The 70,654-nt window shown below is 38.7% G+C and overlaps 6 protein-coding genes across 7 annotated transcripts in view; 2 read left to right on the forward strand and 4 right to left on the reverse strand.

Annotated features, from left to right (window-relative positions):
* Positions 1-11,663: 11,663 nt before the first annotated feature.
* Positions 11,664-16,632, reverse strand: aire (autoimmune regulator). Its single transcript, XM_053330723.1, has 12 exons — positions 16,486-16,632; positions 16,018-16,192; positions 15,288-15,434; positions 14,835-15,050; positions 14,474-14,598; positions 14,221-14,342; positions 13,915-13,984; positions 13,445-13,555; positions 13,193-13,314; positions 12,562-12,640; positions 12,375-12,473; positions 11,664-11,744 (listed from the first exon to the last, which is right to left on the reverse strand). The coding sequence occupies exons 1-12, from the start codon at positions 16,630-16,632 to the stop codon at positions 11,664-11,666; spliced, it is 1,494 nt and encodes a 497-aa protein (XP_053186698.1).
* A 2,453-nt stretch (positions 16,633-19,085) lies between these two features.
* On the reverse strand, positions 19,086-24,519 carry rab6bb (RAB6B, member RAS oncogene family b). The gene is made up of 8 exons (XM_053329790.1): positions 24,450-24,519; positions 22,567-22,625; positions 21,835-21,888; positions 21,259-21,364; positions 20,997-21,108; positions 20,741-20,834; positions 19,558-19,624; positions 19,086-19,150 (listed from the first exon to the last, which is right to left on the reverse strand). Exons 1-8 carry the CDS (start codon positions 24,517-24,519, stop codon positions 19,086-19,088), a joined length of 627 nt encoding a protein of 208 aa, XP_053185765.1.
* Positions 24,520-25,451: 932 nt separating this feature from the next.
* Positions 25,452-31,280, reverse strand: espnlb (espin like b). Its single transcript, XM_053330724.1, has 7 exons — positions 31,266-31,280; positions 30,706-30,880; positions 29,802-29,920; positions 28,939-28,944; positions 27,860-28,036; positions 26,702-27,065; positions 25,452-26,608 (listed from the first exon to the last, which is right to left on the reverse strand). Exons 1-7 carry the CDS (start codon positions 31,278-31,280, stop codon positions 25,452-25,454), a joined length of 2,013 nt encoding a protein of 670 aa, XP_053186699.1.
* A 6,072-nt stretch (positions 31,281-37,352) lies between these two features.
* kif1ab (kinesin family member 1Ab) lies at positions 37,353-59,541 on the reverse strand. Of its 2 annotated transcripts, XM_053329361.1 has the most exons (48): positions 59,436-59,541; positions 56,340-56,413; positions 55,912-56,091; positions 55,690-55,758; positions 55,337-55,515; positions 55,111-55,222; positions 54,519-54,596; positions 54,316-54,381; positions 54,213-54,230; positions 54,036-54,114; positions 53,856-53,934; positions 53,430-53,572; positions 53,184-53,222; positions 51,896-52,095; positions 51,677-51,756; positions 50,839-50,914; positions 50,630-50,709; positions 50,428-50,534; positions 50,197-50,280; positions 49,795-49,975; positions 49,531-49,603; positions 49,350-49,440; positions 49,023-49,171; positions 48,033-48,211; positions 47,302-47,439; positions 47,059-47,177; positions 46,832-46,917; positions 46,454-46,589; positions 45,975-46,158; positions 45,570-45,660; positions 45,273-45,391; positions 45,119-45,174; positions 44,686-44,794; positions 44,465-44,531; positions 44,116-44,200; positions 43,903-44,008; positions 43,554-43,577; positions 43,293-43,407; positions 43,062-43,195; positions 42,873-42,934; positions 42,636-42,781; positions 42,234-42,422; positions 42,035-42,106; positions 40,696-40,805; positions 40,092-40,211; positions 39,699-39,891; positions 39,496-39,614; positions 37,353-38,803 (listed from the first exon to the last, which is right to left on the reverse strand). In XM_053329361.1, the coding sequence occupies exons 1-48, from the start codon at positions 59,539-59,541 to the stop codon at positions 38,737-38,739; spliced, it is 5,169 nt and encodes a 1,722-aa protein (XP_053185336.1). In that variant the 3' UTR covers positions 37,353-38,736. The 2 variants fall into 2 exon arrangements, with proteins under 2 accessions (XP_053185336.1, XP_053185337.1); XM_053329362.1 differs by lacking the exon at positions 53,184-53,222.
* Positions 59,542-64,633: 5,092 nt separating this feature from the next.
* agxtb (alanine--glyoxylate and serine--pyruvate aminotransferase b) lies at positions 64,634-68,596 on the forward strand. Its single transcript, XM_053329326.1, has 11 exons — positions 64,634-64,975; positions 65,442-65,634; positions 65,781-65,845; positions 66,023-66,123; positions 66,217-66,287; positions 66,375-66,459; positions 66,561-66,659; positions 66,887-66,956; positions 67,507-67,602; positions 67,810-67,938; positions 68,252-68,596. Exons 1-11 carry the CDS (start codon positions 64,703-64,705, stop codon positions 68,357-68,359), a joined length of 1,290 nt encoding a protein of 429 aa, XP_053185301.1. The 5' UTR covers positions 64,634-64,702; the 3' UTR covers positions 68,360-68,596.
* Positions 68,520-70,654, forward strand: part of thap4 (THAP domain containing 4) — a 3,951-nt gene continuing 1,816 nt past the window's right edge. The window contains exons 1-2 of the mRNA XM_053329329.1: positions 68,520-69,576; positions 70,004-70,113. Coding sequence (XP_053185304.1) covers positions 69,395-69,576; positions 70,004-70,113 — 292 coding nt within the window. The 5' untranslated portion in view covers positions 68,520-69,394. The remainder of the gene's footprint in view (positions 69,577-70,003; positions 70,114-70,654) is intronic.

Here is a 70,654-nt window from a genome sequence, read left to right on the forward strand (position 1 = left end):
TCTGTCGCTCTCCTCCTATCTTTCCCAGGTTTGTTTTGTTCCCTCCTGCAAGTTAAAATCCGTAGATTACTTTGGACTCATGGATTATCTAGGTCTGTGATGACTGGTGTAGGTTTGATATATAGTTAAAGAGGATGGATTGAACAGGATGTATGTTACAGTGTTGGACTGTGTGGGAAAAAGTGAGACAGAATAGAAGACAAGGTCACCTGATATGGCAGGATTGGTGAGGAATGTAACTGATAGTGCTGGAAGGAGTGGGATGGATTCCTCTCCTTGGCTCTCATTTCTATAGACAGCTTCCTTATATTCACACAATACACAATACACAATAGACAAGGTGAGCTGCACTGAAGCGGTGTCCTGTTCTCAGGAAAACGCTGACGAAAAACTTCCCAAGTATTCATATGTCACAACAGCTCAGATTGTGTTGTCGGGAAATCAAAGTGATGTCAGGGTTGGCTGCCACATGAAATTATGCTGAGGCATGCAGATCTGCTGAACTCTTTGACACCTTTTCAGAGTAAAAGAAACGATCGGTTTGTTATTTGTCTGATGAGCAAAGAGTCGAGAAATCACTGCATGTCGCGGCAAGTCGAGCTGCATTAAAGGGAATTTCCAGACGTTCAACAGACTTCAGATGTGAGTCACAAGAGTCAAATCTGTAAAGTTTGTGAAGATAGATGGGACAGGTGTTGCTGTGACATCTCATATAAGTAATTGAAAGGAGGTGAGAGAAATCAGTGCTATTCTGTGGGCAACATGAGGCCAAAAACGACTTGGTTGAAAATTGGTTGGTTCAAAATTAATCACAAATACACTTTCACTTCCTTCCTGAGAGTTAGAGGAAGAGGAAGATCATGCTTTGAAAACTCACAAACCAAGATATGAGAGATACCACTCCTATGTCTGAGAGTGGTGTCATCTAACTCTCATCTAACTCTGTCAAATGTCAAACTATTCTTTTAACTTGACTCAATGTGTTTATGGCTATAGCAGATTTAACACTGAGAAAGTCTTACATTTCTAGTAGATACAAAAGTACATAAAAATTCAGTCTGTCTTCTGCTTAAACTGACTGTAACTGTAATGTTCAGGTGTGCTTTCAAACGGACCCTATGCACCCAACCCTTTCTGCCAAACTGGAAAATCCACATTTTTCTCCTCAGTCATGATATCTGAGAAGTCTTCTTGTGTATTGTGTTATCTACATTGTGCTGTTACCAGCATTCAAAAATGAAAGAATAACTATAATAAGATATGCTATGTGTTTCATGTGTTAAAAGCATTTACAGCACAATGTTTTAATGGCTGTAACATTAACCAGTACAACATACTGGAGTTAGTAATTGTCACGAGTCATAACAGGGAGGTATAATATAAATATAATAGAAATGTCTGGCAGAAAAATGTCAGATACAAGGCAAAGTCTTCAGATAAAACACTTCCCTTCAGCTATTTTTGAGTAGGTACATTTCTCGGGCAGCAGTGATCAACCAATTTTGTGCTACTGGGTGTTAAATCGCTTACATGTTTCTCTTTTAACACATGCTGTTTACATGTTGACATCACCATGGCAACTTTACTGTTTCTTTTTGTCTCAGCGCTCTGAGTATGTGGCCTCTGCTCTCAGACGTATTACTCATACAGCGCTGAAGGCAAATAGTTGAGTGTCACCGTAATCATTTTCTTCCCATCCTGTATTTCTCCTCTTTTCTTCCAGTTCTCTTTGAGTTCAAAACTACATTTGCAGCTTCTCTTGAGTTCATAGTATTTCTGCTATTTGACAGAAATTTTGACAGGTCAAGTGTCAAGATGGAAAATGAGTCGTAAAGTTGCACAATAAAACATTCTTGTGGGTCATAATGCACCAGAACTTAGTCTGAGCTGATTGGTTACATTTATCCAGCCTCTGAGAATAGAAAAACTGAACTTGAATCAACGAAGAGATCATGTTTTTTCATTCGCCTCTTCAGGGCTAAACTGAACCAAAATGAGAACCGTTACTCTGAAAGATAGCTCTGAAGCCCTTTATAAATACCAGACCTAACTGCCCTTTTGAGGTGTGAAAGCTTTTTGCAGTCGTCTGCCCTGGAGATAACACGCCTGCTGCAGACGAATGACACAGCAACAAGCAACGACACCCTGTCCTAAAACAGCCTTCCACCCCAGCGGTCCGCTGCCATCCTGGGAGGTCACCAGAATGCCAGTCATTCATTCGGGCCCCAGCATGTGTTCCCCACAGCAAATAGTTGCGCTCCTCTGCTGCTGAGGCTGCACATAGCATGTGATCTGATGGCTGGCTTTGGCCGGTGGCATGGTGGAAAGACAGAGAGAGAGAGAGAGTTAGAGAGAGGGGGGCTCTGTGTCTGTATATGAGCTCAGCAGCTCTGAAAATGTACCAGGGGCTTTCCATGGTCCAGAAGCAATGAAGGGAATGTGGGCTGGGGTAGTGAGTGGGGGGTGTGGTGCATGTGTGAGGGTTCAGAGAAGGGTGAAAAGAGAGGATGAGCAGGTAGGTGATGGACATGAAAGGCTAGAGGGGGTCAGAATGTGATGGAAGGATGAAAAGAGTGGATGTGGATTTGACTTTAAATGAAGTTGAAAAAGTAATTATGAATTATTTAAAATATAATAATATAATATATTCTCTAATATATAGTGTTTTTGTATCAAGGGTGTTTACATCCAATCTGCGGGTTGAAACATGATCTGTTGTTGATCATGATCTGTATTGTGACTCTTTACATAGTCACTACTCAGCTATTCCCTCTCCCTCATTCAGTATATTGTGCAACAATTAATGCCATGCAGTGAGTATTTTTTGCCATTGTGCAATACTCCATTGTCATTGTGCAACACTACATACTATGCCATCAAACATTTTACACTCACCGGAGAAACTCCACATACAGACTTTAAAGTAGATTATTCCAAACTTCTTTTTAAACTATTTTACTGTATAATCACATTTAAACTATAACTATAAGTTTCTTGTTTTTGCTATTTGCTCTTTTTTATTATCTAATCTTAGTTTTCTTTTTTTTAGTGTTATGTCGCTTTTTGTAAAGTATTTTGGAATTCCTTATTCTAATAATGATGATAATAGTAGTAATAAAAGTTTTCTGTAGTTAGGTTTTATCACATCTGCCTCTAAAATATCTGCTGCCATCCTAATGTAATAGATAGAAATGGTAAATGCAATATCTTTTTTTTTCATGTTATTAAAGCTCAAAAAATATATGTCTTTTCAGTGAGAAACGTGTCCCCATTACTCACTGTAATTGCTATCAACACTTTTCACAGGGACTATTTCTTTGGTAGGAAGCACTTTTATACATAAAATAAATATATGCAAGACCAACTACCAGGGCCAAATAAAAAAATATTGATTATATGAATTAAGCCAATCAAACAGACTTTAACAATTAATTTGTTCACACTTTAAAACACTGACTAGATAGTGTGGTATCTGTCAAGTCACCACAACTTCTATGGCTGTGATAGGGGAGCAGATATGATCCTGAGTTGACACCTTCAACACTAACACACAGTGTAATCTATACCGTTTCAAATTGTTAACTCCCACTGCTTGTTTTTCTGCGTGTCTCGTTGTAGGCCTATTGTGAACATCAAACAATTTCTAAGTGTCAACTGGAAAAATCTATTATCTTCCAGCTTTGGTGTAACTTTCAGTAACTGATGGTGATTCAGCTGTGAGATATGTTAATGGTCACAGTTCTAGGCCTGGATGTGTCTGCTGACACACAAAGACAGTATTGTTTTGACTAAAAGAAGGTCATTGTCTTATTTTACACAGACTGTCTATTTTTAAAGCTGGGGGGAATAAGCCTAGGGGAAATTACTATTCTGAGATTAATTCAAAGGCCAATAATACGAAATGGAAAGAAAAAAAAATCGAAGAGAAATCAAAGAAAAGTCACATTGTGCATTGACCCAGATAGATAAAGCAGTCAGTGGATTTGCTGTCCCTGCACTGTGTAGTTAGTGTCCTTGGAAAAACAGCAGAATCAGCAACATGTTTTTGATATTGACTAAATTTCACGACATATTTCTCCACTATCTCCTTGTTTATGATTTCTGTTACTGATTCCAGATTGGTCATAATTGTCTGTCTTAATCTTCACCCAAATTACATCTGAGCACAAATGACCCCAGTTTTGTTCAGATGTGGAGAAAATGTCAAGATCCCTCCCACCCTGATCAAGATGAAAATAAACCTTAATGTTATGAATGTTTTGTACTAATCCCAATGATAACTTAGCTGGAATAAGGATCTACAGCTGTAACATCTGATTATTTTTAATTCTGAAAGACTCTTAGCCTACAAAGTTTTTTTATGATCAACTTCTGAGTGATCTGATCTTCAGTTTAAAATCCCCCACGTGTAAGTGGCTTCAGTTTATGTTTTCTTGAATTTACTCAAAACAAATCCTTTTGAATGAGAACATATTATGTCAATATTACACAATGTTCCAAATGCACCATGACACTGAGGTCAACTTTGTACCAACATGGCCTCATTTCAACTTACAATAGAGACATACATGCACATGTTTAAACAAACAAATTCTGACTTTAAAAATATGATGTTTTGACTTGATTTCTCCACTCCCATATTTACTGAATACGTTTTTGAATCAGAGCCATGCTGACAAATGATTATCCCCTCATAAGTTGATACTGTGAGGCCTATACTGTACACATCAAGCTACTTTAGCATTCATTTGGAGGGATGTTTCTGTCCTCCTGAGGAAATACAAGCCCAGTGTTCTTTCTCCTATTAGTTCTGTTTTGTTCTCCAACAACTATTAAGAAAAATAGCCGACTCTTCTGCTCCACTGTGTTTACCAGTTAGTCGCTAACTTTGTCTCTTTATCTGATGGTGATGTAGCATACAGCTGGTTTATCAGAGCTGCGAATGTTCACTATGCCAATGCTAATATGTTCATTTTTAGCATCTTACTTTAGCATTTTAGCATGCTAGCATTTGTTATTTGCCACAAAATAACAAAAGTACAGCTGAAACTGATGTGAACATCTTTAGTTTTGCAGACCTTTGTTGGATTAACTGTAATTTTGACCTGATGACGGCACTTGATGAAAAGAAAAGGCATAACCAAGCCTTTATTATTCACCCTGAGGGGAACTGTCTGTCTGTGCCAAATTTCATGACAATCCATCTAATAGCTGTAAGCCATAGAAGAAGGAGGAGAGAAAAATCAGGCGATTAAGATACATCATGAGGGAACCATGCATGGCATGTAAAAATGAGGTGTAAAATAAAGATCCTGAGATATTTCACAAGATAAATGCACCACATAAAAGTAGCAGATTAACCATTAGGATTTATACTCTCAGCGCTGTGGATATATACCCTACATCTCATGGCAATTCATTCAATTTTTGTTGAAATATTATAGTCTGAATTAAAGTGGTGGACCGACCAACTAGCCAACACTGACATCCCTAAAAATATTGATTTATGCAGCTTTAAAGACTTTGTTGGAGAAAACTTTACAACCTTAATCTTATAAAGCCCTGTAAAATTATATGATCGACTTAGATTTCATTATGAAAAAGGAGAGACCCTACCATGTATGAATTGCTGTCCGAAGTTTTTATCTGTAGTATACCTGCGCTCATCACCACTGCCCAGTTCATGATGTGCAGAGGAATGTTCAACATCTGCGAGCCCTCCTTACCCCTCATATAATTCTCACTCAGGACGGGACAGAGATCACAAGCAACTCTGTTAGCGCTGCTGTCCCAAAGCAGGAATGCAAACACCCAAGAGGCTCTTCCAAGAATCCCAAGTTGAGGACCTTTCTGGAATGTCCTAACGAGCCTTCTCCGCTGTGTTTACAGTTCCAGGCCGATGGCAACCCTGCAATCTGTCCTGCCAGCGTATCATTATCTGGCCTCCTCAGGGGACACAGAGAGCACAAGAGAGAGTTAGAGTTTTCTTCACCAGCGGTTTAGATGTTAGTCTTCATTGCTTACCATGTTAAACAGAAGGAGACAGAGACGAGAGGCAACCACAGACAGTGGCTTCAGGAGTTTTAATAAATTGCAGCAAACCATTTAAGATGTCTAGACAAATAGCAAGATGCTGGTGAGCCGTCTTGTCACATTAATCTCATTGTATTGTGGTTACTGAGTGTGTTGGGTCATGGCTGCTTGGTGAAAAAGAAAAGGCTTTCATTCATTGTAAAGCAGAGCAAAATGATTGATGGTTTTGACTTTAGTCCGGTGTCAGATTATAGATGGAGCATCACTCAAAGCAGGAAAGAAAACTAACCTTGACATTTTACTTGAAGTGGAACCTTCATGTCAGGAGAGAGAAGAGAATAAATGTTTCTTGGTAGAAAGAGCATGTGACACAGCTGTGTTGGGGGTGGTAGTGGTGTGTGTGTGCCTGTGTGTGCGTGTGTGTGTGTGTGGACCAGGTATTCCTGTGAGGACTCGCCTCACTTATGGAGACAAAAAGCAAGGTACCATAATGTAAATAATTTATTTTAAAGTGAAGATTTGGTTTAATGTTAAGGTTAGTTTAGGGTTATGTTTGTTAAATTAAGGGTTATGTTTGTTAAATTAAGGGTAAGGTATGTGGTGTTTATGGTTAAGAAGAGGATAAGTCTCTGGGAAATTAATGTAAATCAATGTAATATCCTCTGAAACAATGGAAACACACTGTGTCTGTATGTGTGTGCGTGCGTGCTTGTGTCCGTGTGTGTGTGTGTACGAGTGTTGGCAGTGTGTTGACCTCTAGCAAACATTATGTTCTGATGTACCTCAGTGAGATCAAAAACACAAATAAGAACTCAGACCTTATTGACTGCAGACCTCTCTTATGTAACACTGAAATGTTGGAACTGGACCATATCAATAAAACAACAAGTGAAAAAGAAGCAGAGGTTACAATCTTAAAAATGCTGTGGTGTCTCTTTTCAAATACAATTGAGCAAAACATATTGTGAACAAACAAACTTTCAATACATAACCAATGTGTAACATTCTGGTTTTATTCAGAAAATCATATAAATGTTGAGTATATTTCAGGAGGCCACAAGCTGTGTCTTCATTGTATTGGATGTTGTTTTTTTTCAATAATGTTGTTATTGCATGTCCCTTTGTTTGTTTGTTTGTTTGTCTGTGTGTTTGTTTGTTTGTTTGTTTAGATCATCCTTTTTCAGTGGTGAAAAAAGTAGTTGAATCTTGAACTTGTTAAATTGCTTACTGTTCTCTGTACATGTGGGCAATAAAAAGATGCCGGCCTTATAAAATATAGCTTGTCTGACTGCACAGAATGATTGGTGTTATAGAATATTTGCAGGGTTTTAGTTGTTATGATTTGATATGTATTATTTTATCAGATATGGTGGTGAGAAGAACACTCAACCCAACTGTTTTAACCCAGTAAAAAAATATTTTTTAACTTTCAAATCCTCAACCATGAAAACAAGAATCTCACTCACACTCATTTACTTGTATAATGACTTTTTTAAACTTCAAATAGACAAACAGCACCAGCACCACATGTTTAAATGAAATTAACAATCAGAGCAGACCAACTATCCCCACAAGTTCAGATCATCATTCAATCATAAAACAAAATCATCTCACTGGGGTCTTCAAATTGTAAACTTCACCACATTTACAAAAATCAAAAGATAAACTAATTTAAATCATCAGACTCAATAATTTAATATAGAAGTACGAGCTAGATCGTATACAATATCATATAAAAGTAAAACAGTGTTGAGGTAGCTGAATTTGACAATAGTATGAAAAGTGATTTATTAGTTCAGGCTAAAAAAAAAAAAGAGCGTAGCATAAAGCCTTCTGGTAACTGTAAGCAAAACCTGAAAAGAACCTAATCCTTTGAGTAAACAACTAAACTGTATTTACACTGAACACAACATGCAAAGTTTCTTTCAGTGCTTTAAACTGAAGTATGTGCTGCTTTTACTCATTGGTTCAGACAGTTTCTGCTCTGAGACCTCGTGCCAAGACAATGTGGGGGCAATTTCCTGCCCACAACAATAGTATAAAGAGAGACTGAGGAGTGACTAGAAGTCACAGAGGCTTCACCTCCTCAGATACCCCTCAGCTGTGGCCAAGCAGGAACACAGACTGGAAAGCTGCCCACGATTATAAAGTGCCAAAAAATGTGAAGAGCGGATGCCCAAAGCGTGGGAATTTCACCTATCATATTTTTCCAGTCATGGCAGGATGTGTGTGTGTGCGCCGTGTACGTGTGTGTGTGTGTGTGTGTGTGTGTGTGTTTGAGGAATTCTGACTTGTGATTTCACTCCGACACAGAAAACAGGGTTTGTACGTAAAGTATGTGTTTTACTGTTATGATTTTGTGTAACTCTTGCTCACTAACTTCCTAAACATTAAACCGTCATCTGTGACACACAAAGGTCAGCCAGAATAAGCACAAAAATATTTTCTTATCAGCCTCATGAAACTGTGAGAAATGTGCAGGGAAAGAGACACAAAACATGACTCACAGTCCTCTTAAATGTGTTTTATATGTGTTAAATGACCAGAATTACCACATAAAAATGTTGTGCATTCTAGTCTTTAAATCAACATTAGGCCCATAAAATATAGCATGGTTTATACAGTACACTTCTAATACTCTTGACATTTTCTGACATTTCTGCTTGGTTAGACATCATACAGGAATGCAGTGTGACAGGAAATCAGATATGTAAGATTAGGGAGAAGATATGATGCAACAGAGGTGTTGACCAAGAATCAACCTACCAATATGGCACTACATGGGAAACATCTATAATCACAATAGTTTTAAATATTTGTATGCCTTTTGAAGACTGCAAACCAGTGTACAGAATACCAAATAGAAGAAAGAAATAGGCATGTACAATGCTGTATGGTCTCTGTCAGTGGTGGAGCCTCCAGTAAAGTAGAAGTCATAGTACAGTAATATAGTACAGTTCCGTCATTCAGAGGTAGAGTTAGGGAACTACAGAAATCAAAAGAGTAAAAGGTATAAAAAGTGTCAATAGTGCTCATTGACAGTAGAAAGGCCCTCATCAGAGTGTCTCTTTGATATTGGATTAGTGTCACTGATGTACCAAAATGTAAGAAGCATTTTAATGTCAATGTGTGGTTAAGGAGACATTATATATTTTAATCTGTAACAATACATTAAAAGACATGATACAATATTTCCTTCTAAAATTAAGTAAATTGCCCCAAAACTGTAATTAAGTGCAGAAATTTCCAACACTGGTTTGTTTAAACACTACTTCCATTAAACATATTTTCCTCATACTCTTCATACAATTTATTTGTGTTGGAAATAGTTGTGACAGATGCCTTTTGTTGTGATGATATGTGGGTAATTCCCACTTCTCTGCGAACACAAACACTGTTTTGTGAAAGTAACGACATCCTCTTTTCATATTGTTATGATTACTTGACTGTGTAACTGAGTGTTGAACTGCATCACTCACAGATGGGTGCCACCTTGTGGAGAGAGGTCATCCACCCTTTTTTTTAAATACAAAAGAGGAAGTTCTTGGGATATTTTATTAGTTTTTCCATGTGGTTTCTGGTGTGGTATGCAGTTTCAAACAGGTGAAACCTGAGTGATGACAGAGTAGGACTCATGATAGAAATAAACACAATAAAAGAAGTAATGCAAGCAGCTTTTTTAAATGCAAATATTCACTCAGCTGGAATGAAGAAAATTATTAAGGATGCTACTTGAACACAAATTCTGAGTGGAGATATGCCAACACACACTTTGACAATACTTCATGATTTGTTTTATTGGTTGTTCTCCCTCATAGTTTTAAAAAAAGATTCAAAGAAAACATTTAGTCTCTCTGTCAGTGATGTTGCTTCCTCTGCAAGGATACAGAACCCTCAAGTATGCAGGATGTTTCATGAGCCATTTAGAAAGTGGATTCATAAATAAACACATGCACAGAGACACACTCTGGAGCGAACATGTTTCACATCCTCTGTTTGGGGCCTGTAGGAGCAGGGAGCCATGACAACCAAATACCGAGGGGAGAAAAATCTGTGTGCTGCCTGGCGGAGCTCCATCCCTCTGGCAGTCATGCTAAAACTCCTGAATCCCATGACAAAAACAACATTCCACATCTAAGTGATAGTCTTCAAGGAATTCCTGTTAAACAGAGGCATTTCTCAGTGTGCATACCTCATCGTATTGAAACCATCTGCTCTAATGTGTGAATGTGAATTCTCCTCCAGATCTGCACAGAGACAATGAGAAACTGTCTTTGTGTACACAAGTGTAAGTTTGCATCGTCTCTTTTATACCGCTCAATATGTGTGCATGCATGTGTGTGTTTATCTGCAATGATGAGACACTGATCTTGTCTAACATGTGTGTGTTTCTGGCACCCAATAGGTTATGAACTCGAATTGTTAACCAGATAGTCTTCCTATGCTTTCCCTGAAAGTGTAAACACATTCACACACACACACATACGCACCACCATGTCCTACACAATATGGCCCAAAAACACAAGTTTTCCCCTTTTAAAATGGGTGAAAAGTTTGAGGATAATTGACAAAGATGGACAGAAAAACCTGGAGTTGTTTCACCTTTGTGAACCTTTGCTCAGGAGGTAGAGTTTGTTGTCCACTAATTGGAAGATCGGCAGTTGGATTTCTGACTCCTTTAGTCCACAAGTCAAAGTGTCCCTGGGCAAGATACTGAATCCCATAATTGCTCCCAAATGTGGGCAGGTTGGCACCTTGAAAGTCAGCCTCTGCCATCAGCATATGTATGTGTGACTGGGTGAATGTGGCTTGTAGTGTGGCTTGTAGTGTAAAGGCACTTTGAATGCTTGGAAGAGTAGAAAGACACAATACAAATGCTGTCAATTATTCAAGGTTTACCAGCAACGTTACTTTGTGGTTAACCTTGCCAAAGTGGGCAATTGCCTCAAGACCCCTCTCTCATGGTTCACTGCATGTTAGTTGGTTTTGATTAATTGCAAATTATTTCCTCAAAATGTTAATTCATTATTATAGTTTCTACATTTTTCACATGGTATATTTTCTTAAATAAAAGTATGTTTGATAAAACATCTATAAACTAAAGCAAATTCAGTGGCCTATTAATCCAACATAGACTTGCTTCACTGAATTCGATGGGAACTGAGAGGCATACACGTTGCAGGCAGAGCAGGAGGGTCAGTCCATGACATGTCAATCCAGGCCTGCATTACAGTAAAATTGACACTCCAAAAACACATTTACTTTGATTTGGAAATTTGATTCTGCTAGAAATGTAGCCAAGAAACTGGATGAAAAAGTGGACATTTTATATTACTTATATGTGGACGAGTTCCCAAATTTCTTAAACGCCTCTGTCAATATTGACTGCTTCCTTGTTTGTAAATCAACTGACAATCATCTCAGTACCCTTTGTTTGAAAGCTGCTGTTTGAAAATGAGAAATAGTTGCACACAAAATATAAAAAACATTAAAATATTACAACAAAAAATAAGAAGTCTTAAGTAAACCATTGGATTGTTACTTGTATTCAGTAGGATCACTTTAATTAGCTCATCAGTGTCACCTTATAATATTACTTCAAAATGTGTGAATGCAGGCACGATATTCAGTCACTGGTAGCATCCTTGAGAGTCTGGAAGAGGCCGAGAGATGTTGTGAAAGGCCCACTGCAAGATGCCATCGATGGAGCCCTGATGAGAGACAAAGAACAATAAAAATCACACACATACACATGTAGACACACAGAGGACACAAAAAGGCCGAGCCCTTGGTGACATCATCTGGTAAGCATGCATATGATATCATGGACAACAATCTTTAGAAGTTTTTTATTGCAGTTATCAAGTGATCTGAGGTTATGTTTTCAGTTTTGGAGATAAATGTAATTTTTTTTGGCTTTTCTGTCATGGCATTAACATTTTCTCTGTGTAAATTCAGCAGGAGTCAGCTGAAAGGTACATCCCAGTTATAAATAGTATTTCCTGGATCTGATTATCTAGTTTATATTATGTATTTAAATTACAGTTTTACACCTCGTTTCACAAGCAGTTCAAACATGCTGAAACACACATACAAAATAAATACAAGTATACACTACAGTACAATGAAGTTAAACATCACTGGCAGAAAAAGAAAAACTAGACTGCTATACAAAACACAGTGACACATCCCCCCTATCACTTCTTGTTTTGTCATCCACACTGCATTTCACCACGACAGCTCATCTCGGTGTGCACGATAAGAAATGCAGTCATCTTGTGTCCGTCATGCTTCATTTAGATCACGTCTACATCTGTGGTATGTAACTGAGCCCCACTCACGTCTCCCAGGATGGAGTCCAGGTCATCTTTATGGAGGACGCTCTCAGTGACAGAGGAGCTTTGTTCATGACTGTGTGTGTTTTGAACCACCGGGGTGAGCTGAAAGAATACACAAACAAACACATTAAAACTCAATCATATCCACATAATCTGTTCAAATTTACTGTGTGTACATGTGCAGACCTACCTGTAAACTTCTGGATTCAGGCTCCTTCTCTGCAGAGTTTCCCCAGGGCCTGGAGCAGGACCAGCAGATGGATCTCCCTCTATAGCAAACGCAGGGACACTGTGAGAGAGTCTTTTCTGTGCTGTATAATGTTACTGTCAATCAATATCTGATCCCCAAACAAATTAGAGGAAGAAGTTGAGACCCTTACAAACGGGAACCTAAATTAATAACATTTTATATCATGTGACTCCTAAATAACATTGAAAAAAATGCAAATATCTGAAGTAATGATTTCTATTCTAATAAAATGAACTATTGCACAGAAGCACTCAGGAATACAGTTGAATAAATGGTGTGATCTTAACATAGATTGAGCTTTCATTCATCTTCCGTATCATTTTGTAAAAGTCATTGATCCTCATTTACAGTATACATTATACTGCACATTTTACTGCAGGGGTCCATTTAAAGTCCATTAGGCACCATTAGCTGGATAATGGTTGTTGTAAGTGCACACCCTTAATGCATGTTGTTGATCAATACTAACATCAGTAGGAATCCACAGGAAGTCTTTTGCCAGGAGGAAAGTATGTTCACACTGTGTTGTATATATGATGAGGCTAGGGTTTGAGATGAGTAGATGTCTTACTTGGAAAAGTTGCAGTGTATATGGTAGTGCTTCAAACACTGCAGGCAGTGTGTCAGGTCTTCTCCTCCGAGGTGACAAAGAGCACACACCTCCCTCACGCTGACCGGCTCTCCACCTGAGCACTGGTTACACGTTTTATACGTTCAAGCAAACAAGAAAATAGAAAAAAAAGAATGAAAAGAACAGAGGGAGAGGCTGTCATTCAACCAGAATTAATGGCAACATGGTTTAAATCATTAAAATTAAGTTTACCTGGTTTCTGCCATTGTTGAGAGATGAGGACGACAGTGAGGAGAAGAAGGAGATATCAATGATGGAGTTACTGGAACTCGTGTTTGTCTGCTGAAGCTGAGGAACGAGTGGCTGTCATATAAAATATTATAACTGGGGTCAATATTAGAGCTTGTAGAGTATCAATGTCATCTAAGACCCTGCTGAAATTTTACATATGGTGGGGATGATTACATTTTATTGCACAACCCTGAAGCTTTGAAGCACTGCAATCATCATTTTTACTGTGCATATGACAATAACTGGAAATGTGAGGGATTATTTTTCAGGAAGCAGATGGTCCATAGAGTTAATTACATCACCTTTTCCACTCATTAAGTCATGAGTCAATCACTATGATTAAAATTGTAGTTAAAAAATCTATATTTTTATTAAAAAAGAAAATAAGTAATTCTAATGTTCTTATTAATAATTATCCTTCAGATACTTACTTGTAAAGGTTGTAGGGCTTTCTCTTTTTTCACTATGTTGCAACGGCACCACTCACACTGCCAAGAGCCACTGCAGATAATGAATATGACATTAAAGCTTTTTCTCAGACCAAGAAAAAACACCAAACACCCCTGAACCCACAAACAGTAATATAAGTGAGATAGAACAATTGAAAAATATTGTGTGTAGTCAGAGGATTCACAGCCTTTGCATATAGATAGATAGATAGATAGATAGATAGATAGATAGATAGATAGATAGATAGATAGATAGATAGATAGATAGATAGATAGATAGATAGATACCTTGGTATACATATGAGTGGGGGGTCCAGGCAGGTCAGGTGAAATGCTCGAGGACAACCATCACAACATATCAACTCCCCTCCATCCTTACACAATGTACACTCGTCGTCATTATAGTGAACCTACACACACACACACACACACACACACACACACACACACACACAGTACGTTTGAGATACAAAATCAAATACACAGTCAGAGTCCGATCAAGTCTATGTGACCGAGATTGAGTGGCTGTTGGGACTTCTACCTCTGTGTTTGTCTCCCCCCTGTGGTGAAATGTGGTCATAGCAACTTTGGATGCTCCCTTCATATCTTCTGATGTACCACATGAGTAAAACTCCCCTCCAACTTTAATGGACTTTCTCGCATCACCTGAAGAATGAGACTTTTAAAGGAATTTGCATAAAGAGCAATCACTGTTATACTTATTATGTTTTTTCAGTGCTGAGAAAAAACGTCAATACAATGACCCATCTAAGGTCTAATTTAACAAATAAGTTTTCTCTCAGTCAGTGTTTCAGTCGAGTTTAATTCAAACATTCAGTTTCAGTTTTGCCAATATTCATGACCATAAACCCAGGAATCCAGATATTTAGCCAGTGGCTCACCGTCTGAGTCAAACATTTGCTTGATATGGATCTTCTCTCTGGACTCATGGCTGACTGGTGGCTCACTGGAGGAGGACAGGGTGACTCCTCTCTGGACTGAGGAAGACACCGTCACACCTGAGGCAGAATTTTGACTCGATTCGTAATTACTATTTCCAGATGGTGACTGCAGGGCTGGAGCTTCACTCTTCACTCTGTACAGCTTCACTTTACCCCCTGGTGCAAACAGAGAAATACAATTTAATGTTTCTTTTATTTCTACAGACAGTCAGCCTAATTGTTCATGAATGCACAACCATGTGATTGTAAAAGTAACTGTTGCATTGTCTCCAAAAGAAACTATTTTAGGAAGTTAAATGTCATTCTGAGGGAAATTTCATTTTTCATTTTATCTGTTTTTTAATCTATATTGTTGGAAAGCGGTGTCAGAGCAAGTGTATTATGAGAGAAAACCTGGTTCATCGCTTGTCTTGGCATGATACTGTGAAAGTTGATCATTGGAGTTAGTTCCTCTGTCCTCGTGGCTCCTCTTCTTGCTGTGAGGTGTTTTGTGATCTCTGGAGGATTTCTTCTCACTTCGGGAACCTGCAGCATCCCTTTCTGTCAGCAATAATACATAATAATACAAATTCAGCTTAAAATACAAATCATTATGAATGTCCTAAATAGTTGTAGATAGATTAGTCTGTCCTAGGGCAGATTTTCACTAAATGATTATTGCAGCCAAAAGAATTGTAAATACCGGTATATCACGACTTCCCTAAAAGTTTCTGTTTAGATCCTCATTTGGGCAAAACCATACAAATGAGATTTTAATGCCAATGAGCTGAAAACATGGTTGAAAGAAAGAAACTGGAACGAAAACTTGTAATTATTAGTTTCTTCACAGACTGCTTGAATCAATGTGAATTAAAAGTTCATAACTGTTCACATTTTAAATGACAGACATTGTATTTTCTGTTCTTGAGCTTGCTCCACAGTAAACTGATGTGTCAGCTGCAGATTCTCTATTTACACATTGCTATACCATGTAATGTCTTCTGTTGGTTGGTTCAAATATGGTTTACTTGACTTTAGATTTGAATGAACATTGGGTTATTTAAGAGAATGTGTGCTCAAAGTTTGGGAAAAGTCCTGCTATATACGGTTCAGTCAGAGACTTTACATACTAGACGTTACATACTAGCATGCAGGTTAGTGAGCAGTGTCTGCAGCTTGGGGTAGCTGTCCAGGTTGTAGTCTTTGGTCAAGTTGCTCCAGAAGGTCTGGACGATGGATCTGCTCTGCTCCAAGACCCAGGACAAGAGGGTGTACATGGCCTTGTGGATTCCTTCTCTGCTCTCCTTCTCCAGAGTGTCCTACAGATCCACACAAACAGAAAGAGATTTAGAACTTGTGTAAAAATCCAAATGCATATCATAATTTATGCATTTCAGGGTTATATGGAGACAAGCAAAATACATTCAGGTGGCACATCTCTTGATAGTAAATTATGAATTTATTTGAAGGCTATGAAGGATTCATGAAAAAAGGTGAGCATACTAAAAATAGTGTTTTTTTTGTGTATGCTTATAAAGAAAACTGAGAAACAAGTTACATACAGTAACTTAAACACTGATCTTAAATTGAGCTTTCAAAAGTGTTGACTCACCTTGAGCAGTTGGTCAGTGATGATGTTTTTGTCCGCCAAACCATAGACGAGAGGAAAAGGGTCATCTATAGCCATTGCAATATCAGTACGCAACTCCTTCAGCAGAGAGCGAAGGTTTGTGTCCCTAAAAGCCTCCACTCTGGACATGATCCACTTTGAGAGCAAATGAGATCCAAAGAGACAAGAACTTGAGATCATACAAGTGGTGTTTTGGATGGAAGAGGTGTGTCCTTTATGAAGACGGAAATATTGTACAGGCACATTGTTTTATACTGACTGGGTATGTGGAAAATCCTGAATCATTTGTGTCTGAAAAATCTTGTTTCACATGATCCAGTGATTCTAGTTTCAATTCATGCTCACCAACACATTCAGACATAATCATACTAAGAGTGGAGTTCAACTCAGATGCCACTTATTTTTACTGGATTTTAGCTACAGACAGTGAAGTTTTCATACTTGAGAAAACCCAAGCAAGGCCACCACACCATCTCTTGTCTCTGTGGAGTTCATCTGTCCAGGATTAACTGCCTCTGTCCGCCTGTTGACCCCCAGGGGGATCAAATGACGTGGTGTCTGTCCAGGGGAATACCTGTCTTCTTACATCAGGAGAGCTGAGTGTAGGCGACCTGACACACAATGTCACAGTGACAGTTTTCTTTATAAAAGGTTCTTTCCAACTCAACTTCCCCTTACTGATCAGGCTTTCAAACAGTGACTCAGCACAGAACACGATAATTACGACTTTACAATAGCAAGAGGGAAATTAACACAGTAAACAATTGATTAATTAAATAACTGCCTTGCTCTCAGTTGCTGTTACTGCATCACCTTTTTTTCATTAAGTAAAGGGTTCAATGTGGAACACTAGAGTTCTGAAACCAAATAATATTTTGCCTCAAAATGTTAGGCAAAATGTAGTTGCTGTCAATGTTAGATTTGTACAGAACCCATTTATGTTCCCTGTTTTTTGGCCTACTGAGCTGCAATGCCTCTGCATTCCCATTTTATGCCAATCTAGGTCGTTAGCTTTTTTTGATTTAGATATTTGTCTTGCACTTAAAAGGAATAGTTTTGGAAAATTTGCTGATCAGTTTTCTTGCCAAGAGTTAGACGAGAAGATGGATACCACTCTAATGTTAAGAAATATATTTAAGCAGCTTGGCTTATGAAGAATAAACCAAAATTTAAAAAGAAATGTATATATTAGCAGTTATGTTACTTTCTATTCTTATATATAAAAAAATAGAAAACATGTTGCATGTAATTTACAAAAAGAGAAAGAACAAGAGGAAAATCTTCAGAACAGCAATGAATATTGTTAAGTGAACCTGCTGCTTTTTCTCTCCTTAATTAATGAGTATATAGTTTTTTAGAAAATTACATAACTCTGTGACTCTGGTGTAATGCTAATTTAAAGCTAACCATAACCTACCCTTTTCTCTTTCAGTTTGTTGGTTTCTATATGCTACAGGGATGTGAAACTTTGTGTAAGGAGGATCAACATTCTTTATATTAAACCAGTATAACCAGACATAAAGTGCATTAAATAGAGTAGACCATTTTGCTACCACGTAAATGTTGATGGTTAGGAGAGTGAAGCCCTTTAATCTGTAATTTATTAATCATTAAACATTATTACATTATTCATACTGGTGAACAAGGACCACTTCTACAGAGGGACGTTCACAACATACATATTACATTATTATATACAGTGCAGTGCATTACAGTGGATCGTTATATGTGTATTACCGGGATGGAGGGATGGGGACATTGGAGGAAGAGAGGGATAGAGGGAGAAGGGGGAGAAGGAGAGGAGTGGTTGGAGGGAGGGGGAGTTGTGAGAGTAAGTTGTCTTTTTATTACTTCTTTTTTTTTAACCACAGTACAGTTTGTTCTATCAAAAAGTTAAACCCATAGAGAGAGAGAGAGAGTGCCACGTTTTCACAGCTACTGTTAGGTGAACCTACTGGAAGTTGAATCTTGTGGGAATATCAAATGAGATAACGTTTGTCATGAGATGCTATAGAGAGATGCTATAAAACATTCTAAGATAGTCAACCTCCTTCCAGAGTGGGAAGACCCTGGATGGCAGGCCAAAGGTCAAAGGTCAAAGGTCAAAGATCAGATCAGCGTGCATGCGTGCTGCAGACATTCAGATGTGTTCGGCCATTTTGAAAAATGGCTGATCACCCCACACTATTTCTCCTTCTATGTTTAGGCATCATTTTTGGTGCTTTCCCTTTTTTATATATAAAAAATACAAAACATAACAGCGAAAAGAACTCCATTGGTTGTCCCGTTTTTCTCCCTTTTTCATTTTTCCAAAACTGTTTTGTTCATTTACGTTTGAACGTTTGTTTGTTTTTTGTTTTTGTTTTTTTTGTTCTTCCCTTCTCTCCTCCAGTCAGTTACATATTGACAAAGTATACAATATTTTACAACTGAACAAGACTGAAAGATAACATTTGATTTGTCCAATCAGATACAAGGCCCGGATGCTATATCCAATTAGAGAAGTCAACTGGAAGCTAACCAGTAGTAAGCAACACAACAAGCCTATGGTGTGAAGGGAGCTGTCCAATCACAGCTCTGCATTAACATGAGCAACCGCCTTCGGGGACAGTCGGCTCTGCTGGTTTGTCGAGCTTGATGTCAATCACTGGAAGTTGTCCAGTTAAGGAAAAAGTCAAATATCCTGACCTGACATGACATCAAAGGTTTTATGACTCATACGAAACATAATGTCACATTTTTGCATGAATTAATTCACCTTCATCAATAAGTTATTAAACATCCATCCTCTATCACACATTCTTGGCATGTGTCACTGCCCAGACAACCACTATGTGGTGCTGCACCAGTATATCCACACAACCTTCCTGGCTCTGCGCATTTCTTCTCTATTAAGCAACAAAGATTAATTGGCTGATGCTTGTATAGACAGTCAGTAGGCTGGGCTGTCTGTCTGTACTTACGCCAACAACCACTAAGAGATTAAAAATAAGCTGCCTATTTCTCGTCTGTTTGGCTCTCGGCACAGTGAGTCACAGCGACTGTAAAGGATACTGCCTTCAGGATTTGCATCGTCCAAGCTTTCCATTCCAGGAAGGGCTGCTGCAACCCGACGAAACAGCTAGGAGATGAGAAGAGGGATGGAAGAGAGATAGAGTGGAGGATCAGAGGAGGAAAAAAGAGAGGGAGGGAAAGAGGACAGCATGAGTAAGAAGGTTAAAAAATATGCAAAAATATGTATTACATGTGTCCTGCATAGACCACAGAATATTCTGTGTTTTATGAACACAGTACTTTTTCTTTTTAATCCATGATGGGTGTAATTTTGTATCATTTCCTAGTATTGATCTTCTAGTTTTAAATGGATCTGTCATTATTTTGCATGAATATAGAGACACAGACTTTGAGTGTCGTGTTGTTGCATCACTAAATTTCTAAGCAGTGAGGGAGAAATTCAAATACTTTACTTAAGTAAAAGTAGCAGCACTGCCAAGTAAAAGTATGGAAGTGTTATCTACAAAATGCATTTAAAGTATCAGAAGTACTCAATGCAGGAAAATGTTTTACTCAATTATTTATTAGAGTATAAGATACTTGTAATGTATAAGTAGCATTTTACAGTGGTAATAGGTCGAGGTGCCCTTAATTCCAAGAGTAGTTTTATCTTTAACTATTCACTATATTTTATACACTGACCAAATGTTTTTACATGTAAAATCTTAATTTGTGAAATAAATAGTAATTTTAACTGTAACATTAATGTAGTGCAGTAAAAAGTACAATATTTCCCTCTAATTGTAATGGAGTAGAAGTAGTAGTATTATTAAGAACAAGTACATCCAATTTTTCTTAAGTGCAGCATTTGAGTAAATGCACTCAGGCACCCCGGTAGCCTGCGGTTAAGACACACACTACATAACCATAATTGCGATGTCAGAGGATTGATTGATGCCAAATGAAGGCAAAATGCCCAAAAAATCATCTTAAAAACGTACTTAGTCATTTACAGCACTGGACTTTATCAGCATTCAATGTTCAGTCCTTTGTGTGCTACTCTTGTTCTGCATTTGTACCGAACAGGGCTTGAATGTGATCTCTGTTACTTATTTTTACACACAGAAATTGTATTTATCCTTTTAGTCACTCGATCACCTTGGAGACAAACAAAAATGCCAGAGAATCTCAGAGCAACTGAAGCCCACAATGCTGTGAAATATGGCGAAACTGCAGGAATCACCTGTTTGACATTGCAGCCTGTCTTGGCACTGGTCTCGATGAACATGACGTTCAGTTCTTTGGCTCTCTGCTCTCCTTCCTCAATCGTGATTTGTCTACAGGAAAATTGAACCACACTTTAGCATCTTGACGTTTAAAGGGCTAATTTATTCATACTGACATTTTTCATTTACTGCAACAAGACCACATCAACTGTAACTGAACCTTAGAGTCAACCATAAACTATGTCTATGTATAGTATGTCTATACATCCTCACCTCTTCTCCTCCAGATCTGTTTTGTTGCCAACTAGCATGATTATGACATCACTTCCTCTCTCTGTCCTAACATCATCAATCCATTTGCAGGTCTGCTGGAAAGAGTTAACATCTGTGGAGGCAGACAACTGCTTTATATCCAGGATTTTGTTTTTTATTGCATTTTTACTGTATTTTAGGCAGAACACAACATGGATACATAGATACAGTATATTCATGCATGTACATGCAGGCAGGTAAAAAAAAGCAGGTTTCTGCTCACTTGTAATGTCGTAGACAACCACAGCTACTGTAGAGTCTCGTATGTAACTAGGGATGAGGCTCCTGAAACGCTCCTGTCCTGCAGTATCCCACAGCTGCAGCCTTACCTGTATTTACGCACAAAAACACACACCTTTAGCATCTGAACATCATACTACACATACACATAGACCATACAGATGTAAGGCTATGTAAGCACACAACCGAAAGGATAAGCCAGTATCAGCTTGTGTGCCGGCTGGCTGACAGAGCATAATATCCTGACAAAGAAATAGTATTAATACTAGCTAAAGTAGATGATCCAGGGAAAGGCCCTAAGACGTCAAGTCTTAGGGCTAGAAAAGCCAAAGCACCCAAGCTATTACTTGCAGAAATAACCTTTGGATAATCATGTTAGTCTGTGAAGAGAGCAGTAATTAAGCAAATCAAATCAAGGATTAGTCAAAACAGGGTGGAAATTGGAAGGTTCCTTGCTCAGGATTTTGACTAGTGAAAAAGACAAAAGTAGGCTAGACTATAATTCATCTTAACATGTGAATCTACATGTGAATTTTAAATGACAATCAAGGCTTCCTACTGTTCGGTCTTCCAGGTACATCGTCTTTGATAGGAAATCAATTCCGATGGTTGCCTGTAATAAAGAAAGAATAAAAGAGGGGAAAAATTATCAGTAGAGTCCAGACCTTAAAAACTAAATGTCTCTCTGCATCAGTAGTTACCAGAAGTGTTTAAGAGGTGAAAAATAAACCAAAAAGCTATTAAGAAAAAAACCAATAAGCACAAAAAATTTAATCAGACTGAAAAACTAATTTCATTTGTATTGCCCTAGGGGCTCGGTCATTCAGACTTGTTACCTAACTTCTGTGAAAGGAAAGAAAAAATAATCTATATATTCTGTTTTTAAGATAATATTGAAACACTAACATTTACTTTTGCACTGACAACATTCAATTTAGGACAACATTGTCTTTCATGGACCCTGACTGTAATTATTTTGATCTGATCTTTTGGCCTAAAAACACTCATTGTAACGTTATTCAGTTGTTGATCAGTCACTATTATACCATACAAGGCCTGTATGTATACATGTTGTAGATGTACAGTGTGATTGTTCTTATTATTCGATTTATTCAGACATCAGAGACAGTGTAGTTTTCATAAAATATGGCTGCAATCAAGAACAAGTGGTGACAGAGACTCAACTATTGCTTCTGAAGTACATTTATTGAATATATTTGTATTCAGGCATGACGTACTTCTAAGTATCTTCATTTTTCAAATTTGGTTCTGGATCTGGTCTGAGTCTCACCTGATATGTGTTGTCGAAACTGTCATACATGAATCTAGTGATGAGAGAAGTTTTCCCCACTGGAACAGAGCACACAGATGTCTATTGATTAGTGAAGCTTCAGTTCAGATTGACAATCTGAACACACAAATACACAATCACATTTTAAATTCAACATAATGATACAGCATATAAAGACAGACAAGAACGTGCTCTCCAACATTCATCCACTACCATCATAAGCATTGTTCGAATTTGATCAAAAAAATCAAATCAAAATCAAAAAGTGAAGGCAAAAAATTATCTGAAAGTCTGTGGTGTTATCTTCAAATATCTTGTTTCATCTCAAATGAACATCCAAAATCCAAAAGATGTTTAGTCGACACAAATTATACAAAGCCAAGCCTGTGAATTTAGAGAGTTTTGGTTGATTAAAACAAATTAATCAGTTATTAAATGTATTATCGATCAGCTAATCAATCCTCTTTTATTCAATAAGAGAAATGCTATCACTGCACAGTTGAGAAAACAGAGGTCTGGTCCAAAAAATGCATCATGATCCAAAGAAACAGACACAAAATACATAAAGATTTGAGATATTCAGTGGTTCTAACAAGCCAGATCGGTGACATCTCAGAGTGTCAAGGTGAGCCTTCAGTAGCGAGCCCCATTTTTTTAATTCACATCCCACCCAGCACCATCTTTAGCACCATTTTATATCAGATCCACAACACAGGTGAGGACTGGACTTTTCCAGCAAGGCCCCAGGCTCTTATGCAGACAGCAGCAGTTCTGAAGCCAGCAATGGGCAGTGGCTACACCAGGCCTCGATTCAGCACCATGGACAGCAACATTGCAGTACAGGCCACACAAACACACAGGGAGGCTTTCACTCAGCCAACACACAGTCTCCACTCTCTCTCTCTCTCTCTCTCTCTCTCTGTCACACACACGTACACACACAAACATAAGCATCACCATATAAGACACAAGCACTAGTTTGCCACATTAGACCCCAATTATGTGTATTCTGCTCTTTGCCGCTGTATTTTACGGGTTATGGGATCCTCTACTGCCACTCTGGATGTCTGATGTCTGAACACGTATTTAGGCAGCCTTACAGCGCTAAACCATTATCGATCAGCACCTCCTGAATTTGTGCCATCACATCAAACCACATACACAGTCATTCCCACCAAGAATAAATGGATTATTGAATATATAGTATAATGTTATGGCGCTGTCAAGCCGTTTTTATTTGATGATTTATGGGACCGAACCGGAGACTGCGAGGTTCAGAAACGCTACAGACAACGCCAGCCTAGGGTGTGTCCCGAACTGACACATGGGGGACTGTTTATTATCTTTTCTCGCAGGGAAAAAAGAAAACGAGTGGTTGGGAAAAAACACAGCAGACACTGTCATGCAATAAAATAAAGGATTGTTCGTGTCAGAAATGACCGATGAAGTGTTATAAAGGCGTTTTGTGGAGACAGGCTGAACGTATTTGTCGGTCACTGCAGCACATCAAAATATCCTAATTCATATCGCCTGGTATGATGCGAATTATGGCAATTTGCTATAATAATATATGTGTTGTAATTAGCGTTCATTTTTAATTGATCACAATGGTCGTTATGTGTAATCCAAGGGTGCAGTTTATGTGTATGCGGCTTTTTTTTTTTTTTCCTTTTCTGTTTTTTTTCTCCACCGGCTAATCAAATTTTCAGCTACATATTGTGCCAAGAGCTGCATGGGCGTCAAATAAACCAAGAATAGCCAGTACATCATCTGGATTCAGCTCAAACTTTCAAAATCAACAAAGATTACATACATGGCCTTCAACATATACGCATGTTTGGCATTGGAGGAGGATAACCAAACCTCCCTGAGCTCTGACTCACCGCTTTGCTCTCCCAAAAATACGAGTTTAAATTTCCTCAGGGGGTTCCCCAAATCTCCTCCAGCTGACATGGTCGCAGATAAAGAGCTCAACTTGGATTATTTCTATATGTTCTTATCGTACGGCGTCTCCTCCGTTGTGGGTGCGCAGGGGATCCTCTTCTCCTCACAGACTGATGTGAATGCAGCTCAGCGTCCTCCTGTCAATTTAGGGAGCTTCTGCGCCTGCGCGACCTCACCTATTTCAGTCCTTCACCTTTCTATTGGACCTGAAACCATGTTTTTTATGACATTGATATTAGTTAATAAAGACATGTATGAATGTTACATGAGGTAAACAATATGTCTATTAAGGTAAGTTAAGTAGCTACATCTACTGACATATGTACAATTTTGAGGTATTTGTAGTTTATGCTAAGTCTGCAACTTGAAAGCTGTAGTTACTTTATAGGTTAGATTATAGATAAATCATTATCTTCTAAATTTACAATGTTTTTTTATAAATTAAAGTTCCCACATATGAACTTGTTCAAAATTAAAGCTGAAATTATTTTTAGCTCAATCGTTTGGTCAGTCATCAAAACCAAGTTGCTCCTTAACAATCAGCAACATGACTACGCTACTGATAGATTTCATGAATAACAATCTGTTAATACTGTGTGTAATATAAACATATAATATACTTCTGATCCTTGAAGTACATTTTACTGCTCATGCTGGAGTTTAAACAAACCACAAGAATCCTCTAAGATCTTCATCTTTTCTGTGACCCTGCTGTCAGATTAGAAAAAGTACTTCCTTTTTGAAGCCTATGGTCTCTATGGTGCACCATGAGACCTGGGAGGGGTAGGGGAGGGTTTTGTAAACAACCATCAATTCATTTTGCAATGATAATACATTAAAAAAGCATTCTCAATAAAATTTTATTTAGCTCCTGTCAATTTGCCAAACTAAGCACCAACATGTCATCATTTTGTGCAAAAATGTCAAATTTAACATTGTGACTATTGTTCAAAATCAAACAGCTCCGCCTCCTTCTCTTTCCAGAAAGCAAAGCTGCGGTCAATATATTTACAAATGTCTTCATTGTTGAAACAGGAGACGTCTGTGTCACTGCTGCCCTCATCTGGAGTAGCAGTTTGAACTATAACCTTAGGTACAAGTCTGGAATCTGGCAACAGTGATGATGGCGATGATGATGATGGTGGACAGCGACACAGTCTCGAGTCCCCAAAGAAGCAAACTTTGATGTCCTCGAAGCCGTCACACCACTGTCGCCTCCCAGCCTGGATTTCCTGGAGAACAGCCTTGTGGAAGTCCCGCACCTCCTCCCAGGGGAAACTGCCCACATGGTCAAAGACTTCAAAGCAGAGGAGATGCCTCATCTTCCTCTCCTCAGGTGATAGCTCTTGTTCTAAGATGTGGAAATATCCCAACATGAATAAGTCAAGGGTCAAGCTATCATGGGGCAATGCAATGCCATCCACATCTGGCAGGAATTGCTCAGGGGAATAGGTTGTCTGAGTGGATGGATTTTGCGAGGCATTATTGGAGGACAAACAAGACATTTGTGCATCTTTGAGTTCTAATTTATTCCTCCAAGAGTTTAGCATCTTGTCCACAGCACCTCGCTGTTGGCAGAACTGAAACATGGAGGTGATCCTCTGCTGAGGCGGTGCTTCTGTCACTCTCTCTGACACTGCCTCCTGTCCCTGTCTCTGCCTCGCTGCTCTCACTGAAATAGCATATGCAGACTTCTTCCAGTGACTAAGGAACAGCACTACAATCCGCTCCTTCCTTAAGCTTGTAGTCTCCATCACCGGTACAAGTTTTTTAGGAGAATCAATGTCGCTAACCTCACAGCTGAGGTCTGTGTTGGCATTCTGATTGTTTATTCCTGAAGCTCCGACCGTTAATTGGTTCTTGAACCCCTGGCCTCCTTTCATAACTCCAGCAAAGGGATAAATACTTCCAATCTGACCTTCAAAGTTGGATCTGAGGTTTCTCACTGAGACCCCAGACTGTTGGATCTCCCTCTGCACCCTCTCTCTCCGTGTTTTGCTGTAGCTGTTGCTCTCCAAACGATGGCTAAAAGCTGACGCCATCCCTATGTGAGGTATCCGACATCCAGTAGAAGTCTCACCATGAACTGGCACTGTCTCTTGACCCTGGCCCAGGTCGATTCCTAAGCTGTCCCTTACCCCCTGCAACCCCTTCATCCCCTCCATCATGCCTTCCATTATGCTCCTCTCACCCTCTCCCTCGGTGGTTTGGCTCAGATTAGCCACCAGTACTGACATACTCTTGACAATCTCTGAGACACGACTGCACCACACTGGGAGGGTCAGGCGACCTTCTGTGTCCATCTGCTGGAGGACGTCTTTGTTAAGGGAAATATTTACAATGGGGTCGGGTAAAATCGCTCTCAGTTCCTCGGTCAGCCTGGTCAGCTCCAGCTCATAGGCCTGGTAGCGCTTCTGCAGTGACACATTTTCAATCTGTTGTTGCAGGTACACCAGGTCATCTTCTGTTAGGAGCTCACCAAAGGGCCCCAAGACTGCGTTGTGGGCTTGGGAGTACTTCCAGTCATCCACAGGTGTGTAGCCATTAGTCATGTCCTGTTAGAGAGAGCAGCAGATTGTAATGAACAATCCTGAGAGGAGAAATCATCTAGACCAGAACATCATGCTTTTACTATATTTGAGCTAATTTTACTGCATGTCTCGTAAAAGGAGGCAGGTTTCCTTTACAGTATCCTTGATGTCTGTTTTAGCCATGCTAGCTGTGTGGCTCAGGGTATGGCAATTTGACACTGTCGGTCATTCAATTGAAATCCCGTATGCACATTCATGGTTAGGATGAAACCTAACTTAATAATGGACAGTTGTCTCCCCTGCAAGACTTGTGATCCCATGAGTTATCCTCATGTATTATTGCCAGGTAAAATTTAATAATTTAGTTTATGACTAAATACTTTATAAAGTAATGACACTCCCATCAGCCTCAGGTAAGTAGCACCACTTTGAGCTGATTACTGCTAATTAGCAAATGTTAACTTCCCTAGCTAAGGTGAACATATTAGAAATTGTACCTACAAAGCATCAGCATTATAATCATGAGCATTTTAGGTGATATTAGCAGTTTTTCCTTAAAAGCCTCATTGTGCAGGAAGTACATAGCTACTAGCATAGCTGTATATTCTTAGTCTTGTTATGTTTTTGTTTGAGACTTTTCTAATTACTGGGCTAAAACATGTAAAATATGTATAAACTCTTCAATGTGATTTGGACTGTATCTTCTTCTCCTAATCCTGCCAAAGATGATTATGCACACACATTTGTGTTCATTCATACATATATTACACATTACAGGTTACTTGCATGTACAGTGCAAATGTATAGCAGAGGAGTACCTGTCTCCTCTGCTCCTCCTCATCCTGCAGCCTAATCTGCAGCTGCCGCACCATCACCTGTCGTTTCCATTCTGCTATGGGGCGTCCAGCTTCATCGTGAGTAGGCACCAGGGAGTCGATGTCGGCTAGGATCACATCGACGATTGGTACCTCCTCCAACATCTCCTCACTGTCAAGCTTCTGTCAGCGTTCAACAATGTAAGACAGCCTGTCAGAGTGTCACTGCTGAGCTCGGCACCATGGAGACACTCAAGAATAACATGATTATCATATCATGCAAACCCCATAAGGCTCAAAATTTCCTAATACTCTTTATGTGGTTTGAGGGATTACATAAACGATTATGAGCTATGTGTCATTACCCAAACACTATGACATGACAAAATGAGGCAGAATAATAAAAATGAAGCTCCATCCAACTACAACCTGAGCAGAGACCTTTTTAGCATTTTTTTCAAAACCAAACACACAAGAGCAAAATTGTCAGGTATGGATTAAAACAGTGTTGTTGTCTGGACTAACATAAGCTGCAAATGTAAATGTAAGTCTGTTAACTGGCTTACTACCTGGCCTAGCAATATCATATTAACAATAGTAGCTCTGCAGTGAGTACTGCTTTAGATTTAGTGATTACTAAGAAGTCTGAAACCTCCATTTTATGAATTTGGTAATAACCCAGGTCGTCTCCTGTCACTGCTGGCCAAATGGAGCAGGGAAATGAATGTTATTCCATCCATTAGGGCAGCATAGGTAATACATACTACATCTCAAATATTAATAGAAATCTGAAGAATTTTTACCAAAAATTGTATTCATCTGAATGTATTACTTCAGATGAAAAAATGAATACTTCCCTGGATGAAATTACCTTTCCTACAATGTCTGGGGACCAGAAAGAGAATTAGTGCAGAGATAGACAGAGATAGACATTCTGACAGAGATAGAAGTTGCGGAGACAATTAATCAATTGAAGGGAGGTAAAGCCTTGGCCTGGATGGATTTTGCTTAAAGTTATAAGACGTTTAGTAAAAGACCACTAAAAAATATGTACCAATATTCCTTTGATCAGGGTTATTTACCACATTCTCTTAATATGGCCAACACATTGCTTGAAAGGGCAAAGTATTTGATTAATGTGGCTCATACCACCCAGTCAGCTTAATTAGGGTTGATAACAAACTGTTATTCAAGGGACTGGCCAAAATATTAGAAAGACTGACCAAACCCCATAAATCTAGATCGAACCGGATTTATCCACAACTAAATCTCAGCATCCAATGTCAGAAGGCTCATCAATATTATTCATTTTGCTAAGTAGAAAGGATGTATACCTTGCTGTATCACTGAAACTGCCTTTCCTAGAAAGTGATAACGGTCGAAGCTTCAGGAATAAACAATCAGAATGCCAACACAGGCCTCAGCTGTGAGGTTAGCGACATTGATTCTCCTAAAAAACTTGTACTGGTGATGGAGACTACCAGCATTGGTTATTCCTCATCCTCAAATCCCCTTTTCTTGCAAGTTTATTCATCTATTGTAAGCATCCAAGCAAGGTTATTTCAGACCTTTCTTACATTTAATACTGTTGTACAATACTGGAAAATAAGCACGTGGGTCTGGCCTCAATCTTTTCATATTGAATGTATGTAGTCATCAGGAGCACAACACTTACAAGGTTCTAGCTTTCAAACTGCTGGAAACATCAAAACCTCTAGTTCTCAACCATTTCACAGAGCTAGCATGAAAAGCTTTGTCGTTACTTTTGTAGTTATGAGCATGAAACAAACTTAACATGATCACAAAACATATATCACCCATGTACAGTGCATTTATCTGTGAACTGGCAACCTCAAGACAATATCAGCTGTCTTTATTGCATCAAAGGGATTTTTTGCAGCTTTTACAGGCTGTTTGTTGGGCTTGAAGGCTATAACTGGCTCACCGTTTGTCCTGTGAAGACCGCAGTGAAGCCCGCCTGCCTCATGGACTTAATAGACTTCATATGGGACATCAGGGTGAGATCCCTTTCTGGCAGCTTCAGATGGTTAAACGATGTCACCACTGTAAACATAATGTATCAACAAAGGTTACAAATGAGTGAATATTGCTCTATATTTAAACAGAAAAGTTATTTTAAAAATGTATTTAGTCTTTATTAAACAAGAACCATGCTCAAAAAACATGAATCTCAAAATGAGAAGATATAATTAATGCTAGATTTAGCTAGTAGCTAATTTCCATCTGCAGTCTCTGGGCAGATACACACAACAATCATCAGATACTAACAACATTAATTTATATACAACACTGTTACCTAGTGTACGTGTACAGACTAATCTAAAAAATACACAACATATTAGGCTACATTCATCCAATACAACTACAAAAAGACAATTTAAAATCTGAATCACCATGAAATGAATGTTGACATCACTGGTTGCTCAAAAACCTTTTTTTGACCATCAGAAAAAGAATGAAAGTCTGTGTAAGTTTTAAGCTCAGCTGGAAGCATATTCCTGTGTTTGATGCTTGTAAATGAGAAAGCAGACAGTGTAAAGTCAGTCCGCAGAGGGATGTTTGAGTCTGAGTTTGGAGCAGATCGAGAGGTTCTGCTCATTTGCTCAGAGCGGAGCTGAAAAAAGCTCTTCAGTGATGGAGCATTGTGAAATATCTTGAACGCTAATCAAACTTCAAAAAAAGCAGAATGAGATTTAATGATTTCAATAATACATTTCACGGTTTGTTTAAAAAGACTCAATTGAATCTAAATGCAACCTTAAATAAAAAATGTTCACTTTTCACCATCCCCTTTGAGACATTTAGATTCAAAGTATATTGTTAATCACCTGAGGAAGCAACCTGTACGTGCTGCATGGAGCCTGTTGTTTGTTTTTTTGAAGTGGCAGCCTCTGAAGTCTCAGAGAAGGGGGTCATGGCAGGAAGTGGGACAGGGTGGCGAGGCAGGGGGAGCACCTCCTTTACTGGCTGCTGGGAACATACATACAGCAGGGGTGAGCCATGCTTAAAGGGACAGTTCACACAAATCACACAGAATACAACATCCTTTACTACCTACTCCAAAAACATACAAATTGTTTATGATTTTATGCAGATGTCAAAAAACTGATTTTTTGTGTTTGTTTAATTTACACAAATTCAAAATTTCAAAATTATCCAAAAGTCTTAAGTTGCTAAAATCTGTCAGTAAGAGAAAGAGAATGAATTAACAACCTAACAATGTCCACACTTAATACACCATTTAATATGTAATGATATTATTGTATTTGTTTTATATTTGTTTCTTTTATCCTTATCTTTTCCTCTTGTTCCCTGTCATGATTGTACATTTTGATATTATGCAGTAAGAAAAGAGTGTTATTCAGTCACTGCACTGATGTTTGGTCACCTTGCTATTCTCCATCTTGATTCTGCTCATTCACTGATGAATCAAAGCAGTTCCTCTTTCTGAAAATGACAACAATTAAGTGACATATATATACTGTATATATAACAACAACAACATGACATGTAAAGTGAGCACCACCAGGAGGGCAATGGGTCACAGAGCATCAGCCAGCAGCATTACATAGCCACTGTATAAATGCTTTGAAAGTAATCTTCTAAGAGACTGATACCCCCCCTGATCACACACACACATACACACACACACACACACACACACACACACACATACACACGCTTAACGTAAAGAACACATGGCATGGTTACACTTGGAGAAGAAACAAGAAGTGGTGAAACAGGATCTTGGTCAGTGAATGCAGCGTATCCCACACGGAGAGCGGGAGAAAGCGTGTTAGAGTTTGGAGAGATATGATATCCCGCTTCCAGGTAACCTTACTGATTCACTGGATTTTTACATAAGCACCAATAGCCCAAATACTTCAAATACTACAAGGACAAATGCAGTGTTTAGCCCAATTACATGGATACCCTAAAAGTGAGATGTCTTCTCAGTGGTAACTTTGTGAATGTATATACATAAGATATACATACATAACAACAATGTAGATCAACCTAATTCATTTAGTACATTGGCACTTACTATCCTCAGTTCACCTACAATTAGGAACAGCTTGCAATATATCTTATATTTCTTATATATTTTTATGCTTAATATGCAGTTTTTAATCCAATTATGCCTTTTTCCCCACCCGTTACTGACAATGATATGTAACATAATTGCAAACAATCCCATAAGTGATCTTTTTGTTATGGCAAAAAACTCCACTTTACAATACTATATTTGTGTGTATGTATATAGTATATAATATACAGCATGTTCCCTACATTCTAGGACTTTTTCATTTAAACTAACCATCTTTACAGCTGGCATATTCATCTCATTATAAAGACATGTAATACTCACAATATGGTCACGCAGCAGTAACAATAGATGAATCCTGATAGGTTTAAAAAAACAAAACAATGCTCATTTAAAAAAAAACCTGAAGCTGTTTGTCTCTTCACTCCGGAGCAGCCAATAAACACCAAGACCAAGGAGCAGCATCGCCTGGACCCAAACCTCAGATGGGGGGCCTTCTTACTGTGCATAATTAAAGAGGTGGGATAGGGTGACCTGTACCTGGAAGTATAGAACAGTAGCTCTGCGAATGTATGTAGGAGATATAACGTATTGTAAACTGGTGTGTGTGTGTGTGTGTGTGTGTGTGTGTGTGTGTGTGTGTGTGTGTGTGTGTGTGTGCGCGCACTCATGTACACCTTCTCACGTGTTCAGATCTGTGGCGTTAGTGTGTTCACACTTAGGACACCACTCGACACTTTCACACAACACGTGTGGCTATGGGGCAAAAAGGAGTTTTGTATTTAAAGTATATTTGTTCTTTTGAGAATATAATTGCTAAAAAAAAATTAATGTGTTACATAAAATGGGTAATATAGAGTTGAACCAAGAAGGACAAACATTGATCTCGTATAAACCAGACCTATTATACCAAATGTACCGTCTGTCATGAAGGGCATCACACTGCTGAATGGTTGGCTGTAACCCCAGTGCAGGGCCTTTGTATCAAGTCCAGTATTTCTGCCTCTGTTATTAGGGGATTAGTCTGACTGGCTCTGCTGCAGCTGAGCACATGGTGAGTACATAATCAATAATGGAAGGCTGCACGAACGCAGCAGAACAACCTCACACAAGCATAGCACATGTGTTCACCCTGAGCAAAAGTACAGTCCGTTACGCAACAGACATGAGAGGACCATTATGTTACTTGCATTGGTGGGAAATTCATCCATTATGTTGCTCTGTCAGCAAAAACCCCTGTCTAGTTGGTTTCATGTTTTAACAGATGTTTTTTATCTTTGTTTATATCAAGAGAAAGGTTAGAACTGGTGACTTTGAACAGAGCAAGCTTTATTTACAATGTACAAGCACAAGACATTTGGGCAACATGGAAATACACAATCAGGTTTTTCTGCCTCAGCCTGTAACAAAAAGACTCCAAAATGACAACTTTAAAATGACACTAGGGGTTGTACTTATCCAGCAGATAAAATCGGAGAAACTTATGATTTGAGGAGAAGTGATATTACTTTAAGGGTATAACTTATTGAGGGTATGATCAAAAGATACCACAGGTGATGATGGTTTAATAAATATAATAGTAACATATCAGGAAACTTTCCAAAATATGGAATCACAGATCCATACTTTCTGGGACTAATTTGGTTTGACATTGAACACTAATTATCATCAGTTCATACCATTTCAGGATAAACTACGGGACAAATAGTTTACTACAAGAGGTATCCAAGGAGCTAGATTGTTTCATCTTAATTTTTCATGTTATGATGAATAATGTGATTATTGAGCTGTTTATAGAAAAGTGCAATACACTAATTATTTATTTAATTAGTGACTTAACAGTGCTCAGGATTGCAGTTATATTAATAATGCTGATACATTAATTGTGGATGATGTAGCCCAGAGGCAACATGAACAAACATGCACAACGGGCCAGAAATTGATCCTTGGGGAACTCCACACAAACTTTCAACCATCCCGGAGAAAAAAATACATAACAATATCTTGAGTTTCTACAATTAAAAATTCTTTGTAGATTTATTCCTGTATTTTTAGGCACAGTATGTTTACATTTGACTACTTGTAAGCCAAATAATATAAAAAAGATAACAAATTACAATATTTCCCCATCAGAACTTAATTCCTGGCAGTGTGCTTAAGGGCTAGCAGGGCTTAAAACTGCATTTAGTTAGATCTCTAAAAAATTCTAGAAGTTCTATTTAATAGGATGCCTATTGTGGAGACTAGATATCTATAGGTGATAATCTTGGAGAAATATGACATACATATGACTGACACTCTTGTAGCTTACATTAAATATAAATGTATTACAGCACTTTTTCTTGTACAGTAGTAATGTCAAGGTACTGTATATCTGCAGTTAGGTGAGTCATTGGGGCAATATGATTATAAGTCAAACCTACAAGATGATTAACAAGATGACAAGTACAACAAATCTGTAATTACCACAGACCACATGGACTGGCCCATACCATAATATTACGTTTCACATCACCTCAAGCCTTGTGAATAACAAACATGAATAAAAACAACAAATAAACACACAACACTAAAATGTTGCATAAGTTTCAACACTCATTTATTTATTCGCCATATTTTTTTCTTGACAACTTTTGTTACGTGTCCACAGACATGGGAAAGAACTCCAGAACACTCAAAAGATAAACGTGAGCACTGAGATTAAGACTTCATCACAGGCTGGGACCTGTTTCTGTTTCTGCCAAGCAGCTCGGAGCAAGAGTGCAGACCTGGGGTCATCTACCTGGTCCATGTCAACCACATCACCCACACTGAGCTGAAATGTGCAAAACTGATCCCTGATCAGCACTCTGAACTCTGGGGTGACTCTTGACAAAGCAGCAGGTCAATTATTCTTATTCATTGTGGTATACAGAGGAAGAGAGAGTTAATATCATCTGTGTGATGAGACCCAACACAGAAATCTCCATTTATATACAAGACAGAGCCAAGAGGAAGGTTTCCAGTTAGTCATTACAAGGATCATGAATGACAATACTTTACAAGCAGCACTTCAGGGGTGGGGGGGGGGGGGGGGGGGGGCTGTTGTCATTAGCAAGCGATAAGTCAGGAGAGAGGGACGGAGTATAGCAGAAGATAAGTGGGATCTGCATGCTTTGATCCAGAGCTATGACAGTTAAAAAGCAGCCAAATATAAATGAACTCATTTACCTTCCAACAATTAATGGCCAATAAACTAAAACTGTTTTACAACTTGTTTTTTAACATGATATCCTTGAACTATAAGGGTTGGAAGTCATATGCATGCTGTAAACTTAAAAATAAATAAATGTAATTTTGATGCAGTGTTAGCATTTTGATTGCTAAAGCGAAAATGGCACAGTTTCAGAAAATATTCTTCTCGTTCCTCCAGGACAGGGCCATAAATTCTTAAAACACAAATTTTTTCAGTACAATGTAAAAACATCTTATGAAATCATATTAAATAAAGATGCTTGCACAAGTATGAACTTCAATAAGTAGTGCAGTATATATTTTATGAACTTTAAAAATAAAACTTTCCATGTCTTCTCCTCCAGTAGGCAACAGAGTTACAACATACAGTAAGAAAACCCCCCCAAAAACAAACCAAATATACCAAGATGACCCAAAACATTCAGAAATAACAAATGGTGCCATCCCCTTTAATTTACTCCAGACAAAAAAACAAAACAAAAGAATCTGTAAAAAATAACAATAAATTAACAAAAAACTAAAAACATGCCTAAATCACAGCAAATTAAACAAATAAATAAAGTGAAATAAAATACACTTTGTTACATGTTAGATTTAATATAGGCAATTTCTGTGTTGTAATGAAATGAAAACATATGTTAAAAGGACAATTATTTAGCTGCTGAGTGAAATGTTTTTCATTGTGGTATACATTTACCATACCATTTTAAAATCAAATCACAATGCAGAAAATAAAGTGAAGACATGTAGTTTTGTATCTACTTAGTTTTCTGTGTTGTGATTTGATGTTAAGGTAGCATGGAAAATTAAGGTCACAATGTAAAACAGTTCATACTTTTTATGTGCATACATAAAAAGAAAATATACATCCCTGTGTATTGTGTTTCACTTTACACTGTAGATTAAGCAAAATGGGCTCAAATTGTAGTGAAGTTTTACAGCATGAGGCTGCATTGCTCAACAGGTTGGCTGGCCTGTGGCATTTACACAGTCTTCAATGCTGTCTGTTGACTGATTGTAACTCAGATTTGATTTTTTTTTTTTTAAAGCTGAAATGTGAAAGACTGAATGGTTGGCAGACCATGTCTTTGGTATAATATGTAAAAAAAAAAAAAAAAAAAAAAAAAAAAAAAACACATTTAAAAAAAAAAACCCAGCACGGACAGATGTAGAAAATAATACAATACAAACAAAAAATTGTAATTCTATAACTGATAAGGTAAAGATTAGTTTTTTGGGGTTTTTTTTGGTTAAACACTAATTTTAAGACTGAAATTTGGGGTCATCTTGGCACAGTGCAGACAGACAAAAGCAACTAGAAACCATCCCTGGACATGAAGGTCATAACAACACCAAACTGATCTCACTGTACTGGGTTCTGACAGAAGCATCAGACTGTCAAATATCTGGCAGCTACAGTACAAAAGCTAAGAGGAGACTCGGCTTTTAAATGCAACATTTACAGTAAATGGTACAGTAGTGCTGCACTGTACTGTTACAGGCTATACCAACATACTATAGCGCATCATTGATAATATTCACTCTCCAAAACATTGACATTGATAATCGATATAAAAAAGATCCATAGCATTTACTATTACTCTACATAAAAGCTTCATCTTGGACACATGTAACTAATTTCTGTGTTGATGTCACAGACAATGATAAATGAGACAAAGGAAGGAAAAGAGGTGAAGAAAGGGAGGCACTAGCTGGTGCATGGACAACACACTTGCCCACTCAAAGCAACTGCCCTCAACAGATTACAGGTCCATGGTTAATTAAAACTTTCCATTCAGCTACAAAAGACTTTAAATAGTCTTAAAACGTATTTAATGTAGCAACTCTACTGGCCCATAACAAATAGAATATAAGTGCTCATTTGATTAAAAAAAATTAGCAACCACATACAGTACAGTTGTCCTGGTGTATTTACCATATAAATGATCTTAGGTTAATTTAGGCGCATTGATTAGTTTAAAGGAATAGTTGTTATTTGTTTTCTTGCTGAGAGTTAGATGAGAAGATCAATTGAAACTTGGCTAGCTTAGCATAAAGACTGAAAACTGGAGAAAATAGCTAGCCTGCCTCTGTGTAAAGGTTAAAAGAAATCACTGTCAGTACAAGTTATTTGTCTTTGTATCTTTGTTTTATCCTGTAAGTCACTGCGCCTGGCTAAGAAATCGCAACTTTTTTTTTAATCAACATGTTAATTAGTGAGCTTTACAGGTGTTGGTAGTTGGATTCTATTGTTTCCAGACTTTATGCTAAGCTATGCTAACCAGCTGCTAGCTCCTGCTTTAGTATCAATCTTGTCCTCTAATTTTTAGCAAGAACGCAAATCAGAGCATTTCCTAAATTGTCAATTCCTTGTCTATTCCTTTAAAATCCTATTCTTCTCAGTAAATGTCAGCTAATATAACTGCACAGTGGAAATTGTTTGCAACATTTAAAAACTACAAAACATCGCTTTGGTCAAAACAACTGAGTAAATGATTCAAGACATTAACTCAAAGAAGACAATAAAGTGCAATGCAACAAAACTGGTCAGTGGTCACGTCACAATAAATAACAGTGCAGAGAACATACAAGAGCAACAATAAATAATATTCTTATTTATAGTAATATGCACAAGGGATTATTTAAAAAAAAAACAAAAAAGAAAAAAGCACATGCCGAAAACAAGGCAAGGACAATATCTCTCCTGATATTCTTTTGCTTCAGTCTAGCCAACAGACTCAGTATTCAAAGATCCAGTTAAACAACTTTTAAATAAACTGACACAGAAACGACAACTTATCCTTTCGTCCTAACAAATCCTTCATGCTACTTCAGTGTTTTAAGTGATAAGCAACAGCAATCTACCTGTTTGCTATCTGAAACATCTGCAGGGAAACAAATACTCTATATGCTGTAGAGCACCAAGCCATTCCAAACTCAGGTAATGTACAGTATATGATGGATGGATGTGGCGCTATCATCCCAGCACTTACCACACTTTTGCACAGAGAAACATCGGGTTTGATGGCTACAAACGAGATGTTTTAATCCCCCCCACAGACACACACACACCTGATGGTGTTAACTAGAAATACATGAATGGTTGGTTTTCAGTGAAGATGAATAAATTAGGGACTGATCACAAAGTAAACAGTTGTTTACATCTATCTTTTTACACAGGAACTGGTAGCCTCACAGGTTACAGCTCTACATGTATATGAAAACCTAAAACTAATCTGAACTAGTCCCAATGCACAGCAGAGGTAAGTTAATCAGCTGGTTTGGGTCGTTAGTTTGTCTCATGTTTTCATCTAAAGGTCAGGAGGGAGCACACCATGCAGGGTTCGAAGGGGCTACTGGGAGCAACTGCAAAAAGAGAGAAGGACAGCTTTGTTGGGTTTCAGTATGAACGATCGAGTGATGTTTCGGACTGGGGTGGTCGTTGTATAGGAAGTTATTTAAATGGTTTATGTATAAGTTTGTTTATATGGTCTATGTTCAATAGAGCAGGATAATGAGTGGAGCTTTTAGATTGTAATTTTTTGTTTGTTCATTGTTATTAACCGGGCTGGTTCACTTCTCACATCCTCTGAGCAGTCGGGATCGGCGGCATGGACTGGACTGACTTTCTCCGGGAAAGCTTTGATCTGAGGAAATCAAAGCAGAAGTTACATTTCCAAATAATTTCCATGGAAGTTTCCTGAAAAAAGTCATGTAAATTGGTACTAAATATAGGAAAAATGGAGACAATAATCTGAGACTATTATTTAAGTTGAATCTATTGTGCTGAGTTTCGAAGCAGTTGCTGATTTACAGAGACATTTCTTTTACTGCTAAAACCTTGATGAAAATTGACTGAGGGCCATTTAAATATATTTATATACTAATAAACTAATTTACTGGCCATATTTAATTAATAATTTTCTTGTCTGTGGACAAGTATGTCATAATTTTAATCTCTTCAGGCAAAAATCTAATTCTTCAAATTATCTTAGTCACAGGAAGACACGGTTATATTTACACACACACAAAAAAAGTTGGGAATCACTGTCCTGTATTATGCTAATTGATTAATTGGAAATAAATCAATCACAGTCTCCTAATAAATTGTATCAAATTACACAGAACCGGTAGACCAGGGACCTTTCTAGTAATTTACAGAATGTAGTTTCTGTCTAGGAAAATATCATTAAACTATGTGGGGAAAAAAGTGTTGATATGGTCATATTTAAAATGTAAGACACCAACATAAATGGACTCATCATTCCATTTTTAACCTTTCACATGTTATTTAAGGGTGACGTTTGTGTCATTATCACACACTGTATCCACCACTCACCTAATGGTGCCGGCTAACAGAGGATTAAATGCGTACAGCCAGTCGTGCATCTCTTTATCATTGGTGGCCTGAAGCAGTATCCCACGATGCTCAGTGCACACAGCAAACGTGTTGGGAGTCTGGAGACATGAAATACTCTGAGGTTAATGTTTATTTGATTACCCAGGATTCAGTTTTAATATTGAACTGAAGCTCAGTCGTACCCGTAGTAAGGTCTGTTTGTCTTCGCTGTATTCCACTTTAGCAGAGGACAGATTGATGACAGCTCGCTCCACGCTGTCCCTCTCATTGCGGTATAGGTAGACGTAGGGCCTGCGCACCACCACATAGCGCTTCACCCAGCCACTGGTGTGAGGCTCCAGAAAGTGTAGGTAGCCCTTCTTTGACACAATGGGGCTGTACACCATCAAAAGAAAACTGATGTGAGACAGCAACTAATAAAAACTAGAACACCACCTTCATTAAAAAACAAATACAAGGTGAGATGCTTCCCCAGATGAAAATGATACAATTGACTAAAGCCTTAATCTAAAGTGTGATGTAGTACAAGTACTCAATCAGAGACATAATCAATGTTTTGATGAGCAGAGCCTGACCTGACGCGGATCTCCTGTATGTCAGGAACAAAGGTGCATCCTCTGAAAGCTTTCTTTCTGTCCACTGGGCTGTATGGGTCCAGATCTGGGGTGGATGCTCCTGAACTGGGATCAGTGTGTCTACACAACATTAACAACAAGTTTTTATTGTGACAAGAAGGGACAGGTTGTTATAAACCAAATGCACTGGGCCTGTCTATAACCCACCATTTTTAAAGAATGAATGATACCACATCAAGTAGAAATTTTACATATATAAAGTGGAGATTTTGTACTTGTCAAATGTGCATTATAGACTATAATCTACATTATTGTGTACTGTACTGCTGTTATATTGTTTATATGAATCAGGTAAGGCAAGTGATCAGAAATTAACTGAGAGATTAACAATTGACTAAGGTAATTATATACTCAAGTACAATTTTGAGGCACTTATACTTTATTCAAGTATTTTCATGTTATGCTTCTTTTCTTTTTACATTTATTTGACAATTATAATTACTGGTTACTTTGCAGTTTAAGATTTTAACAGCAAAATATGATAAATTAAGGTCAAAACTCAACACTATGAGGAGGAGTAACAGTATGTACAGTGGTTGCATACCTGATGTCATAGTTTCCCTCGACCAGTGAGGGGCAGGTAGAGGATGGAGTGAGCGTGCTCAGTCCAGAAGATGATGACTCTCTCATTAGCGATGCAGACATCTCAGAGAGCTAAAACACACACACACACACAGAAATACATTGACAACAAATCATGCACAGAGAAGCACAGACAAGACATAAAAAGGACAAATACATACACAGACAAAACGTACCAGCAAACGATTAAGCACGTACAACACAGACATGCATTCAGAAAACACTTCAATCAGACAATTTGTCTCTTTTTTCTACAGTAAAACCATTTCTGTACCATTATAACACAAATCCTCTTTATGTCTAAGAGCCCCTCGCTGGTTAGCATGTTAAATAGGACATGCAGGAGTAACATCAGGTTAGTGGAAGCCTCGCGGTCTCTACAGAGGGAGGAGGTAGGATAAAGAAGGAGGAGTAACTAAAATATTTCAGGGGTTCAAATATGGATGCATGCGTTTTGGAAGACAGAGTTAAGCTGCAGGCCTGAGCCAAACATTAATTGGAAATCATCAAGCTGGTTTCAAACAAACTTACTGTTATTTGTTAAAGGAATTATTTGTGAAACACGGTGCATAAATTTACTTATATATATATATCACATTTTTGTTTGTACTTCAGAGCCGTACATAGCAGTAATTCCTTGTAATATCAATGATCAACTAACATGACCTGGACCCAGTTTATTGGATAGTAGTGTTAACCAATAGCAAAAATACTCAATTGATTTAAGCTAGTATTTATACTTTATTCCATTATGATTGAATGAGCTTCCCAGCTATTGTAGCTAGCAGTACTGACAGTGTTAGCTACAGGTCTGATTGTACTGAATGAAACTCCCCAAAAAGGATTAAAAAGCTTCTGCTGAAACAATCCCAGTTTTAGTTTACAGATGTCTCCTGACAGCTTTCAACCACATACAAGGAAGAGTTATAACAAATCGTACTATGTACGGCCAGCAAGGGAATATATCTAAGACTTTTTTCATACTTTGTAATACCTGCTTTTGAGGGAACTGAATTAAATTTAAAGATCTACAGATATGCTGATGAAAACTGTTTAACCCAGGTCTGCTGAGTAGTAAAAAGGGGGAGAAAGTATAAGGTTAAATTTAAGATAATTGAAATCAGATAAGGAATGAAAATAAAAGTTTGAAAACAGATTTTGTGTACAAATAAAAATGATGAATGGATGCAATGGCAGAGAGTAGGCTGAGAGCGGGGCTTTATGACTTTGTTAAGGTAAAACAGCTCTAAAGGTTCAGAAGGATTAACGGGCCGGGTTAGAGGGCCTAGGCTGGGGCTCACCTTGCTCTCACTGGCACTGCTGCTCACCTGGCTGTACTCCCTGTTGAAGGTGTGCATCAGCAGACGCAGACACTGGAAGCAGGAAGAGTGCAAGACACAGTATTTTTAAAAACTGAAATAAAAGCTAAAAATAATGGGTAAGTTAAGATGAAAGCCAAGAAATTAAGAACTTCTGGGGGTGTCAAAGACATCAAATCACCTTGGCAGCCAGCTCCCTTTGCCTCTGGTTGGGGCTGTCAAGGGCCGGGCTGCTGCCAGGACTGTGGCTAAGGATGGGACTCTTTGCAAAGTTGCTGATGTCGCTGCTCTTGTAGAGCGCGTCCTGTCCTGCCTGCAGGGTCGCCTCCAGCTTCTCCCTCAGCAGCAGGTAGTGCCTGGTCTTCTCCACCTGAAACACACGCAAATTTTACTTCACTGGTTGTTACCTGGAAAGATGTTCATAGGTTTGGATAGGCAGCAATTTATGTCAGCATAGAATCCACTTTCCATAATTTGGTGAATAATCTTGCTTTCAGTATTTGAGAGGCTCGTCAAACCCAAACTTATCTGTTTTAGGTGTTGGCTATTCTACAGTACCAACTCTTTCAATATACAAACTCACCTCCTGCAGTAAACTGAGTTTTTCCAGCTCCCACTGGTGGTCGAGGATGAGGCTGTCACTGCGAGGCCTCCATCCAGCCAGGTTCTCCTCTCCTCGAACGTAAGCCACCGAGGTGTCCAGCACACGTCTGCGACGACGCTGCATGCCTGGAGAACAGGATGAAAACATGTTTTAGTCATAAAACACAATATAAAATACTTTGTTTCTAAATGTTTTCATGAATTAACTTGATCTAACCTGGACTTCCATTGTCCGCCACATGGCAGAGAGTCACTTCATAGACTCCAGTTACACGGTTACTGAGAAGTAAAGGGACAAAATTTGTATTTTAGGGAAGGACAACTGGTTCAACTAACAATTTAACATAAAATTACATTTAAGTCTTCTAGTGTAAGATTCAGACTGTGTGAATCCATAAATCTGTACCTCTCAGAGGGCCTTAGGCAACCAGTGCTGAACAGGTTTCTTATGGAGCGGGAGGCCGGCAACTTGGTGTCGCGGGAGTAAAACACCATGCAGAAGTCTTTGGTGATCACTGTCGGCTGAGTGCAGTTCTCCATCTAGTTTAAATATACAAAACATTGACATATTATAATCCATTAGAATAAATTAAAGTGCCTTTATTTTAAATAAATCATTGACAAAAACATCTAATACCTCTAGATAAGCAGAGAGGGTGATGTAGATCTTCTCTCCATAAGGAGTGACTCTGTTCAGAAGCAGAGAGTTGTGCATGGAGCTGTCCCACGCTGCCTCAAATCGGTAGAAAGTTCTGGTGTGAGACAAATAAACGTTATCATCTATCTACATGCTGTTGAAAAAAGAAAAGTTTGAACCTCTTGAGATGCCTGTGAGCAAATTGACATTTTGTTAGCGGAAACCAATTGTAAGGATAAAGAAAAATGATTGTCATTATACCTATGATCAACTCCCAAGGAGACGCTGCCATTAACAAAGAATACAGAGAAACAGGACACGAGTTAGAAACTTTTAACTGTAGCTGTTAAAAGTTTTGAACTCTGCAAACTATATTGATACATGCAAACTGAAAACTGCACTGAAGCAAAATGATATTACGTTATAAAAGACACGTACAAGCAATGTTAAAAAAACAGCAAACAAAGCATATAATCTGTTTAGATAACACAGGTCTGTAAACAAAAGAATGTAACTATTGCGGACAAGCTAAAAACATCAAAAGGTAAATATACAGAGGAAAAATAATAATATTTTTCGATTAATGAAAAAATCTGCCTAAAATGCATACTTGTCATCATGTTTTGGCCAGAAATATCCAGAGGACAGGATGTTGAGAGAAAGGATGTTGGGGTCTATGATGGTTTCATCAGCCTCCGGTGTGTTTCGAATACGACCTGAGGTCAAACGAGTCATGATAAGATCGTTTTGATTTCTGATTTTCTGCCACTAAAATCTGACAGACTAAAGATTGAGGTTTTTTGGACAATGTCTCATTACTCACCGATAACCAGCTCTTTCACCTCTTTCCATTCAATATAATTTCCAGTTTCATGAGCGATGGTAACTGTGATCCTCCTCTGGATGCCCTGTGGAGTCCAGAAAAGCAGAAGGTTGACCAGCTTGTTTAGTTGTGAAGATAAGTGAAGGTCAAAGAGCTGAATACACATCACCCAAGGGAGCAACAGCTGGGTTAAGCTTCAATTTAATTGTCACTTTTTTCATGTTTTATGCTTTATCACTACAATTCTGAAGACATTTAAAATATACTGTATATCTGTTAGTTTATGATATTGAAGGTTTTTGAATACATAATAAGGATATAAGAATCATGATGTGAGATGTGGTCAGACCTGATGTAAGAGGTATGTGCCGTGGCAGGGCATCCCGCCTCTGTGGTCAACAACAGCAGGGATGTAGCTAGAGACAAGAAAATAATCAGCACATTACAAGATTAGAAGATACTTTACCTTGTGGCTGACATGACCTGCACTAAACAGCTTGTATTCAAAAGATATTCATTGTGTATGTAATTTACTGCGTCCTGTGTTATACGAAAGTGGATGCAACTCACTCTCCGTTCGCTTCCAGCTCACAGATCTCAAAGAAGACCATGAGGTCGTATTTGGCGTGACAAGGTCCTGCAGTGGAACGAGTCAGGGTGCTGAGCTTGGTGGCCGGCACTGAGAGAATAGACAGAGAGCAGAATGAATGTGTGAGTATACCTAACTGAACAGAATATCAAATGATTCAATCATTCAACTTAGACAAGGATTCAGTGTTTGAACCGATGCTGAAATTATTATAATTATTATTATTAATGGACTGACTGACTGATCCTGACATTGATGGATGACAGTTCTGATGATCCTTTGAGTCAGTTTTCAAGCGAAAAAACAAGCTAGTTCCACTAATCTGGGTTTTATGACTTTTAGGAATCATAAAACTCTGATCTTGTGCTTTGCAAAGGACCATTTGTCACCCTTATTCACATGTAATTTGCTAACCTGGTTTGGATAAGGGCATCACTCTGGGGAACTGCCTCCTGGAAGGTCTCAGTGGACTAAAAGACAAAAACATCAAATGTTGCGAAACTTTATTTCCATCTAAAAAAATACAGATTCATAATTAGCTATCAGCTGATGGGAAGTGCTTCCTGACCTGATCAGGTCTTTGCAGAGTGGAGGGAAAGGCTGTTTCTGATAGTGGCCAAACACCTCGAAGACAATGGGCTGGGTCTTGATGTACTCCACAAAGGACTTGGTCACCTCCACTGTGATCTAACAGGAGAGAAAAAAGGTCATCCAAGTCATCCAAACCTTCAGACAACATCATAATTAACAAGTAGGACATAGAAACAACATTATTACAGCCTAAATATTGTGGGAACAGACATGTATGTAGAAATCAGTAATATTAACTGATGAATAGGACTGAATGTGTTGGTTCAGTTCTTACATTTTGTACATGGTAGAAGCCCAGCGGTGGTCCTCTGCCGGTGTTCTTCAGAGGTTCAGTGGAGAAAGCTTCATCATGGCGATGGATGAAGCTGGGGGGAAAAGCACTTTATGTCACTCAAAAACCGCAAACTGTCCAAATCACAAAGATCAGTAAACATTGAATACCAAAAATATAAACATAGTCCGTTATTTTATCAAGGTCATTTAAATGAGTTCTCTTTCTGGTGTATAATGTGGTGAAATTATGTTTCTTTTTGCCTTCAGTGGATTGTTCACAGAATAAGGTGAGATTTGAAAAAAGACAGATATACAGCTTATACTGCACATTCATATTGAACACACAGTATCTGTGTGACAGGCTGTGATAAAGGCATGCAGTGCTCCAGTGTTGCTGCTCACTCACTTGAACTGGCAGAAGATGTCGGCGTACTCGGCTGAGATGCTGGATGCCTGTAAGACGGTGACTCTGAAAGTGAAGGTGCTGCCAATCTTCAGGTGGGACAGAGCCTTCTCTGGAGAGAGGTCCAGAGGAAGATCTAGACCCAGACCTAAACTCTTCACTGGGCTCAGGGGAGGTTCCTGGGTGGCTAGATGGGACAAAGGATGTTTTTTTTAAATATGGTTTCTTATTAAATTAAGACCTAATTAGAAGAGGCTATGCATAGCAAGACAGATTATACAGTTTGTTTTGGTTTTTATCAAACCAATGTCAAAGGTGATATATAATTAAAACTCAATTTAAACAGCATTAAAGCATTAAATATCAAATTAGCAGTATTGTAACAACAAAGTATAATTTACAAAACAGAAATAACATCTGTTTTTAAAAAAAAGGCAAGGGAATAAAAAGACAGTAAAGTTTATAATTCCCACCTCCCTCACCTTCACAGGTGTTGTTGTTGACTTCATCTGCAGAGATTCCTATCTCCACATTCTGTCCTTCTCCCTCGACAATTCGCAGCTCCTCCTGGGAGGTGTTGGAGTAGGGGAGAACACCAGGAGAGGTCTCTGTCTGGAACTAGACATAAAATCAAGAGCTTAACCCTGCATCAACATTTGAGTGCAAGAAACAGTTGCATCTCAGTTATGTATATATAGTTGTCCTTCCAAGGAAGGAAATTCATATCATGAGCCTCTTCTTTTCGCCTCTGCAACAATGTTTCAATGACATGTCTGATTTTATGGCTCACATTATCTATACTTAGTCACTGTAAAAACAGCAATCAGAACATAACAAAACATATCCCTATCCATAAGCACCTTTTCAAACTGTTTGTCCTCAAATGAGATCTTGGCAGTGCCTGACTGCCTCACACCAGAGCCGTAATCAGGGGCCTCCTCGTCAGCTGGAGAGAGACAAACAGAGAACAAGATGTTACATCAAAGTGTCACAATCATTTTCAAATACATAACAACCTCAAACTAACAGCTTGAGGGCTCTTTTATGAGCAAACAACACAATATCTTTAAGATAATTATACCCTCACCTGAGATGGCCTGCACAGCCACTCTGAGGAAGCCCTTCACCTCTCCTTTCTCACTAACAATGGCCACACGATGTACCAGGGGCACCGGATACAACAGGTTGCTCAGGTACACGAAAGCCCTGAGGAGGAAGGATGGAGGGGAGAGATGAGGGGTTTTCACTTTTACTGAGTCTTTATGGAACTATAAAAGGATTCAAATCATTTGTGACTGCAGGAGGGGAACAGTGTCTCCAGGCGACTGACCTGCCAACCAGACGGAACCATGGGAAGCGGTCGTAGAAGGGGTCACCTCCGGTCAAGGTGTGGTCACAGTCCTCCACAGCACTGCTGGGGAGCTCGGCAGCGCGGTCGTACATTTCTCTCATCAGGTCCAGCCTCTGCCTGCAGAGGGCAGTATAAAATTAGCAAACATCCTGAGGGCCTGCTTGAGCATATAGCAGCTGCAAGAAAGTATTAAAAGATTAAAACTAATGCCTCTGGTAGCAGACAGAGAAGTTGCTGTGGGGTGTGAGGGAAAAACAGGCTGCTTTTGTGCATAAAAGATCCTCATGAGCTATTTTTAATTTGTACAAAAAGAAAGAAAAGAACAAGATGAATTTAAGTATTTCTGTAGTCACTCAAAAGCTTTGTGGCTTACATTTTTGTTTTCCAGGCTGGATTACCAGACAAAGCAGATCCCAAAAGCCCAGATATACTCAATATCATTTGGGTTTACTACATAATTTAATTAAGTGAAAACTTGAACCACTATATCAGGTATGATGGGTCCATCATCTTCTATCTTGTGGCCCTGGTCTTGAAGAGAGACTGCATGTGCTGTATCTATATCTGTACGTCTAATAGGTATCAATGTTTTATAACCAGTGATGTATGAGAATAATTTGAGATGTTTTTATGGACAAATAACTATAACCTTGACAATGCATTCAGCTTTAACCCACAAATCCACTTTCTTAAAGACAAAACCAAAGTACCTGAGTTTCTCCAGAGTCCAGTAATGTGTGGCTCCGTTTTTCTGATCCTGCACTTCAACTGCTACAATGGTCCGAGGGAAAGGTCGTCTCTCCCTCTCTTTGGCCACGCTGGGAGGTAGCAGATCAGGAGGCAGAGGAGAGTACAGAGTGTCTGTCAACAGGACAAACTGGAACTGGACCTGCGGATGACATCATTTAAAACATCAGTGAATGATTGATTAACGTCCCACTGAACCATACCTGCAACATCAAGTTATCATTTCACTATTCTTAAAAGATTATTTTAAAAACAGGAGGAACATATTTGAAAATCCTTAAAATACATCTGCCAAATAATTCCTAGTTCTTCAAAGAAATGGTCTGTATACTTCTCACACAGAACAAATGTGGGTACTACTGTAACTGCAGTGAGATATATTAGTGCAATAGTCTTGATCTTCAGCTGGTTGTAATACGCAGTACTGTACATATTGCAGAGCAGGTTGTAATTTTAAAAATATGGAAAACTTGAAGCAGTAAAGTCTCATTTGGTCTGAAAATATTCAAAACAATAGCTCATCATATTCATATCCCTAATCACTAACTGAGCTACACTTAATATAGAGCATTAGATTGTGATGGCACACAGAACCAAATCACTGTGGTGAGTCTAGACAGTCAATTACTTTATAGACTCGTACTGATGCAAATCCAATTCTGCACTCTGCTTCCAGCCTTGACCGAAGAGAAAACTCTTTATGCAGTGGTCAACCAGCATCATATTTAAATAAAATTGACTTTAAAAATGATTACTCTTAACTAGTGCAATGATTACATGATTTTAGAGTCGGCTGATACCAAAGTAAAACGTCTGATTTTAGTCACTCAAATCAAGAAAGTTAACTAGATCTAGTTACTTTAATAAAAGCTCTTCTTCTGTGCTTTAAAAAAAATAGGTCTAAAAAGATATAAAATCTGTTGTAAATGCTTCAAGTTCTAATGTTTTCACACCTTCTTCTTCAACTCCACACTGATAGCATTAGCCTCCTTGAGAAAGATGGCGTTGCCCCAAAGCAAATCCCTGAGAGACGTGAACTGGTAGAAACGCCACTTTCTGAAAGCCCACAGAGCCAGCTCGGTCTCTCGCTTGGTCCACGGCACTGACAGGCAAGACAGACGATGTGTGAATAAAACATGATCAAATAAAGCCGACAGTAAAGAAAATATGTATAAAGGGATCACTAGTCCCTCACTGGTCATAATTAGATCTGTATGTATCTTTGTTAAAACAGATGAATGTTTGATAAGTCAGAAACATTTAAAACATTTAAGTATCACCTTCCTCTTCAGGCTCCTCCTCCTCCTCAGGTGACTCCAGGTACCGAGAGTTCACCTGTTTCTGAAGAGCCTCCAGTTTACTCTCATAGTCCTTAAAGAAAACACATCATCCAGATCAGGATTATGGCCCCTTTAATGGAACAATACCTCAATGTCTGGACTGGACTGGAATGATGCTCACCAGCCTCTGCTGTTCTAGCAGGTTACTGGCTTCTTCTCTTTCTTTGCGGTACTGATCCTCAAGCTCTTGAAGCCTGAAAATGATTCAACAAGACTTAATCTTAGTCAATACCAACATACTATGCTAATAATAACAATAATGATACTAATTGTAACAGTAGTCTTCAAAATAGAGCGCAAACTACACGGTTATTTATTCAAAAAAAGTAAAACAATAACATCAATCACAGTCATCCTCATTGTTTTTACGTCCTTCCTCACACACCTCTGCTCCATCTCCTGCTTCATGTCGATGCCTTGTTTCTCCAGCAGCTCTCTCTGAGCAAAGGCCCAGTCAACAGGCTCCACCGGAGTCTCAGCACATGGCGTCCTCTCTCGCTCCATCCGAGCCTGCTCCGGGTCGTTGAAGCGAAACACGTGGCTCTTGCCCATAATGATGCGGTTCCCTAAAAAACATTATGGTAAGCATAAAAGATTACATTATATACAGATTACACCTTTGTTATGGTACATTTATGTTTTAATTAATGACATTTTCCAAGATGACTGAAATTCTTTTGCACTTTTTTTCCAAAATGGTTATAAGATTGTGACACACATTTATCATGTTTATTTTGTAGGCACAACTGCTTTGTTTTCCACCATTTTTCACAAAAGCTTCACGTACCAGACCGCAGGATGATGGGCGAGGTCACCTTCTTTCCGTTGACATATGTCTCTGAGCCCTCACATGGCTCCAAGATGACACAACCTGTTCCACAAAAGATTTATAAAACCATGGCGACTGAAATGCCTAATATCAAGAGATGCTGGGCTTAACTTTTAATATATTTTAAACTTAAGTATATTTATTAAACATTGCAATTTCACGTTAAGAAGAAACGCAGCCAGCCTCTACCTTCTCCCTGAGGGCCCGTACTGCTGCTGAAAGTGCAGTGTTCATCTTTGATAAAATGGCCGCTGAGAACAATATCCTGGCGAGTCTTGGCATTTTCACGGCCAACCCTGACGGAAGATAAGGTAATCAAATTAAGATAAATCCTTCGACACAGCACAGTGTCTCAAGTGAATCTTAAAAAGGAAAACATTGAAAACCTTACTTGGTAATGCCATCTTTGATATAATACAGCAGACACTCTGACATCAGCGGGTCCTCGTTCAGGTTCACCAGATGAGGGGTCTAAAAGGGGAAATAGGTAATAAGTATGGCTGTTTGTGTCACTTTGGAGAGAGCTTATAAGTGTTGTACATCTTTTCTTGAGGTGTTTAAATGGTTGTGCAGTATGTGCAACAGTAATCAGTACCTTACCTTTTTCGGGGAGAAGACACCAACAGTGCCTCCATCTTCTCTCATGGCAACACCCATCTCAGCCAGCAGGGCCTCTCTGCAAGAACAGTCACATAATAAGCATCATAACATGTTCATAAAAATAAGGTCAGAGCTGTTAAAAAAGCAGGATTAAGGAAAAAGCACTTTATTTATTACCTCGGTAAACACTTTCCTAATGAGTTTTTGGTCTCAATCACTAGCCTCAAGTCTTCTTCTATAGAGCATAATGTTGATTTATTAATTTATTTTGTTAATTATGGTCCCATTTACAGTAAATGGCCCTGCAGCAGGGTATGCTTTAGGGCGTGGCTATGTTGTCATTGACAAGTTGCTACAGGTGACAATGTTCAATAGATAATGTTAACATAGCATAACCCCAGATTCACAGAGTATAGTCATAGTCATAGTATCGCTATTTCAGTGTGTCTCCAGTTCGTGAAAGTTCAAAAGACGCTCTAAGGACTCAGAAGTTCAGTTTTTGTGGTAAATATGTTCCATTTCAATATTTTTAAGCCTGTTTTTCACTGGCAAAAATTAGCATTAGCAATATTATAGTTAAGCAAGGACTAAATTCACAGTGCTAACCAAGCTAGCAGCTAGTGTTAGGGTCAGCTCCACCCTTGTGTATGAATATGGTCACTTCTCATCACTTCTGGCTCCAAAAATCCAGGATGGCAATGGTTAAAAATGACCACACATAATATAATAAAATAACCCTTTCACTATGTAGATGAGGAGGCTGCGAGAATAAGAGTTGTGGTCAGTTCTTACATCTAAATGAATGCCATAAAACTATGCATGAATATTTTTGACCAACCTCTCCATGCGAATCGCCTCAGTACGTCTCAACTTCTCTTCCCAGGTCTCATTGAGCTCTGCGATGATTTTCTCTGTTTCCTGTTGGTCAAATGAGGACACTTTGCTCATTCTCTTACTTATAAAAGAGCATTTCCACTCACCTTTATTTAGTTTCACCAACATATCCAACGCTCTACTTCGCCACAGTCAACATTCCCCATCCCTACATTTCTCCTACCTTGAGCCTCTCAATGGCCTCTTCACTGGCCGGACTGAAGATGCGATCATGGAGGTTGTTGATGGACCCAGCGCGACTGGACAGGACCGAGAGCGAGGGAGAGGGGCTCATTCCCGTCATGGCATTGGTCACTGTGGAGAGATCACCCCCTTGATTGACAGCCTGGCGATTATTCACAAAGTTCTTGTAATCGCACAGGTCTGCCAGAGAGAGAGAGGCGACGCATGGAAGACAGCAAGAGAGAAAGGGAAGGAAGAAAGGAAGGAAGGACGGAAGGAAGGAAAGACAAAAGGTAGGAGCAGACGCCGGGTAATTGAGGAGACATTGGGGATTGAAAGGAACACGCAGAGAAACGGATTAAAAAAAGAAAGAAAATGGGAGAATGACAGGGAGGAGTACAAAAAAGAAGAGAAAGCTCAAATAATGAATCAAAGAAGCAAAAGTTATTTGCTTACCAAAGCCATCGCAAACAGAGAGAAAGGAGCAACTCAAACTGATAGAGCACAAAATGCCAAGAAGACGCAATTTTTTCTCAGACTATACATAGACATACCCAACAAGCGCTCAAGCATGGTTATGAGAAGGAAAACTGAAAATATATACATCAATACAATGCATGTAGACCAATTACAGGCTGAGGTTGTTTTTTGGGTTTTTTTGAGGCATGTCCCCATGTTTGTGAGATGTTTAGCTTTTGGTTGCATGGCTCCTGGTAGTGCAGGCCTCTAAGCTTCTGACTCAGCTTTAAATAACTCCAGGATGCAGTCTAAAATGGCGTCCTCCCAGTCAGTCCTTTCTTCCATGATCACTAATAAAGTGAAGTAAAATATTGCATGCTTTATGCCAACCTTGGCTTTGAATCTATTTGTGCAATACTGGAGAGAAACAAAGAGTTGAGCAGAATAGATTCTGAATGAATTGCCATGAGATCACGGTGCAAGCTTCCCAGCCAATTTAAAATTGTGTTCCAACAGTGAAATGATTAAGATGTTGGGCTTCTGTGATTAAAAAAGAGAGAGAAAACATGGAAACCAGAACTAACGGAAAGAAAAAGGAGGCCATTTTGCAGAATTCCTGAGAAAAAGTAATGGATTACAGCAACAACGTGATTTCAGTGTTGCTCTAAATAATTATTCTTTATTTTCTGTTTAATCTATGTTTTAGACTAGACTAGACATATACTGTTTTGGGCTTGTTAGTGAGGTCTCTGGTGTGGTGCAGGAGGAAGGCCGGCTCAGGATTCATTTCTTTTAGTTGCAAAGCGCAGGCTTGCAAGAGTTATACACACATTTCAAACCAGCGATGACCGGGCCGGTGCCACGATACGCTGATAGGACAGAGGAGAGAAGAGATTGTGTGTGAGAGACACACCCACACCCCAAGTTTTACTGTCATCCTCTGTCATGAGTGTACAGAGAGAAAAACAAACCTGCACAAAAGCAGGTTAACATGCAGGTTTTGCCTGTGTAAATGGGTGTATGCCTTCATATGAGTATTTCCTATGAATAGAGAATCATTCTGGTGTTTTACTCACTCTCTATGATGTCTCCCAGGCCCTGAGAGAACAGTAGGTCTTTGAGGCGAGCCACCTCCTCTTTAAGCTCACGCACCAGGCGGTTGTTGGGGTCCTCGTTGATCACAGCGTTACAGCGGATCTGTTTAGCACGATCAGCGTATCTGGAGGGACGAAGGCAATGAAGGTCAAGAAACAACCAAGTTGAAATTTGAAAGTACTTTTCCCATGACTCGCCATACACTGACATATTAACTAGAAATACAACAGAAACAGCGTAGATTGAACCTTTTCCATAGTAATATGTCATTAATGCAGAAAAATGCTCCAGAATCTATTGTGCTCAATCTACATGTTGAACGTGACATTAACCTCAAAATGATGTTCCCTTGAGAAACCTCAAATGTAATGATCTTTAAATAGAGAAGTCATTGATCATTTTCTCACCGGAGGGTACTGAGGGTTTCATCGTAGTTAATGTCAGCAGGGCTGAGAGCAGCCACCATGGCCGTACGCGAGTTTCCTCCTAAAGACAGAAAAAAAAACAATGCAGAACTTGTTGCAGAAATTTGTGTTTGAACACTTATTATACTTATTATAACTTATTATATTTCTTGTATTACATACCTAAGTTCTCCCTCAGTAGCCAAGTCAGAACTGAATCTCTGTAAGGAATGAAGCTTTCCACCTTCTTCTTTTTCTTGTTCTGTACATAGAAATAATGACGTTAATTTGCTAATCACCTCAGAAACAGTATTGAATATATCCTATTTGTTGTTTCAGATATATGTTAGTTTTACTAACCTTGTTTGGTGCTGAGTCCTGTCAGGGGAGGGAAAAATGTCAACATTTGTTATATGAACAACAGGAAATAAGAAATAGCCGCAGTATATTTTTGATGACTCACCAGTTCAGCTAGACCAGAAATAACTTTGCCCAGTGTGGTCAGAGATTTGTTGATGTTTGCTCCTTCCTGCAGGTACAAAGAAATTAACATCCGTCATGTGAAGCATTGGTCCACTGAAATATTTATTACAATCACTTTAAAAATATTTTCTGCCTCGCTCGCCTGTATGCAGAAAATATCAACATTTGGCTGTCTCTGCTCACCTTCAGTCTGGTTCCTTTGGCTCCGGTTGAGTCGGCCCGCTCACTGCCAGCCAAGTCTACCAGGCTGATCTTGCTGACCTGTGATAATACATAATATATATTTTAGTCTGCCACAGCACCCCAACTGCCCCCCTCCCAATTTATAATAATAATAATAAGTATACATTTTATTTAAACACAATATAAAAGTGACAGAGCAATTGGCATCTGATGAATTGGGCAGTTTTAAACAGATGTGTTTTGAGTTGTGATTTGAAATGGGGGAATGAACCCATGTTTCAGACTTATATTATTTATTATCTCTGCCACATGGTCACTCTTTGTCTATCATGTGTTGCCTTATATTTCCTTTTACTGTGCCAGGATCAGGAAATGCTCCTAAGAAATAAATAAAAAATAAAAAGTTTTCTGAATTTATTTTAGCGTTGGTTAATAATCAATACACCACAGATGGCCTCCACTTAGGTCATAAAAGTTGTAAAATCATTCCTCCATCGTAACATCTCTCTTTTAGCTGCTGCACACCAACAAGGTTCGATTTTTGGAAACGATTCTTCTTATTGATTTGTTGAGCTGAGCTTGGTGTCTGCACCTTTTCTAATGTGTTGTCTGTGTCCGAATCATGTTTTTTCTGTGTGAAGATGATGTTAAAGACTGCGTGGGACCGGCTGCTGGTCTCGTTCATGTTGGTAGCAGCCACAGTCCTGTAAAAAAGACAAAATTCAGCTTTAGGCGCTCCATCCATCCATCCATGATTTATAATCAATTTGTTAATCCTGAGAGGAGTCAGTCGTCAACATTCAGTCTCACTCTGTTACCTGGCCTTGTTACCAGAATCCATCAGATCCTGGATGTCATTGTAGGATGTGACAGCTAGTTTGGACAAATCTTCGACGTAGGGTCCCATCAGAGGGTGCTCTCTGACACGCAGGTTTCCTTTGTTTTTGGGGTTGAGCAGGTCACGCACACGCTCGCAGTAGATTTCCATATAGCTCACCTAGAGGAGAGCAAGTGGTGATTATGTCTTTCGTTAGCAATTATGTGAATCTTATATGATTTTTTTTTTTTTTTTTATCAATGTCACAAAAGTTATTTTTTGGCCTTCTGTGATATCTGTTCACGGCAGCACCATCTGCTACTGAAAGGATGTCAGTGTAAGAGTCTCACTCACCTCCACAGAGTATGACATGCTGTTTTCATTATTGCTGCCACCGATCTTGGTGAAAAGGTCTTCACAAAGCTAGAAAACAAAAAACAGACTGTCATTGTGGGCAAAGTTGTATATTTAGATCAGGCTGTGTTAAATTTAGCTTAGTTTGTAGATATCCATTTCTATAGCAGGCACTTTCCATTATTACATTCATCAGTCATTTAAACTGTTTTGTTTTTTTACCAGAGGTATGATCCCCTGCTGGTCTTTCTCCTGTCGTCCCATCATAGTGTAGCTTTTGCCTGCTCCTGTTTGTCCGTATGCAAATATGCACACATTGTAGCCTTCAAAGGCATGAAGCAGCATCTCCTCTCCAATGTCCTTGTACACCTGCATCTGGTTCGCATAGTTGATGTCTTCAGGCTGCAGACATGGAAGGAACAGAGTGGAAGTAAAGTAAAAAAAATTGAGACACACAGAAAGACATAATTTTAAAATGAGATAAAACTTGTCCAGAAAATACATTTGTACTTCAAAAACACATTGGATGCTAAAGCAAACACATTTTTCCCTATGTGGTTGAGTCAAGATCAACACTTATGAACCTGACTAGTAGTAAATGTATTTAGTTACTGAAAGAAGTAAAAATTTAATGAGTCAAAGAAACTCACCGTGGTGTGTGACCAGTAAGAAAAGTCAAAGTTAAAACTCTTGTTTTCTTTCGGCTGTTTTGGGTTCAGGATTGCTACAATAGAGAAAAACAGATAAGTATAAGTTAGAGTCCTCAACATGAAAATATTCATGCTGACAGTCTCTGTGATGTTCACTCTGTGATTATAGTTTCCTCATTGTTCCTCAAAGCTCTCCATTAGGTGAAGGATGCAGAGTGAAAATCTGACATCGTTTTTCAACACAAACTTTCTCTCAAACACTTTGTCTCATTATGCCTCGACCAAATCATTACTATGTCCTAACACACACACACACACACACACACACACACACACACACACACACACACACACACACACACACACACACACACACACACTTAACTGAAATGACATTTGAAAAACATGTTCCATCACAATCACTTCAATCGAGCTGTGTCTCATGGTCCTGATTATGTACAGTTATTTTATGTGATTAGTCATCCTGGTCAACAAGTGGTTAAGACACAAACATATCACACCTCTTTACTGCCCACCTTCAAATGAAGGCTTAAAAAAACTAAAGCATGTCCAACAGCTCAGCCTGTTTATCAGTGTCTCCACATCTACATTACTATTAATAATACTTAGTACCTTCATTAAAGAAATGCACCATCATAAAAATGGCACAAAACCTCTTCAACACAAACAAATGACCCTCATTAGAAATAATTTCACCTCTAACTAAGAACATAGAGCGGACTGTATTACAGTTAGTAACAATAGCCGCAGTTTTAAATGCACCACTCATCCTTTTTAAATATGGGAGGGGAAACAAGAACTGAGCAGGAGCAGTCACTCTTTAAGTGTAAATCAAATCCACTGCATCACCTACTATGGAAAAGTTCAACATGGCAGCAACTAGGTCCTGCTGATGTTAAAGGAAAGCCTGACAGAACAGGCACTCAACATAAACAACATAGTGTGGCCATAATGCAGAAAAATATCTGAAAACAATCAGTGTTGGAACCTGTGAGCACTCACATTCAGAGTCGGTGAGTTTAATGAGTTGAAATAATGAAAGTTTGTATCTTTGGCTCTAATGAGATCATTAAAAACACCGACAGGCACAACGGCTGACATACTCCTCTCTTTCTCCTTCACTTGCATCAGCTGACTCTGTGTCTGGGCTCAACCAGAACAACGAGGCCTTGTTAGTCCCCGCAGCTCGTATGATGGGAGAAAAGAGCTGCAGTGGACGCTACATCCTACACACACTGACAGGCTTCAGTCGCCAGGCTTGACTGAAGCTTTTGTTTACTTCCTTAGCTGCCAAGACGCTACGTGCCTCCCTGCCCACTCTCTGGTTGCCGGAGGGCAGAGCTGTCTGAGAGACAAATAGCTGAGGTGAAATGCTAAACTTGCCTAAATGTAGGTCACAGGAATATGATGCAAACTGCATCAGAACAGCCTTTTGCCTCTGTTTCACACTCTAAAGTCATGAGTCTGAACATAAAGAGGTCGCCTTTACATATACAGCCACGCCTCATACATGATCTTACAACTGGGCCTCAATTATTTATTATATGAACATGTTGTGAATCAGGTTAGCAGACTGGAAAATCACCTCAGTGAAGCGCCTTTCAAGAACTCATCAATAGTTGTCATTTGCAGAATCTCTTACACATCAATTTAAGATTTGACAACAGAAAACAATCTGATTTATCTTTTTATAATCCAATTGTTAAAAGGGTCTCTATTATCTGTTTACAATCAATAATCCCCTACAGGTTGTAAAGAATAAAATGACAAGTTGAAGTTTTGAAGATGAAGTTTTTTTTTTAAAGGGAAGCAACACATCACTGCAGTATTTTACATATTACATAAAATGCATGTTTTTCTGTATGTTTACATGCAATATATCACATTTTGTGATATAATCATCCAAATGTGCATTTTATTTAAATCATCTATGTATATTTTCTGTGACTGTAGTATCTTTCAAATTATTCTGAATGTATAAAGTTTAGCTGCTTAAATCCATTCATATGAGCATCACTGAGTCACATGTCTTTTTTGATATGACCACCAGGGGCAGCGAACTTGGATTCTCAAATTCTATACATTACAGTTTAAAATGATTTAGGAAAAATATTAAATATACGTTTTTTATAACAATAATAATAATAATAATAATATGATACAGTTAGCGTATACAGCACTTTTTAAAAGCACTGTTATAAAGTGCTTTACACTCAACAAACAATACAAACATGATAAGATACATAAATAAAAAGGCATAAACCAATAAAGTTACATTTGTGTTTAGTTCAGTGTATTTTGTTAAAATGTTTATGTAGATTTATATAAGTTCATTGGAGAAGTTAATGTTAATTTGTTAGAGGACAAATAATAATGATTTGATTTAATTAATGTTGAAGTAAACATGGTATTTTGTAAAACATAACATTATCTAAACTGTCTGTTAAAATGTAAGTTAATGTCACTTTAAGAGTTTTCGGTCACTTGTTAACTGGAGCAAACCTGTAGTTTGGTTGAGGCTCAAGTAAGGACCATAGTAAGCAACATACTTTTCTTACAGTTTGCTGATTAGGAGAATTTAGCTTTGAATGCTCCTGTAAGAAAATACTACAAATTGTGGAATAAATACTTGTTTAATTCCTTTTTACATTAGAGTCCTGTGGAAGTTTATCCTCCTCAAGTTAAGGTGCACAAATAAGGCCAAGGCCCTCGTTGAATTTGAATCAATACAAAGTGATTTAAAAGGAAACAATGACGTGGTTAGTCCGAGCTCCTCAAGCAGACCATTTCAGTGTTTTGGAGGCCTGACAGCAAAGGAATGATCCTCTAGTCTTAAATATAATCTTTTCATGGGGAAAGTTACTGTTAAAGGATTAATGTGCACTTCTTTTGCATACAATACAATAAAAACAAAATGTGCTGCTGCTCAAAATATGCAAAGCAGGATCCACATAATCTCTCAACACAATATGTAACATTTATTCACATCCATCACTTCTACAGCCATATCAGAAAACAGTCCAGTCAAGTCAATCCCAAATCATTTCTGAGGTTTAAGTCTGGATTTATACTCACTTGTGGTGTTTCCTGACATCTGAATGATGCATTTGCTGTCCTTCGCCATCTCTCTGGAGTTGAAGGGTCGGACCCTCACCGCCACCTTCACCGAAGCTCCCGCCATGTTAGCGGTGGGTGTGGGAGTGAGCGAAGGAGCTGAAAATCTGTGTGGCTACACAGACACACACCTGGCACCTGCACAGGTAGATGATGATGAGGATTTAATACAGCTGACAGCTTTTGTTTTGCATTGTATGTGAAGGACCTTATCATTATACCTTTGTATCACATACAGAATAATGTTACATTTAAAAACAGTACTACTTGACAGTGATAATTTCAGTTATGAATGGCTTCTTAATGGGCTTAAGACAAGGCCTTGATGGGCTCAAACAGCTGACACACTCTTCATTTTCAGGCCCTTTAATCACAGTCAGTTTGGCTGCAAGCTCAGACTCACATCTCCTGAATCACAGTGAGCAAATAATGGGCCATCACTTGGCAGGAACATCAGCAGCATTACTGTTATTATACAGTAAAATGGCTGCTTACTGTTGCTTCATCTATCCTGGCTGAGGCCTTGTGATAAACTGCATCTCCTCTGCTTCACACCAAAACAGAAAAACAGGTTCCTGCTTGTAAGCTACTTCAAATTCTGCTGAGCTGCTGTTGTTTCTCGTTTTTTTAACAACAATCAGCTGGTTTTGTTGGTAGCTCTTAGGTTGGACTACATTTGTTTCTCCCTTCATGGTCATGTATGATGATTTTATAACGATATATTTGCGTCAACACTGCGCGGCGCACATCCCATCCATCTACCCAACCTCAGCCGATTAAACATACAATTCCTCTTCAGCATCTTCTATTATAACATATTCTCTTCCCAGAATAAATGCAGTGAGGACACACATCTGCCGTGATATTTGCGCTACAGATTGTTCATATTTATAGCCTATAAGTCATGTAAATATTGTCTCCTCCATCTTACTTTGCTTGCCGCACCTCAAAAGCAGGCCGCGTAAACATGAACTGCACAGAAACCAAATCAGCAAACACTGCGTCAGAAAGGAGGTCAGCGCACATTATTAAAGCTTTAATTGCATTTGGGGCTTTTGTCGAATTGATATGGAGATGACAGATGGATTTTTAACAATTGTTGACAGCAGACACATCAAACATCAAACGCCCCTGACGCAGCGTCCTTATTTACCTGCCTCACATGTACAAAAGGTATCTAGATCACAAACACACACACCGACTGTCCTCCTCAAGGCGTGACACCCTTTGGCACCGATGCTGTGCCGTGAAAAATATCTCATCCAGGGACCGGAGTAGCCGTATCTTACCTCAGCAGCTCAGAATCGACGACCACAGAGGGTGAATCCTCTGCCCATTCACAACAGCGCCAGGATCCTCTCCGGTGCCTCCTTCTTGATTCTCCTCAACAGCCTGTATTTTCTGTTTTTGGTCAGCCTACAGCATCCCTTTTCTGGGCGCATCCATACATGGATGATCCGCCGTAGGGAGGCGATAGGCAGTCTGCGTCAATGAGAGAAGAGTGGGAGACAGCAAGAGGGAGGAGCGATGGGCAGATGGATAAACAGACGGATGGGTGCGGGATGCTCCAGAGGCCCGCCGTCAGTCCGTCCGCCAGTCGGTCAGTCTGAAAAATAGGGGAAATGGCGGTGCTGCTGTGCCAGGGATGCTGGGATGCTGGGAGGAGGTGATGACATCAGCATCAGCATCATCAGCATCGGCAGGCAGCCATGAGGCAGCGCGATGCAGCACAGAGACACAGCGGAGGAGGAGGATGAGGAGGAGGAGGGAGAGGAACAGAGATGGACTATGATAGGCCTCAGACAGACAAATCATGGGTGACAATAACAGACTTGAGTATGAGCCCTTTAAAGTGAACAGAAACGTCAGAGTCAGGAAACAAAGAGACAGTTGTGTTATTATTTCTTTCACTCTGCATTATGCTCATATAGTGAGTCTTGTTTTGTCAACACTGCACCCACGCATGACCATAACAGTCACAGTAAAGCAAATATGAATTTGAAAATAAGAAAGAGACAGAGAGAGAGAATAATAAACCACTCAAACCACTTTTTTAACTGAAATTAGACATCTGACTGTAGCTGTAGGGGTCCACCACTTCCAATCAGTGCTGTTAAGTGCTGTTAAGAGCTGTGAACAAATATTGGGTAAACAGGATTTTTCTTAAAAGAAAGCTTTCTTAGAAACCCAAATAATTAATCAACAATGGTGATTTTACAATTTTGCATGTTCACCTGACAAGCTGCTCACTGACAGACATGCTCTAGGTTGTACTGGCACAAATAACTGGAAGTATACTGTCTGAACACTGTCTTTTAACCACTACCAAATTACATACTGTAGGTGTCTCCAGGAAACATGTTGGAAATTATAAGGAAGGTGTTCAGAAATTACAGTTAGTAAAACAGCATCCTCATGTCCTGAAATGACACATCTAACATTCACATACTGTTCAGGGTCAAACTCAGTTTCATATTAAATGGTAAAAACACCATATACACATTTATTTTAGTCAAACTTTTCCCTAAATGTGAATTATAGTATACAAATATAGATAGCTGATACACATTTTTGTAAATGAAAATGTACAAATTTGATTGTTTTGTTGTTGATGTTGTTTTTTTAATTGAAAATCATCATTAAAATATGTTGTATTCTTCACATTCGATAAAATAATGATTGTGAATGTCTTTTCGCCCCATAAATAAAATAAAATACACTCTAGCAGCTTCCTTAAGGATTAATAGTAATGTAGAATATCTTAAAATAAAAATCCACTATTTAGAGTCAACTTTAAAACATTTGAATGAAATTTTTAAGGCAGTGTTTTCCTTTTGAAAGTATAATCATAACCCAACATCTTAATCCATATAAAACACAACCATGTCTAAAGCATATGACCCAATGAGAAAACATTACTGAGTGGTTAAACAGTTACTAATTAGTATGAAGAACTTGAGATCATGTTAAAAAAAACTAACTGACTATCTCTCCAAACTTGGTTGTTCAATAGTAGGTCATGCTCAATTTGCCCTTTTCAAAACAGACTTCTTAGTAGCAAAAACACGGGAGTTTCTAATAAAACATTAACAATGTTACCATATATGCACAACACCAGGACCCACAAACTGAAGCAGATAAATTCAACCATAATTCATTCTTATCATCTGCACCTGTGTTTTTGCTACTACAAGTCAAAATGTCTTCAGTGACAAAGATCCTCAACCTATATTGCTGTCATTTAAACTGGGATAAGATTGATTGACTCTGGTGTATGTCATCTTTCTGGTTTAAATATCCATGGCACCATCGTGTTCTGTCCAGAGCAAAGGCCAATGAGGGGGTAAAACCGAGTCCCATTTATTTACCAGAGGTGTAATTATTGACCAAGTCAAACTCAGAGCAGGGCACCTTTATTCTGACCCTGCTCACTGTGACATAACAGTTTTTAAGTATGAAATTCTACTTATTTTCTATCTAAAAAATAATGAATGTAACTTTTCTCAGATTCAAAAGAAGGAAAAGCTTTTTCTCTTATCAGATTGTAAATAAAAAATATTTGTAAAATCACAGTAAAAAAATAGGTAAATGGTTGACTTGAGTGGTTTGGAGTTTGGAGTTATTTTATGTTAGGTGTCATTATGACTCCTATCAATCTTTAACATTCATAAAAACACATTTGCAATGATTTCTTCCGCTTCATACTTAATAACTTAGCCTTCATTCACAACAACAACTGGCTGACACTGATATTTATGATGTTCTGGTTGGAAATCACTTTGACAAAAAACTGTTATGTAAGCATAAAATGTGTTTCTATTTGCGCTAATAATTAGACAATTATGCTCAGAACTCATTACTGACAGCATAAACTTGCTGATGCTTCCCTCTCACTAGGATGTTTTGTTTTGGGAATGACAAGCCACTATATTTATTACACAACTGTTATCATGGCCTTTCTTCCTTGGCATGGACACACTTGGCACTAAATTGAATCTGGAGTGTTCCAGTCACAGCAGAACAGATGTGAGGCCCCTAAAACAGAACCAGGGCACGTTAAGATCTAAAGACACATTCACAGGTTGTCAGATAAGGACCACATAGTCTGAGTTTAGGATCATATTGTCAACTTAGTAGTGCTCTTTTATTAATGTAACAAAGAAAAACATCTGCATGGGAGCATGTGTCACTGTTGTATGACATTTGGGAGAGCAACACCAATCCCAATGAAAGTGCTCATCTCCAACATCACGAACAAGGTTTTGAGTTCCTATATATGTGTCTCTATTTTAATTGAGAATTTCTGTGTATTTCTGTTCTGTTTTTTTTACTTTGACTTGTTTAATATTCTCTATGTAAAACATAAATCAACACTATTATAATTTTAACAGAACAAACACTTTTTATTTTTTTTAATTGTACTGTTGCTTAGTTTTGTACATTACACAATAAAACTCATTTTTTGTGGTGTGTGCTGATGTGTTGATATGTGTGCACGTGTGTGTGTGTGTTTGTGGCTGTATATTTGCCTGTCCCACCTCCTCTGTGAGTGCAGATTGGCTCTCTGAGAGGAGACTCCTCTTTACAAACCCAATGCTGCTGTAACTGCAGGGACACTCAAAATCAATAAACCACCTACCAGCTACCCTCAACCGGTTCTAAGCTGCCCAAGTTTTCCACAAGAGTTCAAGAGTCAAATGCTATGGACCAAAGCAGAATGATTCACAAACAGTCCGTGTGGATCCAAAATATAACAAAATGAACATGCACTTATAATATTACATCTTTTAAATTAAAACATTGGATCAAAAAAGATCAAGCATTTTTTGACTTATAGGGATTGAATGTTAAGACACTGTAGATGCTGCCTGGTGTTTATATGATATGTATGTCCAGGTGCTACATATAGTTTTATCCAACTCAGCAGAAAGGCCTTGAGAATTTGAGAATGTTTCTAGTTAACTTAAAAGATTCATGCTATTTGCAGAAAAGAAAAACAGAAAATAACAATCCATTATAAAAACACATTAACTTTCCCTTTACTACAGTAATTTGATGTTCCATTGCGCCCCTCATTGCCAACCCCTTAGTCAAGTGACGCACACCGCCCCGTGGGGTCAAAGACCTGTTTGTTTTAAATCTTTACCCAAAACTCTCAGGTTCAGCTTCAGTCTGTGGACTAGTGATTTGACGGTGCAGACTTCCCAGGAACTAGGACATCAGCCGTGATGCAGCGGGCTTTGTTCAGCCGGAGCGCGCTGCTCGCTCAGCAGGCAGCAGCGGCCCTCGACGGTCCCCTGACCGCGAGGTGCGCGCCCCAAATGCAGCGATTGGACCGCTCCATGTCCTCCGTCACCATCCCGCCACCGGCATGCATGCTACGACCGCTAGAAGCGCCTTACCGGTACCTGTTCGGACCGGGACCCTCAAACGTTCCTCCACGAGTCTTAGCAGCAGGGGGCAAGCCAATAATTGGTCACCTGCACCCAGAAATGTATGAGGTAAATGATTAGTTTGGCATTCAGACTGAGTTGGATTGAAATTACTTTAAGGTGGAAACAACTTTTACTCAAGCAACCCGGGCTTGAGTCAAAGACTGCAGGTCCAGATACTTCAATTTACGTTGTATGCCACATTTTGGCTGGTCTGCAGCAAAACTACTTTTATAGCCTTTATTAGGCTATTATTAATATTATTTTAAATGCATGTTTAACATTTATGATTGCTTTTTGCTTGACTGAAGGGTTTGAATACTATTGGTTTTATCTGACTAAATTTAACTTAATGCTTTGTTGTGACACACTAATTATTCATGCTAATTAACTAATAATGAATTCATTAATATTTTGCTTTAAATAGATTTACAACCAATAGATATTCTTGGTATGGATAAAAACATCAAACTTCAGTTTCTGAGTTTTCGGTGATAATTAAGGCTAAATAGTGGTTTTCATTTGTGCTTCTCAGATCATGAATGACATCAAGCGAGGGATCCAGTACGCCTTTCAGACAGAGAACAATATGACGATATCGATGAGTGGCTCGGGGCACGCTGCTATGGAGTGCGCGGTATTCAACACGGTGGAGCCCGGGGAGAGCGTGCTCGTCGGCATTAACGGAATATGGGGGGAGCGTGTTGCAGAAATTGCAGAAAGAATGGGTGCGTCTTTACGCACGGTTTTACGCGCGAACACAGTGGGTCTCCAAAGAGAACATAAGAGCTATACTGATACAATATGAATCTGTTAATTCGTCAATTTACTTAATTATTAAATGATGAATGTTTGTTTTGTTTTTTTTCTTTAGGTGCCAACGTACATAGAATGGTGAAAACACCTGGAAATTGTTTTAGCAATCAGGAAATTGAACAGGTAAGCACAGTGTCTGTATACCAGCCCATGATTTACTAAAGGTACCACAATAAAAATACATAAATAACAGCTCTGACTATTGTTGAATTATTAAGCCAATGTGACTTTTTACACATTTTCAATATCAAGAACTCACCTCAGTGTAATTAAACTCCTTCATCTTTCATCTGTGTGCAGGCCATAGCAAAACACAAGCCTGTCTTGTTTTTCCTCACACATGGAGAGTCCTCTGCTGGTCTCTGTCACCCCGTAGATGGTGTTGGAGACATCTGCAGAAAGTGAGCCTCTTACTGTATCTGTCTCAGAGCACATGTGGTTACACAGCACAGTGAGTGTCATATTATTTCACACTATGTGTCATATCCCTCCAGACATAACTGCCTCTTCCTGGTCGACACAGTTGCATCACTCGGGGCAGCACCAATTTTTATGGACAAGCAAAGTAAGGCAGTGACAAAAGATCAGATGAATCTGTCTTCTACTGTGTGCTTGTGTGTGATATAACCGGCTTATTGTTTTGTGCTGTTAGATATTGACATCCTGTACACTGGTTCTCAGAAGGCTCTGAACTCTCCTCCTGGCACAGCACCCATCTCTTTTAATGACAGAGCATGGTAAGGAGGGCCTGTGTTTGTTCCTGCACGCATGTTTCCAAAAATGGAGAACAAAATGAGAAGAAAAACAATCTCTTTGTCTCTCTGTTCCCTCCACACAGCCACAAGATGTTTAACAGGAAAACAAAACCTGTATCCTATCTCTTTGACATGACACATTTGTCCAACTACTGGGGTTGTGATGGCAAACCAGCCAGAGCGTAAGTTCACTATCCGATAACAATGTTCATTCATGACAAAAAATGTGTATCATGTGTATCCTAGTTTCCTTCATAACCACCTAAACCATCATTTCACTGCGATTGTGACTCATGCAGAGCTTCTGTGGGTGTCACTGTGCTTGAAGGTTTCATAATTCAACAGAAAAAGGTTTTGGTTACACTTGGGATAAAAATTGTATTTAATCAAGAGTGGTGTGTTTTTTTAGATACCACCACACTGGCCCAGTGTCTGGATTCTTTGCCTTGAGAGAAAGTCTGGCAATTCTTGCTGAGAAGGTAAAGGATAGATAGATTTTCTGGAATTTATATCTTTATTCAGTTTGTCTTTCAAATTAATTCAATTTGAAATCATTTGTTAAAGTTTTATTCATACAGCAGGGAGTTTGGCACTTTTCACTCCATGACACATTTACTTGACAAATCATGAACTGTGCACTCACCATTGTCTACTGTTTGGGCAGATTATGACTTTTTACAACATGACCTAAAGGAACTGACTTCTCTATTAATGCCTCTATTCTATATTGAAGTCATTTAAACAAGCCATGCCAACTTTCATGACCACACTTGTCTTATGATATTTAGACTAAACTTCAAATTGTTATCATCATCAAAATAGATATTACTGTGCAAAATATTTTGGCTTAAATGAAGCCAAAATGTTACAGCAACAAATCTCAAAAGGAGGATAACATGTTGTCATTCTTGCCTTTTTTGCCTCCTGTGAGTTGGCATTACTGGTGCTGGCAGGTCTGAGTAGACCTCCCCTCCCCTTAATTTTTTAACAGATTATTTCAGCTGAACATTGATCTTTGTCTCCCTCTAGGGGCTGGAGGAGTCCTGGAGGAAACACAAGGAGGTTGCAGCTTACCTTTACAAAGGACTTGAGGACTTGGGTCTGCAGCTCTTCATCCCTGATAGGGTAAGGAGGAGAAATAAAAAACAATATGCTGTGTGACTTAAGTATTCAGGACATCAAGGATAATCAAAACAAACCACAGCAAGAATATACATAAAAATAGTTAGTATGTAGCCCAGTATATCATATATTGTATAAGGTTACTAGGGAAACATTCCTTATTGATGTTACCTTGTGTTGACCAAAGACATTTCTTTAAATGTTCTGCAGGATTTGAGGCTTCCTTCAGTTACCACCATTGCCATTCCTGAGGGCTACGACTGGAGGCAGATGCTGACCTACATCATGAAAAACCACCAGATGGAGATGACTGGAGGCCTCGGCCCTTCTTTGGGCATGGTGAGTTAATGTCAGCATTTTCAACCCTGCACAGTGAACAAAGTGTCTTTAACTGTGACATCATGATCATCATGTGTGCTTTGTGGTGAGTGACAGCAAGGAGGCGCAATTTAGATTTATGTAATTATATACACAATATACAATATAATTTCTGGAACCCCAGACTGACAAATGCAAATTGAACAGTTACAACAAGAACAACGTCATCAGTTTGGTGTTTTTACAGCTTTCTGAATCACCCTGCTGAGTCACTGTAGACGTGGTTTCACACACTAGTCTAATATAATGTACTTTCCACCACTCTTTTCATTAGGTGATGCGGATCGGATTGATGGGATACAACTGCGAGACGGCTAATGCTGACATGGCACTGCATGCCATGGCAGATGCTCTCAAGAACTGCAAAAAGAGCAAGGCTTAAGAGACCAGATTCCCAGACCATTGACCACATGTTCATTCATTAGGGAATAAAAAATAAACATTCGAAGTGCCCCCAGTTCGAAGTGCAAGATATTTAGAACAGTGTATTTTCAAGAGTTTTAATGATCCATCTGTGTTTTTGTCTGCAGATTTTGTAAAACACAAACCAAAAATTGTCATATGGGCCATTCTGAGTGCACTGAAAGATGTCAATAAAGTGTGCATTATTTTATCAAACCCCTTCTGCCTCTTTGTGTTGTGACAGTACTAAATTATTTCAGGAAAAGATTATCATTATTAGCCAATGTCATGTTCATTCAAGGTCGTTTATGCCTTTACAGTCTAAACTACATCTCCCAGAAAGCACGTGTGCCCGGGCCGTCATAAAAGCTACGTCACATGAAGTGTCCTTGAGAAGCTTTTTTTCCCCCACCTGCATTCTGTAAAGGCCCGCCCCTACTGTGACTCTGACCAATCGAACCAACGAAGGCAGCGAGTGCAAGCCAATTAGAGGCTGAGGAGGGCGAGTCTTTGCGGAATGCGGCTGTGAAAGTAAATAAGGACACAGACCGCAGTGTTAGAGTCGGGCATTTGTTATTTATGCAAGTAAGTGAAACAACTTTACATTGTCTGTGAACCTGAAAACTAAAACCAGGACCTATGTATGTTTGGGTCACCACGACACACTTCATGACACCGCGACTGTCCGACTGGTCTTATTGAGTCACCTTTAAAAAGGGCTTTTCGGGGAAAGTTTTTCCTTATTGGGAACGAGGGTATCATATGTTGTTTTGCTGTACAGATTATAAATCCCCCTGAGGAAAAAGTTATGACAGATATTAGCTGCGTGTAATAGCATGTGACTGCTAAACTGCTCTGTATCATGATTTTAAGTAGGCCTATATATTCAGCTCCAAATTATTAAGCAAACAGTATATTCTACATTCAGAGTTTATTAATATAAAAGAAACATCAGGTTTTCTCATATATTACTTGGCATTAGATCAAAACCTAAATTTGCCCATTACTGCCTCTAATGACGTTTCTCATGTTGTGGTTTTTAGTGGAGTTGAATCCAGGCATTCTTCCTCTCGACTGGCTTCTGGGTACCTGGGAATCTGATGAACCCGGAGAGGGCTGCTTTCCCACCATTAAACCTTTTCACTACACAGAGACATTACACTTCAGCCACGTTGGACAACCAGTCATCAACTTCATGTAGGTTAAACCTGGAAAAATGAGGACAAGTATCAATCTATGCTCTTTTTTTTTAATAAAGAGGAATTCCTTGTATATGTTCCACTTGAACTTCTCTCATGTGAGTTGAGTGAGATTTTGAAGTTTGAAGGACTTTCTTATTGCATAAGATATTGTTTCACAGCAGAGACAAAAAGAGAAAGTTAAAAAATCTGAGACAGAACAATCCAACAGTCAAGATAACTCAATACAACTTCATTACATTTCAGTAAATTATGTCTCTGTAAGGGCCATGTTGACTGGTTATCACAAAGATATTGCTAATAGGGAGTAATGTGATTTATTTATCCATGTTTGTATCTAGTGGCTGGAATACACACTGCTCCTGATTCCTGTCATGTAGAAAGTGTTTTGACAGTCCTCAGCTGACTCCTCACTGTGTTGACAGGTTCAATGCTTTCCATGCAGAGTCGAAGAAGCCTCTGCACAGAGAGTGTGGCTTCATCCGAATGCAGCCGGGAACCAACAGAGTGGCATTCATCATCGCACAGAACTCAGGTAGGTAGATATATTTGATATATTCATCTCACTGGACATAACCCTGCTTTCTGGAATATGTTTGCAGTTTTTAAATTATTATTAGAAGCAGGGAGTTTTTACAGTATTAGTAGTCATTTAACAGTAGTAAACACTATATATAACAATGTGTTTTGCATTTATTATATGAGGTCTGACTGGTATTTATATTAGGCCTGTAGAAGGCTTGGGCTGTATCTGTTTCATACTTTCATACCTTCCAGGCGATGGGGTGCTAATTGTAAAATTTCAGGTGCAGTTTTATAGTTTATATATTTTGAATATTGAGCACCCTTTACTCACATTTAGCTAATTTTTCTTTCAGTTGAGACAGAAATTCATGTAAAACAACGTTACATATAATTGTTAAAAATGTGTATACAAAAAATTGAAATATGTGTTTAATGGTCAAATCATTTACATTTAGATTTATCTGCATGTTGTTTGCATGTTGTTTTACATGAATTTCTATCTCAAATGAAAGAAAAATTAGCTAAATGTGAGTAAAGTGTGCTAAATATTC

Source organism: Scomber japonicus, chromosome 12 (genome assembly GCF_027409825.1).
Source record: "Scomber japonicus isolate fScoJap1 chromosome 12, fScoJap1.pri, whole genome shotgun sequence".
NCBI lineage: Eukaryota > Metazoa > Chordata > Actinopteri > Scombriformes > Scombridae > Scomber > Scomber japonicus.

Bases quoted from the DNA above. Each gene is read 5' to 3' on its own strand.
- agxtb (XM_053329326.1), top strand. From the start codon at position 64,703: ATGCAGCGGGCTTTGTTCAGCCGGAGCGCGCTGCTCGCTCAGCAGGCA. The intron at 64,976-65,441 runs GTAAATGATTAG...TGTGCTTCTCAG, and splicing joins TGCACCCAGAAATGTATGAG to ATCATGAATGACATCAAGCG. The intron at 66,460-66,560 runs GTAAGGAGGGCC...CCCTCCACACAG, and splicing joins TCTTTTAATGACAGAGCATG to CCACAAGATGTTTAACAGGA.
- kif1ab (XM_053329361.1), bottom strand. From the start codon at position 59,541: ATGGCGGGAGCTTCGGTGAAGGTGGCGGTGAGGGTCCGACCCTTCAAC. The intron at 46,159-46,453 runs GTGAGGGAGGTG...TGTCCCATCTAG, and splicing joins CAACAACAACACCTGTGAAG to CCACCCAGGAACCTCCCCTG. The intron at 44,795-45,118 runs GTTAGCAAATTA...CTATTCTCTCAG, and splicing joins GATGCCCTTATCCAAACCAG to TGCCGGCCACCAAGCTCAGC.
- aire (XM_053330723.1), bottom strand. From the start codon at position 16,632: ATGTCCAGAGTGGAGGCTTTTAGGGACACAAACCTTCGCTCTCTGCTG. The intron at 16,193-16,485 runs GTGAGTCAACAC...GTGGATCTGTAG, and splicing joins TCACTGACCAACTGCTCAAG to GACACTCTGGAGAAGGAGAG. The intron at 14,343-14,473 runs GTAGAAGTCCCA...GTGTGTGTGTAG, and splicing joins GGGGGGAGACAAACACAGAG to GTTCACTATAATGACGACGA.
- espnlb (XM_053330724.1), bottom strand. The intron at 29,921-30,705 runs GTGATTAACAAT...TTATGTTTACAG, and splicing joins CGTACAGGTTGCTTCCTCAG to TGGTGACATCGTTTAACCAT. The intron at 26,609-26,701 runs GTGAGAGGAGCA...GCCAGGGTCAAG, and splicing joins CCAAACCACCGAGGGAGAGG to AGACAGTGCCAGTTCATGGT.
- rab6bb (XM_053329790.1), bottom strand. From the start codon at position 24,519: ATGTCAGCTGGAGGAGATTTGGGGAACCCCCTGAGGAAATTTAAACTC. The intron at 22,626-24,449 runs GTGAGTCAGAGC...GCTCTGTTCCAG, and splicing joins ATTTTTGGGAGAGCAAAGCG to TGGGGAAAACTTCTCTCATC. The intron at 19,151-19,557 runs GTATCCTTTACA...GACAACTTCCAG, and splicing joins CGATGCAAATCCTGAAGGCA to TGATTGACATCAAGCTCGAC.